General features: G+C 38.6%; 1 protein-coding gene across 1 annotated transcript; it reads right to left on the reverse strand.

Annotated features, from left to right (window-relative positions):
* Nucleotides 1-1,826: 1,826 nt before the first annotated feature.
* On the reverse strand, nucleotides 1,827-55,049 carry CRLS1 (cardiolipin synthase 1). Its single transcript, XM_053712178.1, has 7 exons — nucleotides 54,508-55,049; nucleotides 52,917-53,054; nucleotides 50,768-50,897; nucleotides 50,022-50,107; nucleotides 48,267-48,335; nucleotides 26,847-26,938; nucleotides 1,827-2,216 (listed from the first exon to the last, which is right to left on the reverse strand). Exons 1-7 carry the CDS (start codon nucleotides 54,892-54,894, stop codon nucleotides 2,132-2,134), a joined length of 987 nt encoding a protein of 328 aa, XP_053568153.1. The 5' UTR covers nucleotides 54,895-55,049; the 3' UTR covers nucleotides 1,827-2,131.
* Nucleotides 55,050-72,089: the final 17,040 nt, after the last annotated feature.

The following is a 72,089-nucleotide window of genomic DNA, read 5'->3' on the forward strand; positions in this document are numbered from 1 at the left end:
ACAGAAAAGTGGGGGAAAAAATAAAAAATATATACTTTTTTGTAAATTGGGTACTGGCAGACAGCCAGTACCCAAGATGGCTCCATAATGTAGAGGGTTAGAGAGCTGTTGGGGGGGGGGGGGGGGTCAGGGAGGTTTGGGGCTAAGGGGATCCTACACAGCAGCATATGTAAATATGCTAAAAAATTTTTTTTTATAAAAAATAAATAAAAGATACCTTTTATTTTAGTACTGGCAGACTTTCTGCCAGTACTGAAGATGGCGGGGACAATTGTGGGGTGGGGGAGGGAAGGGGGCTGTTTGGGAGGGATCAGGGGGTCTGATGTGTCAGGTGGGAGGCTGATCTCTACACTAAAGCTAAAATTAACCCTGCAAGCTCCCTAATTAACCCCTTCACTGCTAGACATAATACATGTGTGATGTGCAGCGGCATTTAGCAGCCTTCTAATTACCAAAGAGCATTGCCAAAGCCATATATGTCTGCTATTTCTGAACAAAGGGGATCCCAGAGAAGCATTTACAACAATTTGTGCCATAATTGCACAAGCTGTTTGTAAATAATTTCAGTGAGAAACCTAAAATTGCGAAAAAAATTACGTTTTTTTTTTTTAAATTTGATCGCATTTTGCGGTGAAATGGTGGCATTAAATATACCAAAATGGGCCTAGATCAATACTTTGGGTTGTCTACTACACTTAAGCTAAAATTAACTCTACAAGCTCCCTACATGCTCCCTAATTAACCCCTTCACTGCTGGGCATAAAACATGTGTGGTGCGCAGTGGCATTTAGCAGCCTTCTAATTACCAAAAAGCAACGCCAAAGCCATATAAGTCTGCTATTTCTGAACAAAGGGGATCCCAGAGAAGCATTTACAACCATTTATGCCATAATTGCACACGTTGTTTGTAAATCATTTCTGTGAGAAACCTAATTTTTTTTTAAAATTTTGTGAAAAAGTGAACAATTTTTTTTATTTGATCGCATTTGGCGGTGAAATAGTGGCATGAAATATACCAAAATGGGCCTAGATCAATACTTTGGGATGTCTTCTAAAAAAAAAAATATATACATGTCAAGGGATATTCAGGTATTCCTGACAGATATCAGGGTTCCAATGTAACTAGCGCTCACTTTGAAAAAAAGTGGTTTTGAAATAGCAAAGTGCTACTTGTATTTATGGCCCTATAACTTGCAAAAACATTAGGTATTTCTAAACTCAGGACAAAATTTAGAAACTATTTAGCATGGTTGTTTTTTGGTGGTTGTAGATGTATAACAGAACTTGGGGGTCAAAGTTAGAAAAAGTGTGTTTTTTTCCATTTTTTCCTCATATTTTATAATATTTTTAATAGTAAATTATAAGATATGATGAAAATAATGGTATCTTTAGAAAGTCCATTTAGTGGCGAGAAAAACTGTATATAATATGTGTGGGTACAGTAAACGAGTAAGAGGAAAATTACAGCTAAACGCAAACGCCGCAGAAATGTAAAAATAGCCCTGGTCCTTACGGGAAAGAAATTGAAAAATGGCCTTGTCCTTAAGGGGTTAATTCCCTTTAAGAAATGCTTCCCTGCTTTGAGCCCCCATTCTGTCTGCATGCTGGTATATAGTGATTCTACATAACACAATACTAATATTGCTGTAACAAGAATGTGCAAATCTTTTAATTTTGTGATTATGTGTGCAGTCTCTCTAGTATATGAGGGCATTTCTAATACTAGATAAGATAGTATATCATTTTAAAAGCATATGCTGGAACAGTGGAGTTATCAAGCATAAAAAAAAATTGTTTTATTTTTGAAAAATCACACCTAGGACACATTTGCAAAACTCCATACATAATTTATTACCGCATTAAGCAATTTTTTTGGAAAATACCCCAAACAAATTCTAATAAATACAATTTTAAGTGCTTCAGATTATATAAAATGTATTTAACAAAATTCAAATATTGAATATTAAGTGTATAAATAACGTAATCATCCTGATTCAGATTATATCTGTTTTGTGAGAGTTGGTTTTTATTTTCATTTATTGGAACATAAATGTCTGCTTTTGGAGAGTATTAGAAAAATCCAAAACAGATTATATACAATAACTGAAGATCCCTTTGTCCTCTGCACCATTCACTTGTTCAAAATCTTCACAGTTTGCCGTCCATAACGGTAATAACTATGAGCAGAAGCAGCGGTTGTAAAAGCAGTGATACACCTGTGGGGGAAGAAAAATAAAATAAAATCCTTATTCAGATAAGTGATAATTATAATACATATAATGTAGATGCAACAAATATTTGTATCATTATTATATGTAGCAACAAATATTAGTTTTTTTTAATGTATGTGGCACTTGTCCACAAATTATGATTGCATTATGAAATACTGGCCTTTAAGAGACATAAAAACACAGATTGTAAAAATAGCAAAACAATAAAAATAGTAAATTAAAAAAATGTCTATAAACTGCATTTTTTGCTTGCTTTTTCTGTAATTTAACACTGAAAAGGTGTTTTTCTTAATCCTGCAAAAAACTTGGAAGTGCAAACTCCAAACTTGACAAACCTAATCCTGTAACATACTACACAATAACAGTTAGATCCCTGTAGTAGCTCATCTATAGTTGTCCCAAACTGGCCTCAGCTGTGGAGATAAGAGTGTAAGGCTATGTCCAAGAAATAAAAAATAAAATACAAAGTTTGCTAATAAAAACAAAATTTATGCTTACCTGATAAATTTATTTATTTCCGGACATGGAGAGTCCACAACGTCATTCCAATTACTAGTGGGATATTTAACTCCTGGCCAGCAGGAGGCGGCAAAGAGCACCCCAGCAAAGCTGTTAAGTGTAACTTCCCTTACCCATAACCCCCAGTCATTCAGCCGAAGGAAAATGGAAAATGAAGAAACACAAGGGTGAAAAAGGTGCCTAAGGTTTACTAAAAAAAAAAAAAAAAAAAAAAAAAAAAAAAAAAAGAGGGTGGGGTCGTGGACTCTCCATGTCCGGAAAGAAAGAAATTTATCAAGTAAGCATAAATTTTGTTTTCTCTTTCCTAAGACATGGAGAGTCCATGACGTGATTCCAATTACTTACTAGTGGGAAACAATAGCCAAGCTAGAGGACACAGAATAAACAGGGAGGGAGAAAAAAAAAGGCTGGAGGACATAAACAGAAGGCACCACAGCTTGAAGAACCGTTCTCCCAAAAGAAGCCTCAGCCGAGGCAAAAGTATCAAATTTGTAGAATTTGGAAAAAGTATGCAAAGAGACTCATGTTGCCGCATTGCAAATCTGTTCCACAGAAGCTTCATTTTTGAAAGCCCAAGAAGAAGAGGAGACAGCCTTAGTGGAATGAGCCGTAATTCTCTCAGGATGCTGCTGTCCAGCAGTCTCATGAGCCAAATGAATCATACTTCTTAACCAGAGGGAAACAGCAGTAGAAGTGGCCTTCTGACCCTTACGTTTCCAGAGAAAACAACAAACAGGTCAGAAGATAGCCTAAAATATTTAGTTGCTTGTATGTAAAATTTTAGAGCTCGCACAACATCCAAATTATGCAAAAGACGTTCCTTATAAGAAGAAGGTTTAGGACAAAGAGAAGGAACAACAATTTCCTGATTAATGTTTTGATCCGACACCACCTTAGAGAGAAAACCCAATTTAGTACGAAAGATCGCCTTATCAGCATGAAAAATAAGGTGCAGGGAATCACACTGCAGAGCTGAAAGCTCAGACACTCTGCGAGCGGAAGAAATAGCAAGAAGAAACAAAACCTTTCAAGATAAAAATGTTATATCAACAACATGCACAGGCTCAAACAGAGCCTGCTGCAAAACTTTAAGAACTAGATTAAGGCTCCACGGGGGAGCAACAGGTTTAAACACAGGACTAATTTTAACCAGGGCCTGAAGAAAAGCTTGAACATCTGGTAAGTCAGCCAGGCGTTTGTGCAAAAGGATAGATAGTGCAGAGATCTGACACTTTAGAGTACTGACCGATAAACTCTTCTCCAGGCCTGAAGAATAGAAAATCCAGGGGAATCCTCACCCGGCACCAGGAGAACCCCCTTAAATTTGCATGAATAAAGATTTACGCCATACCTTATGGTAAATTTTGCGAGTAACAGGTTTGCGAGCCCGGAGCATAGTTTCAATGACTACTTCAGAAAAACCACGTCTAGACAGAACTATGCATTCAATCTCCAAGCAGTCAGCTTCAGAGAATCTACAGTGGATATAAAAAGTCTACACACCCCTGTTAAAATGTCAGGTTTCTGTAAATCATTTCAGAACTTTTTCCACCTTTAATGTGACCTATAAACCACACAACTCAATTGAAAAACAAACTGAAATCTTTAAGGTAGAGGGAAGTAAACAAAAAAACTAAAATAATGAGGTTGCATAAGTGTGCACACGCTCTTATAACTGGGGATGTAGCTGTGTTCAGAATTAAGCAATCACATTCAAAACCATGTTAAATAGACATCACACACCTGCCATAATTTAAAGTGCCTCTGATTAACCCTAAATAAAAGTTCAGCTGCTCTAGTAGGTCTTTCCTGACATTTTCTTAGTCGCGTCCTACACAAAAGCCATGGTCCGCAGAGAGCTTCCAAAGCATCAGAGGAACTCATTATTAAAAGGTATCAGTCAGGAGAAGGGTACAAAAGAATTTACAAGGCATTAGATATACCATGGAACACAGTGAAGACAGTCATCATCAAGTGGAGAACATATGGCACAACAGTGACATTACCAAGAACTGGATGTCCCTCCAAAATTGCTGAAAAGGAAATTTATGCTTACCTGATAAATTTATTTCTTTTACGATATGACGAGTCCACGGATTTCATCCTTACTTATGGGATTACGCCTCCTGGTCAGCAGGAGGAGGCAAAGAGCACCACAGCAGAGCTGTATATATAGCTCCTCCCTTCCCTCCCACTCCAGTCATTCGACCGAAGTTAGGAAGAGAAAGGAAAAGCCAAGGTGCAGAGGTGACTGAAGTTTAACAAAAATAAAGACCTGTCTTAGAAAATGACAGGGTGGGCCGTGGACTCGTCATATCGTAAAATAAATAAATTTATCAGGTAAGCATAAATTTACTTTTCTTTTACAAGATATGACGAGTCCACAGATTTCATCCTTAGTTATGGGATACAATACCAAAGCTATAGGACACGGATGAAAGGGCTTGAAGAACCTTTCTCCCAAAAACAGCCTCGGACGAGGCAAAAGTATCAAATTTGTAAAATTTGTAAAAAGTGTGAAGAGAAGACCAAGTTGCAGCCTTGCAAATCTGTTCAACAGAAGCATCGTTTTTAAATGCCCATGAGAAGCCACAGCCCTAGTAGAATGAGCCGTAATTCTTTCAGGAGGCTGCTGTCCAGCAGTCTCATATGCCAAACGGATGACACTCTTCAGCCAAAAAGAAAGAGAGGTAGCCGTAGCTTTCTGGCCCCTACGTTTTCCAGAAAAAACAACAAATAATGAAAATGATTGACGAAAATCTTTAGTTGCCTGCAAGTAAAACTTCAGAGCAGAAGAAGGATTAGGACACAAGGAAGGAACAACAATTTCCTGATTAATATTCTTATTAGAAACAACCTTAGGAAGGAAACCAGGTTTGGTACGTAAGACCACCTTATCAGAATGGAAAATAAGATAAGGAGAATCACATTGTAAAGCAGAAAGCTCAAACTCTGTGAGCAGAAGAAATAGCAACCAAAAATAAAACTTTCCAAATAACAACTTAATATCTATGGAATGCATAGGTTCAAACGGAACCCCTTGAAGAACATTAAGAACTAAATTCAAACTCCAAAGACGAGCAATTGGTCTAAACACAGGCCTGATTCTAGTCAGAGCCTGACAAAAAGATTGAACATCTGGAACATCTGACAGACGTTTGTGTAGCAAAATAGACAAAGCAGAAATCTGTCCCTGACAACCCTTTCTCCAATCCTTCTTGGAGAAAAGATAAAATCCTGGGAATCCTAACCCTACTCCATGAGTAGCCCTTGGATTCACACCAATAAAGATATTTACGCCATATCTTATGGTAAATATTTCTTTTGTAATACCCAGTCACCTTGCCGCAGCTCCTACCTGCCTCCTGATCACTCAAAACACCGCCACACTGTGCACCTAAGTCACTTGGAATTCTGACAAGTGTACTTAGGAGCCGATGCGATGCAGCCACCGGAATAGGGAGAGATGCGCTGTCAGAGCGGGCGAAAGTAAGCCCCGCCCTTTGTGGGCGTAATCACAAATTAAAAAACCACCTCAAAATGCCGAACACATATACAGAAGCGCCTTAGGCGACTGAACTAACAACAGATACACATCAGGGATAGCCATCCCAAGAACCAGAGCCTTGTAAATAAAAAATCCCCAGCGTCAGCCAGCCCGTTGTGAACACAAACACCTCCCAGTGCCTCTAGATCACACATCCTTGCTAGAGTGTCTGGTACAAGTGCGTACTCTAAGTCAGATCCGGTCTGTCCTCTGTGTAACATAAACTAAGACCAGCAATGTACACCTACCCCAGTGCTCTTAGGAAATGCAAGACTGCCCTAATGTCTGGGGGAAAGTATAAAGGGAGCCTTCCCAATATATAACTGGTCAGTACAGTCAGTCTGAGATACCCAGAATAAAAACTGCACTTACCTCTATGCTGAAGGTACAGCATGATTACTTCACAGTATCAAGAGGTTCAATCTTCCTCCTGAGGTCCTGTGAAAAAGCAGGGTCTTGGTTACAATCTCACAAGACCATATACAGATAATGCAGCACAAATATGGGAGGCGCAGCAGATACAAAAATCCCCCAGTTCCCATAGCCTAGAAGACTATTCAGATACCGTTTGAAAATAAAAAACTCTTGATTGAAGAATCTAAACTAACACCTCACTTTACCTCTTCCTATCACTAACAAAGGCAAAGAGTATGATTGGGGTGGGAGGGAAGGGAGGAGCTATATATACAGCTCTGCTGTGGTGCTCTTTGTCTCCTCCTGCTGACCAGGAGGCGTAATCCCATAAGTAAGGATGAAATCCGTGGACTCGTCATATCTTGTAAAAGAAAAGACGAGAAGAAAACTGGTCTGGGAGGCTACCAAGAGGCCTACAGCAACTGTAAAGGAGCTACAGGAATATCTGGCAAGACGGAAGCCTTTTCTTATGAAGAAAAACATCCAAGCCCAGCTAAATTGAGCAAAAACACATCTGAAGTCTCCCAAAAGCATGTGAGAAAAGGTGTTATCGTCTGATGAAACCAAAGTTGAACTTTTTGGCAATAATTCCAAAAGTTATGTTTGGCGCAAAAACAACACTGCACATCACCAAAAGAACACCATGCCCACAGTGAAGCATGGTGGTGGCAGCATCATGCTTTGGGGCTGTTTTTCTTCAGCTGGAACTGGGGCCTTAAAGGATTACTTTCTGTTATAATTTTTAAGCTGAACAACTAACATATTAAAGTTAATAAACATTAATTAAAACCTACTGACCTATATTTTCTCCAAAACAAAGTTTCATAACGTTCTAAAAGTTATATCTTTTATTTGCCGATGATGTCACGTTATCCTGCCCACTATTTTCAACACTGAGTGTTCAAAATACTTAAACCAATAACTTTGGGTTTAAAGCGCCATTTTGAAACCTAGGTATTGTAAACGGATTGGCATAGAGCAAAGGATACCCACGGAGTGGGTTTGGAAACAATTAAATTTGCAGACAAGATTTCTGATATATATGGTAGAGATATGTTAATGAAATGCTATTGATAAAAAGCTTATTTGGGGTAGTTAGTTAGTAACAGGCATAGAAAATATTTACTTACAGTGGCCCTTTAATCAAAATAGAGGGAATTATGAACAGTTCCAAATACCAGTCAATATTGGCACAAAACCTTCAGGCTTTTGCTAGAAAGCAGAACATGAATAGGAACTTCATCTTTCACCATGACAACGACCCAAAGCATACATCCAAATAAACAAAGGAATGGCTTCACCAGCAGAAGATTAAAGTTTTGGAATGGCCCAGCCAGAGCCCAGACCTGAATCCATTCGAAAATCTGTGGGGTGATCTGAAGAGGGCTGTGCACAAGAGATGCCCTCGCAATCTGACAGATTTGGAGTGTTTTTGCAAAGAAGAGTGGGCAAATCTTGCCAAGTCAAGATGTGCCATGCTGATAGACTCATACCCAAAAAGACTGAGTGCTGTAATAAAATCAAAAGTTGCTTCAACAAAGTATTAGTTGCTTCAACAAAGTATTAGTATTTTATTTTTACTTCACTTCACCTAAAAGATTTCAGCTTGTTTTTCAATTGAGTTACACAGTTTATAGGTCACATTAAAGGTGGAAAAAGTTCTGAAATGATTTATCTTTGTCTCATTTTTTTACATTACAGAAACCTGCCATTTTAACAGGGGTGTGTAGACTTTTTATATCCACTGTAGGTTTGAATGGAGGAAAGGACCCTGAATAAGAAGGTCCTTACTCAGAGGTAGAGATGACATCCGTACCAGATCCGCGAACCAGATCCTGCGAGGCCAAGCAGGAGCTATTAGAATCACAGACACTCTCTCCTGTTTGATACGAGCAATGACTTGTGGAAGAAGAGCAAATGGAGGAAATAGGTATTCTAGACCGAAATTCCAAGGAACTGCTAGAGCATCTATCAGAGCGGCCTGTTGATTTCTTGATCCGTACTTTGGAAGCTTGGCGTATTGACGAGACGCCATCAGATCCAACTCCGGAACCCCTCCACCTGAGGGGTTATCCTTGAGAACACTTGCGGATGGAGAGTCCACTCCCCGGGATGAAAGGTCTGTCTGCTCAGAAAATCCGCTTTCCAATTGTCCACTCCTGGAATGTGGATGGCTAATAGCAGACAATCATGAGCTTGCACCCACTGCAGAAAGCAAGTAACCTCCTTCATGGCCAAGGAACTCAGAGTCCCTCCCTGGTGGTTGATGTAAGCCACTGAGGTGATATTGTCCGACTGGAATCTGATAAACAGGACTATAGATAATTGAGGCCAAGCTGTCAAGGCATTGAAGATTGCTCTCAATTCCAGGATGTTTATGGGAAGAGAGGACTCTTCCCGAGACCACAGGCCCTGAGCCTTCAGAGAACCCCAAACAGCTCCCCAGCCTGACAGGCTGGCGTCCGATCACCCAGGATAGTCTCAGGAAACAAGTTCCCTGAGATAGATTTTCCGGGAAAATCCACCACGAGTCTCTTGATAGGGGATCCAGATTTATCCTTTGTGATAAAGCTGAATGATCTCCGTTCCATTGACGGAGCATGCAAAGCTGCAGTGGTTGCAAATGAAACCGAGCAAGAGGAATGATGTCCATAGAAGCCACCATCAGACCAATCACCTCCATGCATTGAGCAACTGATGGACGAAAGGCAGACTGGAGGGAAAGGTAAGAAGTCAGAAGTTTGGATTTTCTGACGTCCGTCAGGAAAATCTTTATGGACAGAGAATCTATGATTGTCCCTAGGAAAATCATTCTTGTAGATGGAACTAGAGAACTCTTTTCCAGATTAATTTTCCACCCGTGGGAACGTAGAAAAGAAAACATCATCTCTGTATGAGATTTTGCTAGTTGCAAAGAGGGAGCCTGAACCAAGATGTCGTCTAGGTAAAGCGCCACCACAATTCCCTTGGATCAGATCACTGCCAAAAGAGCTCCCAGAACTTTTGTGAATATTCTGGGAACTGGGGCAAGACCAAACAGAAGAGCAATAAACTTTAAATGCTTGTCCAGAAAGGCAAACCTTAGGAACTGGTAATGATCCCTATGAATGGGAACGTGCAAGTATGCGTCCTTCAGGTCTATGGTTGTCATGAACTGACCTTCCTGAACCAATGGAACGAATAGCTTCCATCTTGAAGGACGGAACCCTGAGAAATTTGTTAAGGCACTTGAGATCTAGGATTGGTCGAAAAGTTTCCTCCTTTTTGGGAACCACAAATAGAATCCTAGACCCTGTTCCTATAGAGATACTGGTACGATAACTCCCAGGGATGATAGGTCCTTTACGCAATTTAAGAAGGCCTAACTCTTTACCTGGTTTGAGGATAGTCTTGATAGGAGAAATCTGCCCCTTGATGGGCGAGACTTGAACCCTTTTTTGTAACCCTGGGATACTATGTCCAAAGCCCATGTATCTGGGACATGGTGTATCCAAGCCTGTCGAAAAAGAGAAAGACTGCCCCCCAACTGATCCAAAACTGGATCGGGGGCAGACCCTTCATGCGGATTTCCAAGAGGACCAGGATTGGTCTGGTTTGGAAGAAGGAGGAGGAGGACTTCTGTCACTTAAAATTCAGAATGGAACAAAATTTTTATCCATAGGATCCTTAAAAGAACAAATATCCTCTATAGGAATGGTACTTCTCTTAGCTAGAGTAGAAATAGCACTTTCTACCTTAGGAATGGTGCGCCATGAGTCTTGAATAAAGTCTGCAACAGAAAACATCTTTTTTGGTTTTCCGGTGAGAAGGCGGAGCTCTGACACAGGTGCTCCAGGTCGGCGTTCTGGCCGATGGTGGCGATCCTAGCCTTCACTCTTTGCCCATTGTTCCCGTGCGGACTCGGGCGTATTGCTTGGCTTGTTACCGCCAGCAGAAGGGAAACCACAGGTGCTGTTTTAGCTGCGGTGCACCACATCTATGCTTCATCCGATGGGAGAAATGACAAGAACCCGCCAGGAGCCATAAGTGTTACACTGCTATCTGAACAGTCTCACTCTACCCGGCTTGCGGTTGTCTTGTTTCTTTGCTCTGTCGAGTAACAGAGGAGGAGGTGCCGAAGAGGCGGAGTGGTGCGGCGGGAGTGACAGGTGTATCGGCCTGGTGCATCAGCAGTCCCGGTGGGGTCCCTGCGAGAGCTCGTTTCGGCATAAAGGAAGTGGTGCCGGGCTTGTGGTACGGGCTCGCTGTCGGATGTGGGAGCGCCGCCCGAGGGGCGAGTAAAGGTTCCCGAGCGTTTTGCCCCTGCAGGGCAGTGGAGTCGTAGCCACAGTCGCAAGTGGTTTAGCTCCTGCCGTCCATTCCGCTGGGTAAAGTGTCAAGGCATCAGGATTTGATTATCCAGGCTTCTCTCAACTCTATCTGTACTGTTCCTCCGGTTTGGAGCGCTGCGCAGCGGGGTGCTAGTCTTTCCAGGGTCGACTCAGCTCCTGCTCTACTCTGCTGTGACCAAAAGATACAGACTCTCTCCAGGTGTCCTGCTTTCTGTTCCTGGTTCTATGGAGCACAGAGGTGACATTTTTTTCAAGATTTATAACTGTTAATCTGTTTGCCCCCTCAAACTTTTGTTGATTTGAAGATTAAAATCATATCTCTGAACTGTATAAGACAGCGTTGAATTTCAGAGGGCTCACTGAACTCTTATTTGGACATAGCTTGGGGTCTAAGAAGCCCAGGAGTTTTTTTTCAGGGGCCTGTTTATTGTTGCTCACTCTCTTTTCTCTTGCAGGTTTAGCTGGACAATGCTTTTGTTTATTTTTGCTTGCATTACCATATACATGAGAGTATAAGTGGCTGTGTCTGATTTTGACCCCAATATTTGTTTTTTCTTTTTTATCTCTTGCTAGTTGTAGTTATTAAGTCTCAGGCATTTTACACTGGGCCTAGGCCCCTGTCACTGTAAGTTTATTGAATCTATCACCATTGTACCTGATATAGGTTTAACATTGCAAAGTTCACTAATTATATATTTTTTTTTTGTTTTGTGCTTTTTCATTCACTGTTACACATTAGTTCACCTTCAAGCTTATAGGTGTTCATAAGGGGGGAAAAAAAAGGGGAAAAAAAGAGGAAAATATTCACTCACTTCCTATGATTTCACTGCTTGTGTTTCCCCTTCTATAGGGGAGCTATTTTGTGTTTGCTGCACATACCGTTTGTTGTTTTTTTTTTTTATCATTTTTGTTTCACTATTAATGGAAAAATTTGTAACCCACGATAACCAAATTTCACCTAAAATGCCTGTTAAATCCAAGGATAAAAGAAATACTAAATTGGGTGATACAAGTGCAGATGTATCATATGAGAGTACATCTACAGTAATAGATACCCAGGCCCTGATTGGGCAACTCACAGCTATTTTCTCTCCCCAGCTGGAGGGTATTAAGAAAGATTTGGGAGTGATCTCTTCAGAGATTGTTACACTTTCGGCAGAAGTCAAAAACTTTTCCCATAGAATTGGGGAGGCGGAAAATAGAATCTCCGCTACTGAAGATAGATTGACAACGCAAGAGGCTATCATTCAGGCCCAAGAGGTTAAATTGAACAGTGTCCAGTTGCGCCTGGAGGATCTAGAGGATCGCTCTAGGCACAACAACATCAGGATTATAGGCCTACCTGAATCCCCAGAGTTTGAGGATCTCATTAAATTTACCTCCCTGACTCTCCCTCAGGTCATTGGTATAGCTCCTCATTCACTCACTCTAGCAATTGAAAGGGCCCACAGAGTAGGTCCCAGAAGAGAGTCAGCTAGCGGTCTGATTAAACCCAGGATGTGCATTTTCAAGCTTTTAAAGTTCCAGGACAAGCTTGAGGTTCTAAAGTTAGCTAAGAAAGCTGGTACATTAGAATTCGGGAGCAGCAAGATTTTGCTGTTCCAGGACTTCTCGATGGAAACTTCCGCGCGTAGAAGACTTATGGCCCCTTTTTGTTCCCAGTTGATCAACAAAGGTATCAAAGCCAGTTTATTTTATCCCGCTAAAATCATAGTGGAAAATAAGGGAGCCAAATTTACTTTCAACGATGTCTCCGAGATTAAAGAGTTTATGAGAACCCTAGAATCTTAGGTATAGGTCTCCCGGTGAGTTAGTTAATCGGGTAACAAGACAACTAGGACACTAGGCCAGGGTCATAGAATCTCTCTGGCGAGTTTGATTTTTTCCCATTCAATTTTTTTTTGTTTTAATGTAAAGTTATGCTTAGGATTTGTATCTTGTTATTGTATGAGAATCATGCAGTTTTGTGATTTTGTCCTTCAAGAGGTCGCCAACAGCGAGATTTTTCATAATTATTTTATTTCTGGACTGATGGTTTTTTTTTTTTTTTTTTCTCTCCCTCGCTTCCTCTCGCGCGTGCCCCCTCCTCCCCGGCTGTTACTTCCCGTCATGGGCTCGATCTGGATTATGTCTTTTAGACAGATTAGATAATAGCGGTGGGTTTTAAAATTCTCTCGTGGAATGTGGGTGGGATTTCCTCGCCGGCCAAGCGTAGATTAGTTATTAAAACTCTGGCTCTAGAAAGGCCGGAGGTGGTTTTCCTACAGGAGACCCATTTAGACGGAATAGAAGCAGCCAAGCTTAAAATAAAATGGGTTGGCGAGGTTATTTCCTCCTCCTCTTCAGTCAAAAAGCGAGGAGTGGCGGTCTTATTCCATAAAGATCTCGACTATCAAGTTATTAAAGTTGAGGTAGATCCCTCTGCCCGCTATATCATATTACAGGTGATGATAAAATCTGTTAAATATATTTTTTTCAATATTTACGCCCCCAATAAATTTTCATTAGCATTTTGGGACCAGATCCAAAACAAAATTTTTCCCTTTCAAAGGGAGAATTTGATTATTTGTGGGGATTTTAATGCAACCATGTGTCCAGAATTAGATCGCTTCTCAAAAAAGAATTATGCTAAATATAAGTACCACGCCAAGTATTTTAAAGGATTTTGTAGCAAATTGACTTTGACTGATATATGGCGTATTCAAAATCCTACAGCTAGAGCTTTCACGTGCGAATCCAAGGCGCATAGGACCTTTTCGAGGATTGACCTTTTTTTAATTTCTGAATCTTTGTTAATTCATCAGTTTAAAACGGGAATTGGTGAGTTTTTGATATCGGATCACGCCATAATATCTTTATCCCTTCTTAATACTCAGGAGCCAAGCCCTTCAGTTCAGGTCTTTGGCTTCCCGCGTTTCTTATATACTAATCCAAGATTTATATCTTGGATCAAGAGTATCTGGAACGAGTATGTATCTTTCAACTCTAACTATAGTCACAAGACTGAAGTCTTTTGGGAGGCTGCTAAAGAAGTGATGCGGGGTGAAATCATAGCTCATATGAGTATTCGCTCCAAAAAAATTAAGGAACAGGGGAGTTCTTTTCTTTTTAAAGCTAGAGCGGCGTATAGGAATACTCTGGTGGATCCTTCTCCAATGAATTGGGCAGTTTATTTTGAGGCCAGAAAGGAAAGGGAGATTTTTTTAAAACAGAGATCTATGGAGGAGGAGGTAAGACTGAATCTTAAATACAAGAGTTTTCATGGGTGTTCAGCGAAATACCTGTCGCGCCTCACCAAGAATAGAAAGAAGAGGAATTATATCGCAGTGATAAAAAAGGACGAGGACAGGCTTTTTAAGCCAGCTGAGATCTCCCAGGCATTCTTTAATTATTATCAGTCTCTGTACTCGTCGGTTAGTACTGATCAGGACGGTCAAAAGGCTTTCTGGTCCGTTGTTAATATCCCAAAGATCCAAGTAGACGAGTTGGCAATGCTGAATCAGGTGATAACGCAAGAGGAGATTGGTATCGCTATCGATAAACTTAAGCTTCCCGCTGAATTTTATAAATTATTAAAGGGAGAATTGCTGTCAGCTCTAGAGGCCCTTTTTAATAATTATTTTCTTTCTGAAAATGGTATCTCAAAAGGTTTTGCTGCTGCCAATATTTCACTTATAGCTAAAAAAAATAAAAATCCAGAGGATATGGCCTCATATAGGCCAATATCAGTCCTTAACACTGATTATAAGATTCTGGTCAGTATTATTGCCGCTAGATTGAATCGATGTCCACAGAATCTGATTCATCCGGACCAGACCGGTTTTATGACTTCTAGGAACTCGTCGAGAAATATACGTAAGGTTATCACGTTCTTGGACTATATGTGGAATTTGGAGCCAGAGTCTGGCTTGGCCGTAATCTCCGATTCAGCTGTGTTAACCCTGGATGCAGTTAAGGCCTTTGATTCCATTGTTTGGGAACATTTATTTTGCTCGCTGCAAAATTTTGGCTTTTCTGGTAATTTCATTCGTTTTATTCATAAGATTTATTCCAATCCCATTTCTTTTCTTCTGGTCAATGGAATCTGTTCCCAGGAAATAATCCTGCATCGTGGCACCAGACAGGGGTGCCCTTTATCCCCTCTCTTGTTTAATGTGGCAGTAGAACCTTTAGCGGTTAGACTTCGTGATGTTCTGACAGGAATCTCCCTGGGGTCCTACCGTTTAAAAACTCTCCTTTATGCAGACGATATTTTGATATTTGTAGATAAGCCATCTCAATCCATTCCAGTAATTGTTCAACTTCTCGCCCAGTTTAGTTCCTTCTCCGGTTATGTGGTGAATCTGGAAAAGAGCGAACTTATGTATATGGATAATTGTTCGTCTCGTGCTGGTAAGACTCCATTCAAAGTTGTTAATTCAATTAAATACCTGGGGCTAGAATTACACAGAAATCCTAAGTTATGGTATGCCGCAAACTATGCCCCATTGTTTAAAAAAAATTAAAACTGATCTTCAGCTTTGGGTATCTTACCCATTGTCAATCACCGCGAAGGTGAACTTAATAAAAACGATTGTTTTCCCTCGTCTTTTGTATGTGCTACAGAATCTTCCCATTTTTATACCGAGTTTAGATATAAAAAACTTACATGGTTATTTCTCTAAATTTATCTGGAAAGATAAAAAACCCCGGATTGCATTAGCTAAGCTTATGCAGAGATTAAACCGTGCTGGTTTGGCACTGCCTAATGTAAAGTTATACAATATTGCGGCCTTGGTGAAATTTGCCATGGATTGGGTGGCGGAAACCAACTGGTTGGCGGCTAGTCAGGAAGAAGCTTTTTATACACGTCCATTTTCGCTCAGAGCTCTCTTACATTGTAATTCCAGACAGCTTCCATCCAATATCTGTAGAATGTTTTCATTTAAAAATGTTGTCATTGCCTGGCAGAGGTTCTGTATCTGTCTAGGATTAGATCCTTCTGTTTCAGAATTTCTCCCTATCCAGGGAAATCCGAATTTCATCCCCGGCATACATCATAAGGTATTTAAACTATGGGGACATAAGGGGTTGACCCTAGTTAAGCAATTGTTGGGGGCAGACAATCAGATCCACACAGCAGAATTTTTGCTTCAATCGTATGATCTTCCAAGGTCTGATCTGTTTGCTTACTTCCAGATTCGCCACTTTGTGCGCGAGCAGAATTGGGAAAAGAGTACCCCGGTAGATTGGTCGGATATTAGAACTTTAATCAAAAAATTTAGTATTGGAATCTCTTCTATTTCTTTAATGTACGACATCATGCTCTCTAAACAAAGTGATCAGTTCTTGCAGAATATTAGTAACTGGTTGTTTCCAGTTATGCCTGATATTACTGATGAGAGGATAATCCAGAGCCTCAACATGTTGTATAAGTGTAGGGTTTCGATGACCTGGAAGGAATCGCACGTGAAACTCTTGAATAAATTTTATATGCATCCGCTTAAATTACAAAAATTCTCGGTTCATGGTTTGGATAATTGTCCCAGATGCTCTAATCCAAGGGCTGACTTATTTCATATGTTTTGGTTCTGTCCTAAAATCAATCAGTTGTGGCATAAAATTTGTTTTTGGTTTAATACTTTATATGATGTTAATGTGGCGTTAACACTACAGGACGTAATTTTATTATTTTCAGTAGTGGATAGCAACTTTTCTCCGGTGGTTCGTACTTTGAATACGATTATATTGGCAGTGCGTCACCTTGTTCTCTTAGACTGGAAAGCGAAGGAAGTGCCAAGCCTTGCGAGGACTTTTAAAGAAATCCAAGGTCAAATTATATTTGAGTCATATCATCTTCCGGATGCCTCTGAGAAGAGAATCGTTGAGTTTTTTCAGGGATGGTTACCAATTATTTTGTCATATCCCCCTCTGCTCCAAAGGCAGATTCTTGCCCCTGTACGATCCACCGTCAGCTTTTCTGAACTAGTCCTGCTAGGGAAATTTCCGGCGTCCTGGATAAATTCGGGTCCGTGATTGGGTGGGTGTCTAGACCAGAGCCCCGGGCGGGGAGTCGGTCGTCGGACGGGGCATGGTTGGTGGGTTGCGCGAGGGGTGGTTTTAGCGTGGGGTTTCCTTTTTTTTTTTTTTTCCCCATCATTAAGTTTTATGTTAGTTTCGGTAACTAAAATGGGACATAATGTGGTTTTATTATACAAACGTTGGTTTTCTGGCTTGTTTCTGCAGACTGATTATGTATCTGCTTCATTTTTTTGTTTTTGTATTCCAGAAAGTTTGTAATGTCCTATTTTGATTAATAAAGAAAAAATTAAAAAAAAAAAAGAAAACATCTTTTAAAAAACAGGGGAAGGGGAAAACGGGACCCCTGGCTTATCCTATTCCTGTGTGATAACTTCTGAAATTTTCCTAGGAACAAGAAAAACATAATCGGAAGAAGGAGAATCAATCTCTATCCAGCTTAGAAGACGTCTTAGGGTTGGCAACAACCGAAGATTCAGAGTCATCCAAAGTAGATAGAACCTCCTTCAGAAGTAACCAAAGATGTTCAAGCTTAAATATAAAATTAACCTCTTCAGATTTTGAAGATTTCACCGCCAAGGAAACAGAAATTTCACCTTCAGAAGCTACTGAAGTATTTTCCTCATCAGATAATTGAGAAATGTTGACCAGTGCAGATTTACAGGGGTCAGAAACCTTAAAAATGGCCAAATGTTTAGATTTTCTCTTACACTTACCCAAAGAAGGGAAAGCTGACAAAGCCGCTGTTACTGCAGAGGTAATCTGAGCGGTAAAATCCCCAGGTAAATAAACACCCCTAGGAGGTTGAGAGTACACAGAAAGTACAGTATCAGAAACCATCAAGACTTGGGACGTTTGAGGAGAAAGCTGAGGCATGTCAAGCACAGCATTATCCTGAGAGACATTTGGCTCAGAAGGGAGTCATTTGTCTTTACATTTTAACGTTTTAGATAAACATGAGGAACAAAATTGCATTGGCAAAACAATTTGAGCCTCTAAACATAGTAAGCATTTATCAACAGAATCCATTTTACATAATTCAACAGTAAGAAAATTGAAAAGAATAAAAACTGACAAATTTTTATTAGAAATTTGTAATTTTTGAGAACAATCAAGAATCCTCCAAAGCAACCTTTCAGATTGCTTGAAATTCCTACGTTACAGGAATTAACACCCCACTAGACAGAGGAAAACAAGACCTTTCTGTAAGGTTCTTCTCCTCCTTGCACTGAAAAAACAATCAGTTGATAAAATGTACAACAAAAAATTTGGCATACAACAGAGCCCTGCAATGCAATACACCTCAGCGTAATGAAGGCTTATTAAGCTCTGCTCCGGAATACCGGAAGTGCGGCAGTCACGTGAGCGAGGTGAAAAACTGCGCCACTAGAAAGAGCGCGAATATTAAACTGCTCAGGATATATGTCCTAATTTGAATCATAATGAGGATTACCTGTTAAGTGCTGCAGTCCTTCAATACCTAGAAGGATAAGGCACTTACCTGAGATCCAGATGCAGGACAGATACCGCTACAAAGGTGTGACAGGAATTCGCTACCTGTCATGAGCCTGTAGAAAAAGAAAGAACAGAGTAACTAACTGGCTTTCTGCAAAGAGGTAGCAAAATGTTAAAAGTAAAGTAAAAGACTACCTCGCTGCCTTTTAACTGCTTAAAAAAGCCACCACTACTCTTACTAAAGAGATTGACATGACACAGCTAGACCCCAATCCTTGCTTGTAGGGAAAAATACCCATAAAAGGATTAAATATCTTCAGACACCAACTTTGCATATTCTCCATTGACAGAGGCAAAGAGAATGACTGGGGATTATGGGTAAGGGAAGTTACACTTACAGCTTTGCTGGGGTGCTCTTCTTTGCCTCCTCCTACTGGCCAGGAGTTGAATATCCCACTAGTAATTGGAATGACGTCGTGGACTCTCCATGTCTTAGGAGAGAAATTAGTTTTAATGTTTTTAAAACATTTTTTTTTAATGCAGACCTTTTAAAATAGTGTTTGGTTGCCGATTGATAATATGCCTATTTGAAGAAAATATGTTTTACGTCCCTTTTAAAACTTTAACACACAAACATTGGTCAAGAAACAATTAAAAAAAAAATTCTAAAAGTACAAACTAGGGTCTGTACCCAATAATTTAGACAAGATATCTGCAGATTCCATCATGTAAGGGGAAAAAAATAGTAATTTGAAGTTTGTGTCTTTAGTCCTCCAACTTATTCAGTGTTACAGGACCCCGACGAGTGAATTAAATATGCACAGAAGTGCATCTCAAATTTCATTATAAGCATTTTGTGTGTGTGCAATTTGCTGCCAGCCATTGTATGCTCAGATAGTTGTGTGTATAGGAAAAGTTATTGTCTTGCTGAGAATGGCTATGATATTTTCCTGGAGATGGAGAGATCATCCTTTGGAAACACGGATTCTCCAAGTAGTTATCAAAATATTCAGTTTATACCCATGTTTTTATGATGTTATTTCTCTTTTTTTCCCATTTGTTTAGCCAAGATATGCAAAGAGAATGAAGTAGAAAGAATGACTTGCTAAATAAGTTATCACTATTGCAAAAGTATTACATTGCTAATACTCAGGAGACGTGAAGTTAGGAACAGATAACCAGTTTGTACTATGTGTACAGACAACACATTCTGTCATTCCACAGTATTACTAATAAATACCCGATAGTTTAATTATAAAGTGATGCTCTCTCTTTTTTTGGTTATAGTTAAATACAACATATGAAGAAAAAAAAAAAAAAAAAAGATTCTGTGGGAGAGAGATAATTCAGTTTCCCGACTCAGTTAAAGTTATATACTAATAACTTCCTGCTTAAACAACATTAGAAAACATAAATTATGCTTACCTGATAATTTTCTTTTCTTCATATGGAAAGAGTCCACAGCTGCATTCATTACTTTTGGGAAAATAAGAACCTGGCCACCAGGAGGAGGCAGACACACCCCAGCCAAAGGCTTAAATACTCCTCCCACTTCCCTCATCCTCCAGTCATTCTGCCGAGGAACAAGGAACAGTAGAAGAAATACCAGGGTAAAAATGTGCCAGAAGAAAGAACAGACGCCCCCCAGAAAAAACAGGTAGGGAGCTGTTGACTCTTTCCATCTGAAGAAAAGAAAATTATCAGGTAAGCATAATTTATGGTTTTTCTTCATAAAATGGAAAGAGTCCACAGCTGCATTAATTACTTTTGGGAAAACAATACCCAAGCTATAGGAGGACACTGAATGCATAAACGGGAGGGTACAAGAGGCGGCCCACTCTGAAGGCACGAGGCCTGAAAAAAACTCTACCCAACTAAGAACCAGCTTCGTCCGAAGCCGAGAAAATTGGAAAGAAAAAAAGGTCCCCCAAGGACACTGACCAACAGATAGTACACAAGCCTTGCTAGAGACCGTAGGAAGAACACAGCTAAGCCAGCACACCTCCAGGAGACACCATCGCTCAGAACCACACACCCCTTACCAGAGAAGGGGATAAGCAAAAACAAACTCCCAAAAAAGGGAGAAATGGGAGAACACGGATTCCCCAAAAAAGGGTATAACAATTTCCAAAAAAGGAAACCCCAAACTCACATAGACCAAAGCCAGATGCAAGATCAAGGGGAGGCAACGCCCAAACCCCAGATGTACAGAAACCACAAGGTTAAAATCAGGAATCCAACACAGAGAAGAACTTCTCCCCAAGATAGTGTAAACACACTTTAAAGAAAACTGAAGACAGAATCCTCAAGGATCTCAAAAAGACTGAAGTCTTCAGAAGCGATATACATGCAGCAAACCCAGAGGGCAAACTCCTGGGTCAACACTAGACACTACAATCATACCAGGATGACATCAGTAGTAAACTACTTGCAGACAAGTAAGAGCAGTAGAGGATAGGTCACAAACCCTACCACCAACAGAAGAACATCCACTAAGCAGTGGACCCAGCTCAGGGATAACCAAAAATCCGCAAGCCACACTCCATATCCTGGAGAAGCACAGAAACCTCAAAAAGGCTCACCGTACCACAAGGGCCCAAAGGAGAACATAGAATCTTGGTAAGACTCCACCAACACACAGAGTGCAAATGGTTGCGACTGATTTCAAACTGCAACCCTTCGCTTGCTTTGCAGCAAAGGAACCCACAGGCCTCTACAACTGGCTGTCAGATCTGAAGGATAGGGGAACAGAAAAACCCCAAACACCAGACCCCAAAGGAGACAGAAAAAGATGGACTCAGCCACCCAAGAACTCGAATAGTAAGTCCAAAAGAATCCATAGTGATGGAACAGAGAAGATGCAATAGAGCCTTAGAAGACCCAGCACGACACTCTCGAACATGGAGACATCTCAACCCCAGAGAACGGAGGCTCTCCTCTAGAGGATAAAAAAAACTCCCGTTCCAACAAGCTGCCCACAGGACAGGACAACCCACCTTTAGAGAGAGCAACCTCACTCCAATAAAGGAGAAAAAAAACGACTCCCCGAAGGAGAGAGTATGGAAGAAACAGCACACAAGCTCATGAAGCCCTAGGCTGAGGAAACAATTACAAATTACCTCATCTAGATGTCATAGATGAACATCGAGGAACTTCCCAAAAAGGGAGTAGATTACACCTCAGACAAAAGGGCACAGAAATCCTAGCCAAACCCTCTAGACCGAAGGTCATAGCCTGTGTACCCTGGAAAAACTGGATCGTACCGAGCCAGCCACAGGATCGTAAGTCTGCCGGACATCTGGAAGAACCACAACAAAACCATAGGCCTGAGGAAAACTATAGGCCTGAGTCCCAAATCGTTCCAGGGAACCTCCCAAGGAACATAACCGGACCAACCCGGAAAACGGGAACAAGTCCCACTCTGAAATCCAAACCCAAAAGGGAAGAAGACACTCCAAAGGGAACTAAAGTACGACAGAGTCAAACGAGTGGTCTAGAGCCCACCAAGGCAATACAGTAACGCCCAGAAAAAACATCGAGGACAAAATCACCCGAAGAGTGAGAAAAACAAAGGCTAGTCTCCATAATCCCCTCCGAAGTATCAGAGGACCGTACCCAAAGAAAAAGAATGCAGAGCATCCTAAACTAAAGCTTGAAGAAGGAAGAAGGAGACAGCAAAGCCTACCATCCCTGGTAGGGAACAATTTAAATTCCTGAGGTCGGAAAAAGCCACAAGGACCTCCTCCCATTAGGCGGCCAAGACCGCTAAGGGGCAACATACAAGTCCCGAAGTCTCATCCGAAGAGGAGAACCTCAAAAAGGAAAAATCCAACAAAGGACAAATCCAAGAGCCACCATTGAAAGACCGCCTGAACCGGCAGCAAGAAGGTCTGAAATCCCCCCAACCCACACGGGGAGGAACACTTCACATCCCGACATAAAGACAGAATCATGAGAGAGTCAAACTAGTATTTATATAGTGCCCTTCTTCCAGTGGGCCACAAAGCGCTTTTCCAGCGCCCGCTCTCGGAAGAACCAAACGGCAGCTGAAAATTAATAATTGTGAGTATTACCCAATCTGAATGGAACTCAATGTATCGTCAGAAGGATGAAGGGCTGAGTCAGCCCTGTCGGGATAGAACCTGAGACCCTAGGATCTTTGAGCAGGCCGAGTAGTCAGAGCAATTTACCAACTGAGCTACCTCGCCAGCATCGGCCAGCTGGAGAGGACTGAACCAATCCCCCCAAGCCTCACAAACCCTCAGGTCCACTCAGAATAAAGTGAAACTTGTATAGAGAACAAGAACACCACAATAATATGTGAGGCCCTCAGCGCCCAACTGGACCAGCCAGACAGAACAGGCGCCACGTGTCTGAACTAGGCCTCAGGACAGAAGGACTGAACCCAAATCAGGACTAGCCTGAAACCAAGGGCTATACCTGTCAAGGCCGTATAAAATCCCCATGAGAGAGGAAATCGCAGACACACATAGGACTAAACATGTCCTTAAAAAGGGACACTGAACCCAATTTTTTTCTTTTGGGATTCAGATAGAGCATGCAATTTTAAGCAACTTTCTAATTTACTCCTACACTGTGTGCAGAATTATTAGGCAAATGAGTATTTTGACCACATCATCCTCTTTATGCATGTTGTCTTACTCCAAGCTGTATAGGCTCGAAAGCCTGCTACCAATTAAGCATATTAGGTGATGTGCATCTCTGTAATGAGAAGGGGTGTGGTCTAATGACATCAACACCCTATATCAGGTGTGCATAATTATTAGGCAACTACCTTTCCTTTGGCAAAATGGGTCAAAAGAAGGACTTGACAGGCTCAGAAAAGTCAAAAATAGTGAGATATCTTGCAGAGTGATGCAGCACTCTTAAAATTGCAAAGCTTCTGAAGTGTGATCATCGAACAATCAAGCGTTTCATTCAAAATAGTCAACAGGGTCGCAAGAAGCGTGTGGAAAAACCAAGGAGCAAAATAACTGCCCATGAACTGAGAAAATTCAAGCGTGCAGCTGCCAAGATGCCACTTGCCACCAGTTTGGCCATATTTCAGAGCTGCAACATCACTGGAGTGCCCAAAAGCACAAGGTGTGCAATACTCAGAGACATGGCCAAGGTAAGAAAGGCTGAAAGATGACCACCACTGAACAAGACACACAAGCTGAAACGTCAAGACTGGGCCAAGAAATATCTCAAGACTGATTTTTCTAAGGTTTTATTGACTGATGAAATGAGAGTGAGTCTTGATGGGCCAGATGGATGGGCCCGTGGCTGGATTGGTAAAGGGCAGAGAGCTCCAGTCCGACTCAGACGCCAGCAAGGTGGAGGTGGAGTACTGGTTTGGGCTGGTATCATCAAAGATGAGCTTGTGGGGCCTTTTCGGGTTGAGGATGGAGTCAATCTCAACTCCCAGTCCTACTGCCAGTTTCTGGAAGACACCTTCTTCAAGCAGTGGTACAGGAAGAAGTCTACATCCTTCAAGAAAAACATGATTTTCATGCAGGACAATGCTCCATCACACGCGTCCAAGTACTCCACAGCGTGGCTGGCAAGAAAGGGTATAAAAGAAGAAAATCTAATGACATGGCCTCCTTGTTCACCTGATCTGAACCCCATTGAGAACCTGTGGATCATCATCAAATGTGAGATTTACAAGGAGGGAAAACAGTACACCTCTCTGAACAGTGTCTGGGAGGCTGTGGTTGCTGCTGCACGCAATGTTGATGGTGAACAGATCAAAACACTGACAGAATCCATGGATGGTAGGCTTTTGAGTGTCCTTGCAAAGAAAGGTGGCTATATTGTCACTGATTTGTTTTTGTTTTGTTTTTGAATGTCAGAAATGTATATTTGTGAATGTTGAGATGTTATATTGGTTTCACTGGTAAAAATAAATAATTGAAATGGGTATATATTTGTTTTTTGTTAAGTTGCCTAATAATTATGCACAGTAATAGTCACCTGCACACACAGATATCCCCCTAAAATAGCTATAACTAAAAACAAACTAAAAACTACTTCCAAAACTATTCAGCTTTGATATTAATGAGTTTTTTGGGTTCATTGAGAACATGGTTGCTGTTCAATAATAAAATTAATCCTCAAAAATACAACTTGCCTAATAATTCTGCACTCCCTGTATTATCAATTTTTCTTCGTTCTCTATCTTTATTTGAAAAAGAAGGCAGCTAAGCTTTTTTGGGGGGTTCAGAACTCTGGACAGCACTATTTTATTGGTTGACGAATGAATCCACCAATCAGCAAGGACAACCCAGGTTGATCACCAAAAATGGGCCGGCATCTAAACTTAAATTCTTGCATTTCAAATAAAGCTACCAAGAGAATGAAGAACATTTGATAATAGGAGTAAATTAGAAAGTTGCTTAAAATTTCAAGCTCTATCTGAATCATGAAGAAAAAAAATTAGGGTTCAGTGTCGCTTTAACAAACTTCCTTAGAAGCAACAGTGCGATCAAACATTGTGAGTAACGATTCCAGACAAACTTCCCCAAGGAAATGAGCGTTATTCAAAGAAAATAAAGGATAAGGCAACCCGCAGGTCTATCGCCTAAGTAGAACAGACGTACCCGCAGGAACGCCCCTGTTCTACCAAGCTCAAACTGGAAAAAGTACTCAATAACAAGACTATAAGAAGATTATTTCATCTCCTTAAGTCTATTTCTGCAAGCTATTCGAAGAGGCAGACTGAGAAGTCTCAGATCCAATAAGGATGGGATCTTCCGACAAGGCCAAAGCGTGCCTAAAAAAAAACACAAAGGCTAGCCAGTCTATAAAATAAAAATAAAGCACAGCATACCACCGCCGGAGCGAAGGACGACTCCGGCCTCGAAGCCTGACCCCACGAAGCTTCAAAGACAGTAGTTCCCCCAGAGAGCTGAACAGGCCAACTTATGCCTGAAGAGCCCTGGATACCGGAACACGAACAGTATCCAAAACCAACTTCTGGAAGTTGCATATGCGCTAGTGGCAAAATTATGGCTATGCGACATAGTGCCGAAAGCCCTGGCGGGTAAAAGCTACCTTCCGGAAAAGGGGTAAGCAAACTTTGGGTTACCTGCATGCATGGTAAGTGATGGTGGAAAGGAACTCGCCACTCGGAGGACAGAAACCCCAGAGGCGGATGGCTCAGCAGATCCTTGATTCCCCGATCCGGAGGAATTGAGCACTCTTATACGGAATTCAAAACATAACTGATAGGCTAGTATCATCCGGGGCAATACACATTCTGCGCACGGAGTAGAAAATAAAACAGATGTCCGTCTCCATGGTATCAGACTCCTCCATAGCTAGGATATTGATACAAGATTTGGACCCAAAAGTTAAATGGCACCTGACACCCACAATGGCTGGGGCACTCACCACCTTCTTAGAGCCCAATACCAGCATATCCGAATTTCTCAGTCACCACAGGGCTAGGAATGCAGAAATGGAAAGTCAAAAACGTGACCACGCCCGGTCACAAGGTGAACCGTACAGTCCAGAAAAAGCGCGCTCGACCTTAAAGGCGGCTTCTCTTCCAAAGGTCATTATGTTCCCAAGCAACGAGCCTAAGTAACACTACGCATAACAAACATGATTAAAAAAAAACCTCTGTTCAATAACCCCCCTCAGGAGATATTACCCTTGATTCTAAGATACAAAAATGCGCCTCACTGAGACCCATATGTTTAGTCCCGCATGAAGAAAAAAAAATTAAATAATCTTACCGGAATCTACACAGTGGAACAGGAACACAGCCCTTCAAGTGTGAAGGATAGTGACATCGCCTCCGCCATGGACTTAAAAAAGAAAGCAGGCAGCGGAGCGAAGTTCGACAACGCCGATTGCTTGAGGAGCTGTTAACATTAGTCTAGATGGTTTCGCAGAAAGACTTTCGCTGTATCTCCGGACTCTAACTTTCATCCAAGCCGTCACTGAGAGACTGACAGGACTACTTAAAACTCCCGTACCATGTCGAAGAGTACTACCCTCCATAAGAGACAACATAAATTCTGACACATCTCTGCCAACCTCCTGGGACGAAAGGCAAAGAATGACTGGGGGATGAGGGTAGTGGGAGAAGTATTTAAGCCTTTGAGTGGGGTGTCTTTGCCTCCTCCTGGTGGCCAGGTTCTTATTTTCCCAAAAGTAATGAATGCAGCTGTGGACTCTTTCCATTTTTGAAGAAAATAAAGGTTATCATTGTATAGCGTATGTCCGTATTGTGGAGATACATGAAGAAGGTTTGCAGAAGAAAATACTTACGTTTTACTAATCATGCTGTATAGAGTGGTCATAAACAAAACTGAAACATACCATAATGTTTGAAGATAGATACTATCCACAAAATTAAAGACAGGAGCTGCCAATGATGCGGCCACCAAGACTAACTGCACTGCTGTGTTCATCTACAATACAAAAAGATGAAAAAAAAAAGAATATTAAAAGTTAAGCTACAATGTGTGAAGATTTATATGGTTCTCATGATGTTAGAATTTGAAAATTATTTAACTAGTAAAAAGGTATGAAAATTAGTTACTTAAAGCGACATGTAATCCAAAATTGTTCTTTCATAATTCAGATACAGCATGTCATTTAAACAACTTCTATTACCAAATTTTCTTTTTCTTTTTTAAAAAAAAGCAGGGACGCAAGATCAGGAGGGTGCAGGTGTCTGGGGCACTATATTGCAGCAATTTTGCAAGAATATTATCCATTTGCGAGACCACTAGCTAGATAGCAGCACTATATCCGGCCATGTAGTGCTCGCTCCAGACACCTACCTGGGTATCTCTTCAACAAACAATACTATAGGAACAAAGCAAATTTGATCATAGAAGTAAATTGGCTTTATTTTATTTCTGAATCCCATTTAATAAAAAGATGTTGACATCACTTGAAATGTAAGACACATACATTACTCAGTTCTGTTTGTGCATAATCCACTATGAAAATGAGCTTTACATGATCAAGTAAACAAAGTACAAAGGATTACAAAGAAAAATGGAAGAGTAAGACAGGAAAAGAAAAGGAAGTCAAATAGTCGTGGACAAATGACAATGTGGAGAGCAGAAAAGACAAGAGGTACGAGTGCACGGGGAATATGGGACACAGAAGAGGCATATGAGGTTTGCCTAATTTACATAGATATTATCCTACACATGTGGCATCAATAGTGTTTAAACGTAATTTATATTAACACTTCTGTTTAAAAATATGGCAAACATATGTTGTAGATGGGCCAGACAGTTCTAAACTATAATTTCTTATATGTAAAAAATAAAATAAAAAAATAAATAAATACTTTAGTGGGTTTATTTTGCACATAACTAAAAATACAGAGCAAGTTGCCACAAGACATTTGGCTTTTAAAGGCTTTATTTATGAGCCAAAGCCGCCTACACAATGAACTCATTTTAATTCTTGGTGCTGATTTACATTAAGGTGGTTACATTATATGGATTTTTTGTCTTGTGTATGACTTCTCTGTGTTACATTATATGGATCTTCTGTCTTGTGTATCACGTCCCTGTGTTACATTATATGGATCTTGTGCATGACTTCCCTGTGTTACATTATATGGATCTTGTGCATGACTTCCCTGTGTTACATTATATGGATCTTGTGCATGACTTCCCTGTGTTACATTATATGGATCTTGTGCATGACTTCCCTGTGTTACATTATATGGATCTTGTGTATGACTTCCCTGTGTTACATTATATGGATCTTGTGTATGACTTCCCTGTGTTACATTATATGGATCTTCTGTATGACTTCCCTGTGTTACATTATATGGATCTTCTGTCTTGTGTATGACTTCCCTGTGTTACATTATATGGATCTTGTGTATGACTTCCCTGTGTTACATTATATGGATCTTGTGTATGACTTCCCTGTGTTACATTATATGGATCTTGTGTATGACTTCCCTCTGTTACATTATATGGATCTTGTGTATGACTTCCCTGTGTTACATTATATGGATCTTCTGTCTTGTGTATGACTTCCCTGTGTTACATTATATGGATCTTCTGTCTTGTGTATGACTTCCCTGTGTTACATTATATGGATCTTGTGTATGACTTCCCTGTGTTACATTATATGGATCTTGTGTATGACTTCCCTGTGTTACATTATATGATCTTGTGTATTACTTCCCTGTGTTACACTATATGGAATTTCTGTCTTGTGTATGACTTCCCTGTGTTACATTATATGGATCTTCTGTCTTGTGTATGACTTCCATGTGTTACATTATATGGATCTTGTGTATGACTTCCCTATGTTACATTATATGGATGTTGTGTATGACTTCCCTGTGTTACATTATATGGATCTTGTGTATGACTTCCCTGTGTTACATTATATGATCTTGTGAATTACTTCCCTGTGTTACATTATATGGATCTTGTGTATGACTTCCCTGTGTTACATTATATGGATCTTCTGTCTTGTGTATGACTTCCCTATGTTACATTATATGGATCTTCTGTCTTGTGTATGACTTCACTGTGTTACATTATATGGATCTTGTGTATGACTTCCCTGTGTTACATTATATGGATCTTGTGTATGACTTCCCTGTGTTACATAATATGGATCATGTGTATGACTTCCCTGTGTTACATTATATGGATCTTGTGTATGACTTCCCTGTGTTACAGTATATGATCTTGTGTATTACTTCCCTGTGTTACACTATATGGAATTTCTGTCTTGTGTATGACTTCCCTGTGTTACACTATATGGAATTTCTGTCTTGTGTATGACTTCCCTGTGTTACATTATATGGATCTTCTGTCTTGTGTATGACTTCCCTGTGTTACATTATATGGATCTTCTGTCTTGTGTATGACTTCCCTATGTTACATTATATGGATCTTCTGTCTTGTGTATGACTTCACTGTGTTACATTATATGGATCTTGTGTATGACTTCCCTGTGTTACATTATATGGATCTTCTGTATTGTGTATGACTTCCCTGTGTTACATTATATGGATCTTGTGTACGACTTCCCTGTTTTACATTATATGGATCTTATGTATGACGTCCCTGTGTTACATTATATGGATCTTGTGTATGACTTCCCTGTGTTACATTATATGGATCTTCTGTCTTCTGTATGACTTCCCTGTGATACATTATATGGATCTTGTGTATGACTTTCCTGTGCTACATTATATGGATCTTGTGTATGACTTTCCTGTGCTACATTATATGGATCTTGTGTATGACTTCCCTGTGTTACATTATATGGATCTTCTGTATTGTGTATGACTTCCCTGTGTTACATTATATGGATCTTGTGTATGACTTCCCTATGTTACATTATATGGATCTTCTGTATTGTGTATGACTTCCCTGTGTTACATTATATGGATCTTGTGTATGACTTCCCTGTGTTACATTATATGGATCTTGTGTATGACTTCCCTGTGTTACATTATATGGATCTTGTGTATGACTTCCCTGTGTTACATTATATGGATCTTGTGTATGACTTCCCTGTGTTACATTATATGGATCTTGTGTATGACTTCCCTGTGTTACATTATATGGATCTTGTGTATGACTTCCCTGTGTTACATTATATGGATCTTGTGTATGACTTCCCTGTGTTACATTATATGGATCTTGTGTATGACTTCCCTGTGTTACATTATATGGATCTTGTGTATGACTTCCCTGTGTTACATTATATGGATCTTGTGTATGACTTCCCTGTGTTACATTATATGGATCTTGTGTATGACTTCCCTGTGTTACATTATATGGATCTTGTGTATGACTTCCCTGTGTTACATTATATGGATCTTGTGTATGACTTCCCTGTGTTACATTATATGGATCTTGTGTATGACTTCCCTGTGTTACATTATATGGATCTTGTGTATGACTTCCCTGTGTTACATTATATGGATCTTGTGTATGACTTCCCTGTGTTACATTATATGGATCTTGTGTATGACTTCCCTGTGTTACATTATATGTATGTTGTGTATGACTTCCCTGTGTTACATTATATGGATGTTGTGTATGACTTCCCTGTGTTACATTATATGGATGTTGTTTATGACTTCCCTGTGTTACATTATATGGATCTTCTCTCTTGTGTATGACTTCCCTGTGTTACATTATATGGATCTTGTGTATGACTTCCCTGTGCTACATTATATGGATTTTCTGTCATGTGTATGACTTCCCTGTGTTACATTATATGGATCTTCTGTCTTGTGTATGACTTCCCTGTGTTACATTATATGGATCTTCTGTCTTGTGTATGACTTCCCTGTGTTACATTATATGGATCTTCTGTCTTGTGTATGACTTCCCTGTGTTACATTATATGGATCTTGTGTATGACTTCCCTGTGTTACATTATATGGATCTTCTGTTTTGTGTATGACTTCCTTGTGATACATTATATGGATCTTGTGTATGACTTCCCTGTGTTACATTATATGGATCTTCTGTCTTGTGTATGACTTCCCTGTGTTACATTATATGGATCTTCTGTCTTGTGTATGACTTCCCTGTGTTACATTATATGGATCTTCTGTCTTGTGTATGACTTCCCTGTGTTACATTATATGGATCTTCTGTCTTGTGTATGACTTCCCTGTGTTACATTATATGGATCTTCTGTCTTGTGTATGACTTCCCTGTGTTACATTATATGTATCTTCTGTCTTGTGTATGACTTCCCTGTGATACATTATATGGATCTTGTGTATGACTTCCCTGTGTTACATTACATGGATCTTGTGTATGACTTCCCTGTGTTACATTATATGGATCTTCTGTCTTGTGTATGACTTCCCTGTGTTAGATTATATGGATCTTCTGTCTTGTGTATGACTTCCCTGTGATACATTATATGGATCTTGTGTATGACTTCCCTGTGTTACATTACAGGGATCTTGTGTATGACTTCCCTGTGATACATTATATGGATCTTCTGTCTTGTGTACCACTTCCCTGTGTTACATTATATGGATCTTCTGCCTTGTGTATGACATCCCTGTGTTAAAATATTAACGTGGAACTGACATTTTACCATTTATTGGATTTTTCATGTGGATATATTCCTGCTATATTAAAAAGCACATGAAACCCATATTTTTTTATTTTATGATTCAGATAAACATATATTTTTAAACAACTTTTCAATTTACTTCCATAATGAATGTTGCTTCATTCTCTCAGTATCCTTTATTGAAGGAGCAGAAATGCACTATTGGGAGCTAGCTGAGCACATCAGTAAGTTAGTGAAATGTAGCATATATGTGCAGCCACCTATCAGCATCTAGCTCCCAGTCCCTATTCTAACTAGGTATGCTTTTCAACAAAGGATACCAAGATGACTAAACAAATTAGACAATAAAAGTAAATTGGAAAGATCTGGTTCCGGAGGAGGAGTCTAAGCACAGGTCGTGAAGTGCTAACTCAGAGAACTCCTGTCCAAAACTGCTGGCGGAGGTCTTTCCGCGCCTGCCCTGCGACCTGGGGTAGCTACCTGGACAGCTTGCTATATTGCTAATGGAACCCTGGCAGTGGAAATCCAGCCCACTGCATTGGCACATTGTCAGCTTTGAAGGACCTGCACTCCCCTTGGGCTTTTGCAACACCAGGGGAAATCTAACAAAAAAACGGCATTCTTTTCTCCCTCCTCTCCCACCGGTGCTGCGTGAGAGGAGGACAGCATTACCTGCCCTTCTGAGTTACGCTTGGTGAGACACTAAAATACCTAGCTTGTACCCTTAAAGGTGGAATCCATAAGACCTGACATAGAGGTGGCAGCTACTCACTGGGCGGTGCAGCAGGGTAGATACGGAGAATACTTACCTGAAAAGTGCTACTTGTTATCCTGCCCGCACTAAGTACAAGGTTGACTGATGAAAACATTCGACCGCAACTCTGGGAGGTCAAACCCCGCACAGAATCACTGTCTCCCGAGAAGTGAAGATATTGCAGAAGCACACCGGTGGAGGCTGCCGTATATAGTGCTTTGGAAGCACCGAGCCAGGACCCTCTGGAGAAGTGCAGTCAATCATCTGGATGTGGAGCCAAAACATATAGCGGAACCTGCCGACAGAGTTAGTGAGATCAGTAATCACTACTGCGGGAGGTGTGCTGCACCCTTGCTGCTCGATAGCGGAGATGGTCTAACTTACAAAGCTAACCTGGTGCCGGTGCTCGCGGAGTTCCTTTTTTTTTTTCCCCTGCTTGAAAATACTGCTGAAGGATACGAAACGGCTCCTTTTCCTCTCCTCCTCTCCCACGGATACTGCGTGAAAGGAGGAAAGTTGACCGGTGCAGGTGACCTGGTGCCGGTGTTTGCGGAGCTCCTCTTTCTTTTTTCCTACTTGAAAATATAGCCGAGGGATATGGATCAAATCCTTTTTTTTCCCTCCTCTCCCACGGATGCTGCATGAGAGGAGGAAAGTGTCATATAGGTCTCCTGGTCACAAAAGGGTTACTTCTCCAAACCGGCCTCCACCTGGAAAGGCAAAAAGGCTTTCATGAGCCTTTGTGAGTGATTACATTGCAACACTGCAGGAGGAAACATGGTGGGTTTTCATTTGTACTGCCCCCTCTGTTTGTGTACAAGGGAGCAGAGGCGCTAAGGGATAGTAGCCCCTCATTGTAACAACGTAGCCCGGGCGACATAGAGGCAGAAGTCAATTGGAAATTCTTCAATTAAAACAGAGACAGGTTAAGAGTTGGAAGCTACCTATGCTAGAAGGTACTGTACCAACTGTTTTTTTTCCTTGTTTTTTACTCAATACAAATAACCGTGCTCTTAGAGGAGATAGCTTCATTTTGGTGAAACAACTTAAACTACGCGAACTGCTTACCTAAAAATCCTAACCTGATTCAACAAAAAAGGAGACATAAGAGCTCTGTGACTTTTTACTGGGAGTAACTTACTCTTTTTTCCCCCCTTTCTCCTCTACTGAGTTTATGTATCTATTTAGTACCTCAGAGTAATAGTAATAATATAATATTTCTGTTGTATTGCAGTTAAAAACATGCTGCTGCTAACTTTTGTAGTTTAACTTTATCTTTAAATTACCTCGGCATAAGCTTGTTCTTATAAAACTACAGAGGGCACTCCCTCTGAAGTTGTGTTCATTTCTTTTTTATCATTCACGTGATAAAAAAAATGTAGTCCCGTTTCGCCCTTAAAACTAGAACTACATATGAGGGGATAAGGTATAATGTAACTTTGTACTTCATATAACTGCATATCTGGTATAAATACTCGCTAGAAATAGGTTAAATGTAAATTGACAGATATGTGGAAGACTAAGTTCCTATCCTAACTTCAAGCTTAAAACCACAATCAAAGCTGATTACTTTCTGATGTTCACATACTGAGACTTGGTTCCCTATAAACTGATTGGAGGGCATAGACGTGGTATTCCACTTTACTTGTCATAACTCAATACTGTTAATTATAAGCACAACGTTGGAAATAGTTCAAATGTAAACCGATAGAAGTGGAACTTTGTATCTTGCTAATTACACTACACCTCATTGGCTAAATATTTAGCATTGCTAAAAAGTGAGTGCTTTATTGATACAGTATAATAGTTCAAACATTAGCACTATGTTATTGATTTCTTTACAAAAATTGCAGATCTCTGTAATTCCAAGTATTTCTCAGAGTTAGATCAAAATTGAAGTAATAGGTGTCGAATCGTATGCGCTACTATTAATTCCACCTCTTTGGTTAAATACGCAAGACTCACATAGTAAGACTTTCCTAAAAAATTATAATATTCTAATCATTGAGTAAATAATTCTTTATAGAATAGAATAGAGCATATCTAACTATAAATGTTAATTCTTTATCCCCCCCCCCCATAAACCATAGTCGCTCTATAACATCTATTCAGGGCATTGATTACCTTGAGAGGTTTTTCCCAAATAAGACAATCTGTCCCTCATATGCTAGAGTATAACACGATTTAGAATTTTTCTGACTCTTTCTGAGGGACCTCCCCTGATCATTGGCACTGCCGTTGGCTGATCAGGTAGCCCTATTTACCCCCCTTTTTTCCACCTTTTTCTCACTCACAGAACCTGAGCACTTCCTCACGTCCATGAACTTAACACCCTCACACCCCCACTCGCACGGTCCTCCCTCACTTTCCCCCAAGGGGGGTTCCCCTCCCTTTTTTTTCCCCTCCCTTCACATTTTTTTCACTGGGAGGTTTCTCCCCCGATTAATTTTTCGCACTATAATAGAGCACACGGACAAATTTCTCAACACTCACACTAGGACTTCTTCTCCAGCCATGGCAGCCAAGCACAGGGACAGGACATCACGGCATTAACCCAGGAAATTAGACACTTTGATAATAGAATACAAGAAGTGGAGCAAAGGGTCTCAGATTTGGAAGATCTAACCACATCAAATAGCTCTAATTTAGAAGGCACAAACAGAAGTATTTGTAAAATGCAGATCAGAATAGAGGACCTTGAAAATCGCTCTAGAAGAAATAATATCAGGATTATTGGAGTCCCAGAAGAAAAACAATATGAAAATCTAAGCACTTTTATTTCAGAGAAGTTAATACAGGTTCTTAAAATCCCTTCTACTTATCAGCGGATAGTAGTTGAAAGAGCGCATAGGATAGGGGGACCTCGATTAGACAATAAAGGGAATAGCAGGCCCAGACCTGTGATAGCAAGACTTCTAAATTATCAGGACAAGGTTACATTACTTCAGTACTATCACAAGAACCAGCCCATTGATATAGGAGGCATTAAGATACTTCTATTTCAAAACTTCTCAGCTGAAACAGCTATGAAGAGAAGGTAACTGGCCCCATTATGTACTAAATTTATACAGCAGGGTTATCGTGCTATATTAATTTATCCTTCAAAGTTGAGAGTTTTTGTTAAAGAGGAAGTGCACTTTTTTGATAAAGCCCAAAAGGCTGAAATTTTTTGAGTGATTTAGATTCCCCAGGTTAACAGCCGATTTGTTTTGCTGAATCTATTAAGTTGACCTGGAGTACAGGTCCTGAATAGGGAATCCCCACGGTGGGGGGGGCTTCCTTTTTTTTTTTTCTTCTCTCTTTCCTCACTTTTGTCTCTTCTTCCATCTATATAAATGGCAAACGAAGTGGATAAGTTTAAGATAGTCTCCTGGAATGTTGTAGGTATTTCGACCCCCATCAAAAGGAAAGCAATTCTTTCTCAAATGAGAAAAGACCCAAGCAGACGTGTTCCTCCAGGAGACACACTTAAATTTGGAAGAAGCAATGAAATTAAAAGCTTCGTGGGTTAAAGAAGTTTTAGCAGCACAAAGTTCTAGGAGGAAGAGAGGGTGGCTATTCTGTTAGGGAAGAGGATTAGTTTAGAAATTATGGATTCAAGGGTAGATCCTGAGGGGAGATATGTAATGTTGAAAGCTAAAATTGCCAAAATAGTTTACACATTTTGTGATATAGATTATATATATATATATATATATATATATATATATATATATATATATATATATATATATATATATATATATATATATATATATATATACACACACACACACACATACACCTACTGTCTTTGACCCAGAGTTTTGGAATGTTTTTCAATCTAAAGTTCTCTCGTACTCGGAAGGCTATTTGATTCTCAGGGGGGGGATTTTAATATGGCCCACAATGTCCTTTAGACAGATTAAGGCAGAGCCTCAAACAGATAAAACATAAAAGATAACTTAGAAACTAAGATGTTCAAGAAGATCATGCAAAATCTATCAGTGAAGGATTTATGGAAAATTCAGAACCCTGATACACGGGAATTCACTTGCTTATACAAGGCCCATAAAACACTATCCAGAATTGACTTATTTCTTGTTGATGAACGGTTATGTACAAGGAAGGTGAAGGCAAAAAATAATGCCTATCTTCCTATCAGACCATGGACCAATTTCTCTAGAGTTTCAGCTTAATCATTTTAAGTCTAAACCTTCACGCTTTATATTTCCCTATTTTCTAGTAAATTATATAAAATTCAAAAGATGGCTCAAGGCTAAATTCGAAGAAGAATACGCTCACTTTAACTGTACCTACATAGATCACCCTGAAATATTTTGGGAAGCTGCAAAAGCAGTGCTTAGGGGGGAGATAATAGCATATAGTTCTATGATAACAAGGAAACTGAAGACAAGAGAGAAAGAAGTACTCAAATCTGTGACCAATTCTTACAATCGCTTTCTATTGGAAAAAAACCCTCTGAACTGGGCAAAATATATCAGAGCCAAGAATGAAAGGGATACCTTTGTAGTATTTCAAGAAACACAAAAAGACCTAAGATTCCAAGCTAAAATGTATAGATTTGTGAATAAATCTGGGAAACTCTTAGCCAATCTGGTTAAGAGAGATAAGAAGTCATCCTTGATTGAGAAAATTCAGTACAAATGGAAGATCCTTTCAAAACCTGAAGATATCTCAGATGCATTTGTAGAATATTATAAAGAGCTCTATTCCTTCAGAAGCTCTGATAAAGCTCAATCAGCTGATTCCTGGAGTAGAATAACTTATCCTACGATAACATTGGAAGCTCTTGAAAGTCTTAACGCCCCGATTACCGAGAAGGAAATTGAATTTTTTTTATCTTGGATCTGTCCCTGAATAAAGCAGCAGGACCTGATGGGCTACCTAATGAGCTTTTCAAGATCCTCTCTTCAGAGATTACCCCATATTTTTGTAAACTCTACAATGACATGTATACCAATGGTAAATTAGTGCCTTCTTCCTTCTCTGCTTCACACACAACTTTAGTTCTCAAGGAATCATATAGACCTATAGCTCTCTTAAACTCAGACTGCAAGATCTTAACTTAAATTTTAGCACAGGCTCCAGATGATTCTCTCAAAGATCATTCACACAGATCGAGCGGGGTTTCTGTATAAACGAAACTCCTCAGCAAAAATAAGAGAGGTTCTGGTGACAACTGAGTATTTCAGGAACTTGGGGGCATCGGAGTGGGGGGGGGGGGGGAAAGAGGACCTCCCTGATCTCGCCATTGTTTCAATTGATGCTGAGAAAGCTTTTGATTCGGTGTATTTTGATCATATAACTACCTCCCTAGTTAAGTTTAGGCTCAGAGGCAATTTTCTTAGGATTTATAGAAAATTTATATAAGGAACCCTACACGCGGATGATAGTTTACAATAATTTATCTTCACAGATTATACTTGGGAGGGGTACGCATCAGGGATGTCCTCTCTCACCCCTTCTCTATGATGTCGAAATTGAGCCACTAGCAAGTATGGTTAGACATTGTTTGGAAGGTATTAAAATAGGTAAACACGAGATGAAAACCGCGGATGACATACTCCTTTATCTGGCAAACACAAAAACAAGTATACCTAAACTCCTCCAGATAATCGATCAATTTGGGTCCTTCTCAGGTTACAAGGTTAATGCTGCAAAATCCGAATTACTCTGGCTCAGAAAAAATTGTGACTATCTCTAATATTCCCTTTAGAGTGGTCAATGGTTCTTTTAAATACCTAGGGATTTCAATCCCAGCTAAATCAGAGGATCTTTACAATCTTAACATGCCCCCAATTCTAACAAACATTAGGGAGAAATTGAAAATATGGCAAAATCTCCAACTCTCCATTTTTGGGCGAGTAGCATTATTTAAAATGGTTCTGCTACCGAAATTGCTCTATGCTTTATAGAATACTCCAATAATTCTTTTAGAAAAAGGACATTCGATCTCTCAATACCGCACTTAGACAGTTCATATGGCAGAAGAAAAGATCTATGATATCTCTAATTAAACTCTCTCTGTCAAGGGAATATGGAGGCATTGCCAGACATAAGATTCTATAACCTTGTTTTTTAGCACGAATAGTGACAGACTGGATTTTCTCTAATAACTACGTTCTAAACAACGCACTTGAAGAAAGTATCTGCAATCCGTTCCTTCCGGCAGCGCTAATTCATTGTGAGGCAAAAGGGCTACCATTAGAAATTAAAAGACTTAAAACTATCTTTAATCCTATAACGGCTTGGTGGAAAATCACTTGTCAAACTGCAAGGCTTCTCAGTACTTACCCTTGATAAAGAATCCAAACTTTCAAGCAGGTCTTAGCTCAGCAGTTTTTAAAAAATGGCAATACATTGAGTTAAATAGGGCACAGTATCTTATTGATAGGGGAAAAAAATGTGTAAAAACATTTGAGGAACTGAAGAATGAATTTAATATAACCAATAAGGACTTCTTTGCTTACTTGCAAATAAGACATTTTCTTTTAGAATTAATAAAAGAGGCAGGTTGGTGTTGGGACCTGGGTAACCTGGAAAGCTGGCTCATGCTAGTTAAAAACATAATTTATGTAAGAACTTACCTGATAAATTCATTTCTTTCATATTAGCAAGAGTCCATGAGCTAGTGACGTATGGGATATACATTCCTACCAGGAGGGGCAAAGTTTCCCAAACCTCAAAATGCCTATAAATACACCCTTCACCACACCCACAATTCAGTTTAATGAATAGCCAAGAAGTGGGGTGATAAGAAAGGAGCGAAAGCATCAAAAATAAGGAATTGGAATAATTGTGCTTTATACAAAAAAATCATAACCACCACAAAAAGGGTGGGCCTCATGGACTCTTGCTAATATGAAAGAAATTAATTTATCAGGTAAGTTCTTACATAAATTATGTTTTCTTTCATGTAATTAGCAAGAGTCCATGAGCTAGTGACGTATGGGATAGCAGATACCCAAGATGTGGAACTTGCACGCAAGAGTCACTAGAGAGGGAGGGATAAAATAAAGACAGCCAATTCCGCTGAAAAAATAATCCACAACCCAAATCAAAAAAATGAAATAATAAGCAGCAGAATCAAACTGAAACAGCTGCCTGAAGTACTTTTCTACCAAAAACTGCTTCTGAAGAAGAGAAAACATCAAAATGGTAGAATTTAGTAAAAGTATGCAAAGAAGACCAAGTTGCTGCTTTGCAAATTTGATCAACAGAAGCTTCATTCCTAAAAGCCCAGGAAGTAGAAACTGACCTAGTAGAATGAGCCGTAATCCTTTGAGGCGGGGACTTACCCGACTCTACATAAGCATGATGAATCAAAGACTTTAACCAAGATGCCAATGAAATGGCAGAAGCCTTCTGACCTTTCCTGGAACCAGAAAAGATAACAAATAGACTAGAAGTCTTTCTAAAACCTTTAGTAGCGTCAACATAATATTTCAAAGCTCTTACTACATCCAAAGAATGCAAAGATCTCTCCAGAGAATTCTTAGGATTAGGACACAATGAAAGGACAACAATTTCTCTACTAATGTTGTTAGAATTCACAACCTTAGGTAAGAATTTAATGAAGTCCGCAACACTGCCTTATCCTGATGAAAAATCAGAAAAAGGAGATTCACAAGAAAGAGCAGATAACTCAGAAACTCTTCTAGCAGAAGAGATGGCCAAAAGGAACAACACTTTCCAAGAAAGTAATTTAATATCCAGAGAATGCATAGGTTCACACATAGCTATATGCCGTTCTATGTTTGTGACACAACGGCTGATAGCCCACACTCAGGGAAACTAGAACATTGGACATGCTCTCTCCATACCTAATGCACTTGTGCGAGTTAAATACATATAAAAATAAATATAAACATATATATATCGTACCTTACTAATATAAAAAGGTTAAAATATTTGATATCAAGATTTATTTATTTTTATATGTATTTGTATATGTATTTAACTCGCACAAGTGCATTAGGTATGGAGAGAGCATGTCCAATGTTCTAGTTTCCCTGAGTGTGGGCTATCAGCCGTTGTGTCACAAACATAGAACGGCATATAGCTATGTGTGAGAAAAGTTTTCACTACTGATCCCGGGTACGCTGAGCGCACATCCCCCAACAATTAGCATAGGTGATTGGCGTGATCCACACACACCTAGTGCGGGCAGCGTATCATAGAGGTCGTGATGAAAACCAGAGTTGGTCATTGGTCAATAAGCCCACACACCCTCTTTTAGGGAGGTCTGAATTTTGCAGGTTGTATGGTAATCACGGCTATAAAAGCCGATGGAAGTCTAATGTTTAATATGCCTGATAAAACGGCCGTTAGTAGCCGAGAAACGCGTAGCATATTTCCATATGCTCACCTATATGTAGCTTTGTATAACAGTCAATATTGTTTACATTAATAAATACCTTGATTTTATTCTGGCTTTGCTACTTATTGGGTGAGAATAGCATTACCATACACCTGCATTGGAGGAGCCTTGGAGACCGGAGGGAGCTAGCTGGTTAGCTCGGATAGCCAGCCTGTGTCTACAAGCACATAAGTGTGCTCCTATAAATTGTGAGTACCCTGTGTAAAAAGTTTGGAGCTGGGGATATCTGGTTATCACGGATACACACATTTGGGCGCTTCTTATTTTTCAGATTGGGAGCGAGTGATTACCGGAGGGAGCAAGCTGGTTAGCTCTGATAGCCAGCCCGCAACTACTAGCACATAAGTGTGCTCTTGGAAATTGTGAGTAGTCTGTGTATAAGATTGGTTTCTTTACAACATCGTTGTTTGCTACAGATACACACATTTGTGCGCCTCTCTTGTGTTTGCATTTTTCTCAGATCTACTACCAAACAGTGGAGGAAGGGAGAGAGCAGCCTGAATATCTATTGCATCATCCAGATCGTTGGATATTCATTCCACAATTGGGACTTACATACAAAGACTCTAGTTACCTACCACATACCATTTGGATCAGCATCTATTTGGGGGTGATTGTATGTTTGTATTCAATTTTTGTATGTTCCATTTGTTATATGTGATTATCACAGCTACTAACATATTGATTTAGGCACACAGCGCCCTCTTGTGTACAGCTTAGGTCACACATCTTTTTGGAACCTCCTAATTAGCACCTATTCCACCTTATAGCTAACTCCTAACAGCATCTGGGCCACTCCAGTCTCACTGTGTGTCATTTTGGAGTCGAATGCCTATTTTATTGAGGTACTATATAGATTCATAGGTACAAAGCCACGCGGCCTTCTGTAAACACACAGCATGGAAGGATGCTACGCCACTTTACAAGCTGCGGACCTTATTACAGCTTGCAGCAGCAAGGTCAGTGTTTACCCTGATGAGTCTTCCGAGCATAAGCTGGCTCCCAACGGTAAGAGGAAACTCAGCACACCGGATCAGAACGCTCTGATTCCAGGCCTCTCTAGCTCGGTAATGGAGCCCCCAACAACACATCCGGCTGTGGATGTGCTACGAAATACTCAACCTACTTCTTTGGTGACAAAATCCCTAATACTAACGGAACATATGCATACAGGGACTCCAAGCTTGACCCACATGTGCCCGGACCTGCTTCTTTTAGATTATGGAGTCACTGCTATGGGCATTGCATCACCGTTGAAACAAGACCCACAGAATGCAGAGCGCTGTCGACAAGCTAAGGCTAATCACCTCTCGGTAGTGAAGCCGCACCGCATGCGCCCTAATTGTGGAGAGCTGATAGTTTGGTATGAAGAGGATCTAGAATTCACACCTTTTCTGCAGCCGCGGAATAGGATACGAATATCTGACTTTCCTCCATCATTTAGTCCGGTTTGCGCTGTTGTGGTGTAGACCCCTGGCTACACCCCTCTGGATGAGGAGACCTTACATCGCAGACCAGCAACCTTGGATCACAGCAGACTGGACATTAATAAATACACTACCAGAGCTGGGGTCGGATAGCTATAAGAACGGCACTCTGTAGTCCTCTATTGACCTAAGAAAGTTTCACTTATAACCCTGTGGTCTAGGTGTAGAGGGCTTTGGAAATTGATGATGACAACTAGCAGCCAGAATTATATCATTTTTTACTGCATGCTATTATCTGTATATATGTTTTCTTGTTGTCAGAAGAGGTTTATGATATGCTAGCTCCTTAAGCCATTTTGTGGTCACTTGTACAAGCACCGCATTTTTTTCCATTTCACCAAATTGTTGGCCTAATTCTCAACCTCCTCACTCATGTCTATTAGGAGGTTCCATAAGGGTTAATATCATATTTATCTTCTACTATCCATGTTACCCATATGTACACTGCTAGTAATGCTATGTCATTCCTAGATTCATAATCCCTTTGTTTTAGATTGAGCTCAGGGTGTGTATTATAATCAAATGCTCTCCCCTATTTTTAGGGTACTCTACTGACAAGTATGTACTGTGCTTAGAGTTGCTTCCTAAAAGTTAGTGATTACCATATTGTTCCATTTCATTGTCCACTCCATGAAAATAGCTATTATTATGATGGGCTATATAGCCTTCCTTCTTATTTAATACTATGCCAGCTTCCAAGATGTTTATTTTTCAGGGGATATTCATCATATGACATAGGTATTAATGTTTATACCATTAGAATTTAAGTGACATATTCTTGTTGATTATATAAATATTTATAACAATAAGCCTAGTGATTTCCAGAAGATAGCACTATAGACAAAGTATTGTTAAATTCATTTCTATGAGCCTACATGTTGTAACAAGTCTAATATAGGGTCTCTAGTATACATGTGCAAACTATGTATAGTAACAAGTCTTATTTAGTGCCGCTGGTATTTAGGTATAACATATATAATAACAGGTATCGCATTGTACCTTCTAGTATATGGATATAACTTAGATACAGTAACTAGTCTTATACAGTGCCTTCAGTTTATAGGTACAGCTTTGGTTTAATAATAAGGCTAGCACTAGTATATAGGTACAACTTGGGTATAGCAATAAGAAGTTTGCGGGACCATTATAAATGACCTTGATCAATACACGTCTCTCCTTGTATATGGAAACTTGTCCTATATGTAGATTCATTAGTTTCACGTTACCTGTCCCCTTGGTATGACTAAATATGTTTTTTACATGAGTGCGGAGGTTTAGTTCAATGTCTCTATATTCATTTAGACACATAGCTACTTTACCCTAACTAAACTAAGGTTCTGACCCTAGAGGAGTAACTGCTGCTCTTTATATGTGTTCAACATTGTTTATTGACAAAGGATGTATGCATATTTATTAGTGCAAATTTACTACTGCAGGCTACTTTTTCTGCTACTTGGAGAGAAACACATATTAAACTCCTACACAAAACATATTTTACTCCTGAAAAAGGTTTAAAATTCTGCAACTTAAGTTTCAACAAATGTCCTAATGTTCTTTTCCTGCAGCAGATTTGCTTCATATGCTATGGAAGTGTCCAAAAATCAGACACTTTTGGTGTAAACTAGAATTCTGGCTGAACAAAAAGATTTCCCCTCTAGCTCTATCGCTGGTGTAGATTATATTTTGTATAAAGGATAAAGCGGGCTATCAGCCCAGCGAAAAATTTATAATTTTGTCTATTCTAGCAGCTAGATACTTAATTTTTAAAAAATGGAAAATGAGAACGATTCCAAGTATTGCGGAGGTCAGAAACTGTCTTAAGAAGCAGTGTATACTGGAACAAAGAGATACTAACAGACAGTGAGTCAGATATCGGACAATTTTTCAATAAATGGTCAGTATTCATTAAAACACTCCAGACTATGGAAATAGACATTAGTTTTGTTGGGTATCTGGTAATGCTAATGGATAAGACGGAAAGAAACTGACTTATTCTTCTCCCGTCCAATCTCTTAGTACTATCTTCTCTTCCCCGTCCCTTTTTCTTTCAATTTTTTGTTGTTGTTGTTTTTGGGGGTTGATTGACAACTAGGGATATAATTAGAACTAGACATCAGCTGAGTTAAGTAGAATTGTAATAATGTTTTTTGGTTCAGCCATTTCCTTGGCTTTAACGGGTGATGTCTTCAAATAAGGTAATTACTATAATCTGTTAAATCCTGAAGGATATATATTTTTTTTTTCTAGGGTTGAAAATATATTTAGAAAAAATGATTTCAGTTGTGTTGAGTAGAATTACACAGCTACAAATTTTTTTTTTTTGGCTTAAACAAATTGTATTTTCAAACGATACAAATATCAGGATCTCCTCCTCTCTTGTTACTTCCTCACATTCCCATTTACAGGACTTCTCCAGACTGGCCCCCATCTTGTGGAATTCCCTGCCTTGCTCCATAAGACTCTCCACTAGTTTTAACAGCTTCAAGCACTCCCTAAAAACTCTACTATTCAGGGATGCATACAACCAACACTAACCTTTCCTAACTCCATTGTTTTCCCCTTGAACCCCTTAGATTGTAAGCCTATGGGCCCAGCTGTTTACAGATCGCTTCATAAGAGCCGACTACAACAGTGAAACTCTCGGCAGGGCCCTCTACCCCACTTGACCCCTACAAAAGCTATCCTGTACACTGACTATGTTTACAGCGCTGCGGAATCTGTTGGCGCTCTACAAATACCTGATAATAATATTATACCCTGTTAAGCTTTGTATGATTTCTTCTTTTCTTTTAATGGTGCAAATTTTGTGTTTGTTATGCACTACTGGTCTTAAAATAAAAGATAAAAAATAAATAAATTGGAAAGTTATTTAAAATTGTAAACGCTATCTGAATCATGAAAAACAAATTTTGGGTTTCATGTCCCTTTAAAGGATTGTTTCTTCTTTAGTAGAGAAGATATTTAAAAGTTTTGTAAGTAGAGTGAGACTTCTGTTTGTTGAATGAATAATCTAAGAATGTTTTTCAGTTTGGTAATTATAATACATAATTTGGTAAATGTGAAATTTAGCTGAGATTTTATTGAAGTAAGTATATGAGGCCACCTAGGTGAGACAATGATGCACACTGTGTGTGTGTCACGAAAACATAAAGGGATTAAAGTGATAGTAAACCCAAGTGTATAAAAATAATCATGGAGTTTCTCTCATGATTATTTTTAGTGATGGTAAATCCTAGCGTTTGTTATATGCTTGGGTTTACCATCACTTTTGTCTATATGCAGACAATCACAGGCTACGTACCAGCCTGCCGCCTGACACTATAAGCCTATCTTGTTAACCCCTTAACGACACGCGTCGTACAGGGTACGTCTTGCACAAACTGGTCTTTAAAGACCAGCGACGTACCCTGTACGACGTTGGGGTTGAAAGCGGCTGGAAGCGATCCTGATCGTTTCCAGCCACTTTCCGGTTATTGTAGTGATGCCTCGATATCGAGGCATCACTGCAATAACATTTTTCCCCATCCGATGCTGCGATCGTTGGTGGGTGGGAGCAGGGGTGGGAGGCGGGTGGGCGGCGATCGATGGCTTACCGGTGGGCGGGATCATGGGCGGGATTGCTGGGGGGCGCGCACGGACGCGCGCATGCACAGGGGAGGCGGGCGCGTGCACGGGGAGGGAGCGGGTGGGAACCATTACACTATGGAACAGTGGTTTCTATTTAGAGGGAGAGAGGGGGGATAAATATGTTAATCGAAGGGATCTGGGAGGGGGTGGGGGTTTAGTCTTGGGGGGGGAAGCTACACTACAGAAAAGTGGGGAAAAATAAAAAATATACATTTTTTTTGTAAACTGGGTACTGGCAGACAGCTGCCAGTACCCAAGATGGCTCCCAATAATGTAGAGGGGGAGGGTTAGAGAGCTGTTTGGGGGGGGATCAGGGAGGTTTGGGGCTAAGAGGGATCCTACACAGCAGCATATGTAAATATGCTCCAAAAAAAAAAAGAGAAAAAAAAAAAAAGATACCTTTTATTTTAGTACTGGCAGACTTTCTGCCAGTACTTAAGATGGCGGGGACAATTGTAGGGTGGGGGAGGGAAGAGAGCTGTTTGGGAGGGATCAGTGGGTCTGATGTGTCAGGTGGGAGGCTGATCACTACACTAAAGCTAAAATTAACCCTGCAAGCTCCCTACAAGATCCCTAATTAACCCCTTCACTGCTAGCCATAATACACGTGTGATGTGCAGCGGCATTTAGCAGCCTTCTAATTACCAAAAAGCATTGCCAAAGCCATATATGTCTGCTATTTCTGAACAAAGGGGATACCAGAGAAGCATTTACAACCATTTGTGCCATAATTGCACAAGCTGTTTGTAAATAATTTCAGTGAGAAACCTAAAATTGCGAAAAAAATTACGTTTTTTTTAAATTTGATTGCATTTGGCGGTGAAATGGTGGCATTAAATTTACCAAAATGGGCCTAGATCAATACTTTGGGTTGTCTACTACACTACACTAAAGCTAAAATTAACTCTACAAGCTCCCTACATGCTCCCTAATTAACCCCTTCACTGCTGGGCATAAAACACGTGTGGCGCGCAGTGGCATTTAGCAGCCTTCTAATTACCAAAAAGCAACGCCAAAGCCATATAAGTCTGCTATTTCTGAACAAAGGGGATCCCAGAGAAGCACTTACAACCATTTATGCCATAATTGCACAAGTTGTTTGTAAATAATTTCTGTGAGAAACCTAAAGTTTGTGAAAAAGTTACCATTTTTTTTTTATTTGATCGCATTTGGCGGTGAAATGGTGGCATGAAATATACCAAAATGGGCCTAGATCAATACTTTGGGATGTCTTCTAAAAAAAAATATATACATGTCAAGGGATATTTAGGTATTCCCGACAGATATCAGGGTTCCAATGTAACTAGCGCTCATTTTGAAAAAAAGTGGTTTTGAAATAGCAAAGTGCTACTTGTATTTATGGCCCTATAACTTGCAAAAAAAGCAAAGAAGATGTAAACATTGGGTATTTCTAAACTCAGGACAAATTTTAGAAACTATTTAGCATGGTTGTTTTTTGGTGGTTGTAGATGTGTAACAGATTTTGGGGGTCAAAGTTAGAAAAAGTGTGTTTTTTTCCATTTTTTCCTCATATTTTATAATATTTTTAATAGTAAATTATAAGATATGATGAAAATAATGGTATCTTTAGAAAGTCCATTTAGTGGCGAGAAAAACGGTATATAATATGTGTGGGTACAGTAAACGAGTAAGAGGAAAATTACAGCTAAACACAAACACCGCAGAAATGTAAAAATAGCCCTGGTCCTTAAGGGAAAGAAATTGAAAAATGGCCGTGTCCTTAAGGGGTTAACAAGTTTGAGCATGCACAGCTGATGTACTCAGACACACGTTTACTATAGTGGTCACTGGGTCAGCTCACAAGTGGATTCAGAAGCAAGTGAAAGGTTTAATAAAGGAAATATATTTAAAAAATAATGCAAATTTAAGAATCATTGTATATGACAAAAAAAATGCTTTTTTTAAATTTTAAAATATTTAAGTTACTGAAATAACCTTCATTTCCCTTTAAGAATACACATGTAAAAAATAATCCTTTACACAATGTAAAAAGGAGATTTTTTTTTTTTTTTTTTAAAGGGACATGAAATCCATGATTCATATAGAGTGTACAATTTATTAAAAGAAGAACAAAACAAAACCCTTTCCAATTCACTTCCATTACCAGATTTACTTAATTCTCTTTATTTTGTTGTAAAGCAGGACAGTAGGCACAGACGTGTACACTGATGTAGAATTGCTGCCATACAATGTTGCAGATGTGCACACTCCTAAGCCTACCTACAAAGAAGACAAAGTATTTTTGGTAAAATCTGAATTTTTTAAAAAACAAACAAAAAAAAACCTTTACTCATATGAATCATGAGCCAGCAATATATCTCAAACTGGAATACGTTTCCAATCACATTGAAAACTAATAAACATTTTCATGTGTTGCAATGCTTTTTATTAATAACTTTAAATAAGGAAAATAATGTTCTTACCTTACTGATAAATGTTGGCTCCAATTGAGCAGTTACATAGCACGGGTTGAAATATTTACTGACAGTTCTCTAAAAAGGGAACAAGAAATGCAATACAGAATTTAAACACAGATGACCTAATCACAAACCAACATCAAAATGTAGAGAACTTCTACATTTAAAGGGACATGAAACCCTAAATTACTCTTATTATTCAGATAGCTCATAAACTTTTAAAATACTTTCCAATTTACTTTTATTATCAAATTTGCTACATTCTCTTGGTATCTTTTGTTAAGGGATTTGTAATGCACTACTGAGAGCTAGCTGACCACATTGTGTGAGCCAATGACAAAAAGCATATGCTTGCAGCCACTAAACAGTAGCTAGCTCCCAGTAGTGCATTGCTGCTCCTGAGCCTACCTAGGAATGTTTTACAACAAAGTGTACTAAGTGGATAAAAAAAAAAAATCAAATTAGATAGAAGTCAATTTAAAAATTTCTAAAATCGCATGCTCTATCTAAATCATGAAAGTTTAATTGACTAGACTGTACCTTTAAACATCTCCTTATTAATTCAATTCCATCACCACAATTTCTGAAGCACAAATACAAATTACAAAACAACAGTTTACAAAGGTAATGAGATGCCATTTTTGATGTTTAAAAAGTTTTTCTAGATGTAGTATAGATCTCACTTTTTCATATTTTCTTAGGAAATGTTATGCCATGAATTCCAGTAGCTAAATGAGGAGAAAACAAAATGACAGACATATACAGCCTATAGATACGCCTTTGGGTTTTGGAGTGTTTGACGGTAGCCAATTACAAATTGCACAGACTTATGCCAAACTACTCTCTAAGGGCCTAATATGCAAAAGCTCACCGGTATGGAGAGAAATCAAGCAAAATCTTTGTGATTTTTTTTTTTATGATTGAATTGGATTTTGTCATTTTTATTTTTTTTATAACAAGCTTTATTAAACATAAGTAAACATCATACATAAACGAAATGTTACACCATCATATTATACAAGAGGGCTTATGATCAAGAGTTTCAAATGTTAAAAGCTGAGGAAGGGTGATGGCACAAGTCCAACAGTAATTAGTGATTTATTTTTTTAGACCTTATATTTCAATGTAGGAGTATCTCCTTCACATCAAGAACCCTGCATAGTGAGATAAACATCTTTCAAACTAAAATGTGTGTTTCTAACAGTTTTTAGGGACCTCTCTGTATTGACGAGACGTCTTAGATCATCTCACCTGAGCGGCAAGCTTTTGAATATAAGGCCAAAAAGGAGGATGAATGCTTTCTTTAAGACTAAACACAGTGCAGTTAATGTTGTATGCACTTACATACACCCAGTGCTATTTTTGTGAGGGAAAAAAAAGGTGCCGGTACTCATTGATTAATGATTGATATATTGTGCGCAGAAACATCGAGAAAAGTAAAAGGGACAACGTTATTTACAATGCTTAATATATTTTGCAGCACCCTCTTGTGAAAACTAGAGTATTTGCATAAGGATAAAATAATAAGCTGTTATGAGATGTCAGAGGTGGTGGTACTCAGTACTAGTAAGTACCCCACAAAAAAAAAACCTGCGTACACCCATCTGTTCCATAGAAGTGATCATAAATGGTTTTTAAAATCATCTTTATTAAACCAATTTTTCATGGGGAAAAATACTTTTATAAATTTGAACAAAACACAGACCATTTTCAATAATGTATTGATATATTTACATCTACTTTGTAATTATAGTTACTTACTGGTGGTGGAAGAGTTTTGTATCGAACATAAAACACAGCTGCAATCAGTGCTATGTCTCGTAAAATGATCATGCTTGTAAGGGGAACTGAAAATAAAAGAAAAGCTGTTAGGACACAGAGCACATATTTCATCCCCATCAAGTGCAGTGTTTATTTGTGTGTATATATATATATATATATATATATATATATATATATATATATATATATATATATATAGTGTGAAGATTGGAGTAGCCGTGTTAGTCCAGTAGATAAGATGCTAAAAAAACAAAGTATTGCAGTGATATATATATATATATATACTGTATATATATTATATATACATTTAATAAATTTGAATTAGTACCCCTGTCTCATTAACACTACATTTAGCCACCAATCAGGAAGCTCTACACAGGTTCTGAACTACAAAAAGGGCTGGCTCCTAAGCTTACATTCCTGACTTTTCAAATAAAGAGAACGAAGAAAATTGATAATAGGAGTTAATTAAAAAGTTGCTTAAAATTGCCTGCTCTATCTGAATCATGAAAGAAAGAAAAAAAGTGTTTTATATCCCTTTAACAGATGGGGATAACCTGTAGGCTCATCATCTGTGTTATGGTTCTGTTCAATTCCCATAGTTATAAAAAATGGGTTATCACATCCTGATGTGTGTTTAAAAAGGATAAAGATAAGTTTATAATTAAATGTGATGTATAGTGTTCTTCAGACTATCCTGCATTTAGTTATAACAAAATGCTTACCTGGAATAAGATTTGCTAATGTTAAACAGACATATAAAACACTGACGAGTATCTTGTCAGCCAGTGGATCAAGAGCACTTCCCAAAGCAGATTTCTGATTGGCCCAGTTTCGTGCAATATAACCATCCAACTTTAAAAGTAAAAGTGCAGACAAACATTATTAAATATACTGAACTAAAAAAAACAAGCTAGAAATGTGCACAATAAATGATTCTATGTAGATATTTAAAGAAACACAATAAGATTATTTTTTATATTAAAAAGGGACAGTCTACTCCAGAATATTTATTGTTTAAAAAGATAGATAATCCCTTTATTACCCATTCCCAAGTTTTGCATAACCAACGCGGTTATATTAATATAATTTTTACCTCTGTGATTACCTTGTATCTATGCCTCTGCAGACTGCCCACTTATCTCAGTTATTTTGACAGACTTGCATTTTAGCCAGTCAGTGCTGACTCATAAATAACTCTACAGGCATGAGCACGTTATCTATATCGCACACATGAACTAGTGCTGTCAAGCTGTGAAAGACTGAATAAATGAAAAAAGAGGCCGCTTTCACGGTCTTAGAAATTAGCATATTGCCGACCTAGGTTTAGCTTTCAACAAAATACCAACAGACAAAGCATATTTAATGCTAAAAGTAAATTGGAAAGTTGCTTAAAATAACATGCCGTATCTGAATCATGAAAGTTTAATTTCGACTAGACCATCCCTTTAAAGTGAATGTCAATTTTGATGCTAAAGTGCCCGGTTTTTAAAAATTTGATTAAAAACAGGGGCACTTTAATTCATCAAAATTTACATTTCACTCCTGTTGAGAAAAACAAAACAAAAACAAAAACCCCAACAACTTACTTTTTAATCTTGACAGCCGCTCCAGCTTCCTCCACCCGTTGCAAAGTTTCATCCTGGGTCTGAAATTAGGATCCAGGCTTCCACCAATCACGGCTTTGAATCAGAGACTGATTCCCCCGGGGGAGAAGCAGTGATTGGAGGATGACCTATCCATCATTTCTGACATCTGAAATGGCTTGCAACGACCGGAGGAAGCTGGAGATGCTGTCAAGTTTAAAAGGTAAGTTTTTTTTTAACAACAGGAGTGAAATGTAAATTTTTATGAATTAAAGTGCCCCTGTTTTTAATAGAATTTTTAAAAACCTGGCACTTTAGCATCAAAATTGACAGTCACTTTAAGTGCTGCAGGATTTATAAAAGGTAAGAGTAAGGTATGAAGATAGCTATTTCTGAAAGCAGAGAGAAAGGCAGTTTTCCTAAATAATACTACAAAAAAAAAATTTGTATTGATGAATGGATGCACCCAATGTTGTACATTTAAAGGGCCTTTATAGTCAAAAAATTAAATGCTCTAATCAGTTAGAGCATGTAACTTTACAACTATTAACCCCAGAATACAGCTCGGGATTTGCAGAGCACTGCTGTTCCCGAGCGGAAAACTCCACTGATCCAATCAGCAGTGCAAGTTCCACATTTGATTCATGCAACTATCGCTACTAATTGGAAACACACAGCAGTCTAGAGTTGATAGCCATAAAATTATTATTTTTAATTTATTTTTTTAACTATAATTGCCCTATATTTTGTTTTTGCAAACATATAATTGAAATTTACTTCATTTTCTAGTTTTTGGCTGCTCTGATTCCTTTTTTTTCTTCTTCTAAAAGTAGGCTACAAGCAATACAGATGGTGTATTGCCTGAACAGTTAAAGGAACACTTACGGTAAAATAGTTTTCCCCGTAATGTATTAAACGTACAGGAAATTGGTACTTTGTGTTTATTTTTGTATTAGAAAAAAGCTGTCTTTGTCACTAAAATGTCAAGCCATTGTTATACACCAACTTACAAAATGATAATATAAATCTCTACTGCCTAAGCTATAGAGAACATACGGCTGTATGCACAGCAACCGGTCATTTCCATACATGCATGTGCCAATCTACAAAGGCATCCATGAAGTATATGTGCATTGCACCACGGCAGGGAACACTTTTTGTTGCAGAAAATAAAACTACTTCTAAGTGACAAAGAATTTCTTTTCTATCTGTAATTTCCATTTCATTTAAACACCTAATTTGAAGACCAGAAGCTTTTTTTTATATATTTGTTTTCAATAAAACTCACCAAATCTGTTATTCCAGCAAACACAAAAACTCCAAGGGCGATATTAAAGTTTTCTCCAACAATAAGATATCCAAGGACAGGTGCCAGTCCAATCCTGGTCATTGATAAAAAATTTGGGATTGTCCATGGATTTTCATACTGTAAAATAAAAGCACATTCGAGGATTACCTCATTTTCTTATTTTACCCATTTGCAAAATATTTCAGTAGATCTAAGGTCTCTGCTTTAGGTCATTAAAACCATATATAATCCTTAGGATATTGAAATGTGTTTCTAGAGTTTAATGTAATTATTTTTGTATAAAAAAAGGAACAATAATGGTTAGCAATATCAGGACTCAATTGGTAGATTTAAAAGCCAGTAAAAAAAAAAATATATATATATATATATATATATATATATATATATATATGAAGAGGAGGGTCTCTGAAGAAGTAAGGCACTGCAAGAGCATTAAAACAGTTTTAATTTTTACCCAGTTTTCATTAATTTCTATTATCACATTTTCTACATTCTCTTGGTATCTTTTGTTGAAAAGTAGAGATGTAAGCTCAGGAGTGTGCACGTCTGTAGTACTAGATGTCAGCACTATTTCTTGCTATGTAGTGCTCCAGATACCTATCTAGGTATCTCTTCAACAAAGAATAACGTGAGAAAGGAGCAAATTTGATAATACAAGTAAATTGGAAACTTTAATAAAAAAATAAAAAAAATCTCATACCCCAAAGAGGGTTGTGTTCTCTTTAACATAAGGTGTCTCATGATCTTCTAGGTAGCAGGTGATTACCAAAAAGAAATCACCTACTAGGTTAGTTTTAATTAGAAATATTGATGAACTGATGCACTCTTTCAAACGTAGAGTCTCATGTCCAACTTATTAGCAGGTGAATGACAACATAGCTCATTATTTGATGAAAGGACCAATCCTCCTCTTTCAAGAGTGGTTATATGTCCGTGCATCTATCAGTTGATTATCATAAAAATAACAACTTGCATCCTTGGTTTTATTTGGGGGTATAATATCTCTGAATAAGCCTTTATCTCCCTTTACCACAGAAATGTATCACAAGATCCCTCACTTAAAAGTCAGATTACAATAATTTAAACAATATATTTTGAAAAATGGCTTTAAAAAAAAGGTAATTATCTGCAGTCTTTTTAATTGTGCACACACTGAACAAAAAATGTTTTTTTATAAAAAAAAAAGTTTACTGTTCCTTTAAAGCAAAGTGTTTAACATTACATGTGTTTCTGCAAACTAAATGGGTTTTGTATTTTGTAATTCTACTTGAACTGTTGGGGGGTGTGGGGGGGGGGGGGGCATGATTTATGTTGGTTGCAAATAAGTGTCCAGGCCATAAGGGGTGTCAAATAGTACAGGATTGGCCACTACATACAATTTAAACTGCTATGCTTAACCCATTAATTACACAAATGAATACACGTTTAATTTGCTGTTCCTCTTTATATGTAATGTGAAATACATTTGAGTCGTGTACTGCTCCCTCCCATATTGACCTGCACTAAATAACTTATAGATGCCCTTGATGACACTATAACTATAGGGGGCTCTCAGTCACTTGCTCCGTACCAGTTCTGACAGCCTTGTACTTGCTGGATCTTTGCCCTCTGCAGACTCAGGACATCTCTTCTCTTGTGGCACAGGCCTCGCATAACCAGGGTGTGGAGTTAAGTGAAGTTCCCGGTGCAGCAGGCAGCATGACACCTGGTTGTGAAATAGCTTGCGGACCCCCGCGTGCCTCTCCCCGTACACCGTGCTACCCAACCAGCCTTTCGCTGGAGGTCTCTGGTCCCAAGTGCTTAGTGTTACCGCGTGACTGCAGCGAGCCCCGGTGTCCGGTAAAGGAGAGAGAGCAGCTGTACAAGCACATACCGACTCCCAGCGGCGCACTTTCACAGTACCTGCAACACGCACCGAAGACGGCAGCCTGCTTAGCAGTAGAGAAAATAGCGTCATGTTAGCCCTACAGAGCCCCAAACCTTGGGTTCTCCGCTTCGGGGAGCCTGGCCTCCCGATACAGCGGCCTAACCACACATTCTTACTTTACGGCTCTTAGTCGTTTACGTCAGTCATTAACCCGTGCCGACCTGCTTGTGTTTAGAGACGTGAGACCTGTTGCGCGGCTCCTAGTGAATTAAAAATATATTTTATTGTTTGTATAGTTTTTCTTGCGTATACCACAGCTATTTTTTTTTTTTAATACAATATTCTATGCCATAAAGGATTTTTTTTGTGCTTGTGAGGCTTGCAACTGTCGGTGGTAGAAATCTTTATCACCCATTGAGCAATTATGTGTGCTGTGCACTCTGCACTGTGATGAATGAATTGTATCTATTCTGAAGAACACACCTAACGTCCAACTTCCGGCGCCTCTTCCTGTCATTGAACATACACACACAATGCATAATATATATACTACAGGAGTCAACGGAATTCAGTTTCTGATTTTCATGGCTCAGAAGCATCCACAAAGATTTTCAAAGCAGTAAAATGAAGGTGCACATGAAAGATGCAACAGCTATTCAGTAATTATACTGAAAAAGTAGAAATTCATTTTTTTTCAAAATTTGGCTTCAGCAGAGGCACACACTTTATTTGAAATGTTTCATAAATGTATGAAGAAAAATATTACCACACATTTTATACTAATCTTGAAAAAAGTTCAGCTGCCAAAGATGTAGAGGCCACCCTTGAAGAATGCGTGTTAAGCCTCAGTGGCAAAAGTACTTCCACCTAATAAAACATATATGATACATTTAAAGGGACAGTAAATCCCCCCCAGGAGGGGCAAAGTTTCCCAAACCTCAAAATGCCTATAAATACACCCCCCACCACACCCACAATTCAGTTTAACGAATAGCCAAAAAGTGGGTTGATAAGAAAGGAGCGAAAGCATCAACAAGGAATTGGAATAATTGTGCTTTATACAAAAAAATCATAACCACCACAAAAAGGGTGGGCCTCATGGACTCTTGCCAATATGAAAGAAAACATAATTTATGTAAGAACTTACCTGATAAATTCATTTCTTTCATATTAGCAAGAGTCCATGAGCTAGTGATGTATGGGATATACATTCCTACCAGGAGGGGCAAAGTTTCCCAAACCTTAAAATGCCTATAAATACACCCCTCACCACACCCACAATTCAGTTTAACGAATAGCCAAGAAGTGGGGTGATAAGAAAGGAGCGAAAGCATCAAAAATAAGGAATTGGAATAATTGTGCTTTATACAAAAAAAATCATAACCACCACAAAAAGGGTGGGCCTCATGGACTCTTGCTAATATGAAAGAAATTAATTTATCAGGTAAGTTCTTACATAAATTATGTTTTCTTTCATGTAATTAGCAAGAGTCCATGAGCTAGTGACGTATGGGATAGCAGATACCCAAGATGTGGAACTTCCACGCAAGAGTCACTAGAGAGGGAGGGATAAAATAAAGACAGCCAATTCCGCTGAAAAATTAATCCACAACCCAAATCAAAAGTTTCAATTTTTATAATGAAAAAAAACTGAAATTATAAGCAGAAGAATCAAACTGAAACAGCTGCCTGAAGTACTATTCTACCAAAAACTGCTTCTGAAGAAGAGAAAACATCAAAATGGTAGAATTTAGTAAAAGTATGCAAAGAAGACCAAGTCGTTGCTTTGCAAATCTGATCAACAGAAGCTTCATTCTTAAAAGCCCAGGAATTAGAAACTGACCTAGTAGAATGAGCCGTAATCCTCTGAGGCGGGGATTAACCCGACTCCAAATAAGCATGACGAATCAAAAGCTTTAACCAAGATGCCAAAGAAATGGCAGAAGCCTTCTGACCTTTCCTAAAACCAGAAAAGATAACAAATAGACTAGAAGTCTTTCTGAAATCTGAGTAGCTTCAACATAATATTTCAAAACTCTTACCACACCCAAAGAATGTAAGAATCTTTCCAAAGAATTCTTAGGATTAGGACACAAGGAAGGGACAATAATTCCTATACTAATGTTGTTAGAATTCACAACATTAGGTAAAAATTGAAATGAAGACAGCAAAACCACCTTATCCTGATGAAAAATCAGAAAAAGGAGACTCACAAGAAAGAGCAGATAATTCAAAAACTGTTCTAGCTGAAGAGATGTCTAAAAGGAACAATACTTTCCATGAAAGTAATTTTAATGTCCAAAGAAAGCATATGCTTAAACGGAAGAGCCTGTAAAGCCCTCAGAACCAAATTAAGACTCCAAGGAGGAAAAATTGGCTTAATGACAGGCTTGATACGAACCAAAGCCTGAACAAAACAATGAATAACAGAAAGATTAGCAAATTTTTCTGTGAAAACAGCACAGAAAAAGCAGAGATTTGTCCTTTCAAGGAACTTGCAGACAAAAACCCTTATCCAAACCATCCTGAAGAAACTATAAAATCCTAGGAATTCTAAAAGAATGCCAAGAGAATTTATGAGAAGAGCATCAAGAGATGTAAATCTTCCAAACTCGATAATAAATCTTACTAGACACAGATTTACGAGCCTGCAACATAGTATTAATCACTGAGTCAGGGAAACTTCTATGACTAAGTACTAAGCGTTAAATTTCCATACCATCAAATTAATAATTTGAGTTCCTGATGGAAAAAACAAATGTTAAGATATAAGGTCTGGCCTTAATGGAAGTGACCAAGATTGGCAACTGTACATCCGAACAAGAACCATATACCAAAACCTGTGTGGCCATGCTGGAGCCACCAGCAACACAAAAGATTGCTCCCTGATGATCTTGAAAATCACTCTAAAAAGAAGAACCAGAGGCAAAAAAATATAGGCAGATTGATAACTCCAAGGAAGTGTCAATGCATACACTGCTTCCGACTGAGGATCCCCGGACCTGAATAGGCCCCTGGGAAGTTCCTAGTTTAGATGAGATGCCATCAGATCTATTTCTGGAAGCCCTCACATCTGAACAATTTGAAAAAACACATCTGGGTAAAGAGACCATTCTCCCGGATGTAAAGCTTGATTGACAGAGATAATCCGCTTCCCAATTGTCTATACCTGGGAAATGGACTGCAGAAATTAGACAGGAGCTGGATTTAGCCCAAGCAAGTATCCGAGATACTTCTTTCACAGCCTAAGGACTGAGAGTCCCACCCTGATGATTGACATACACCACAGTTGTGACATTGTCTGTCTGAAAAACAATAAACGTCTCTTTCTTCAAAAAGAAGCCAAAACTGAAGAACTCTGAGAAATGCATGGAGTTCCAAAATATTGAATGGTAATCTCGCCTCCTGAGATTTCCAAACCCCTTGTGCTGACAGAGATCCCCAGACAGCCTCCCAACCTAAAAGACTCGCATCTGTAGTGATCATGGTCCAGGTTCAATGAACCGAAGAGACCCGTAGAACTATATGATGGTGATCTAACCACCAAATCAAGGATAGTTGAACATTGGGATTCAAAGATATAAAAAATGATATCCTAGAATCCCTGCACCATTAATTCAGCATAAAAAACTGGAAAGGTTTTCTATGAAAATGAGCAAAGGGAATCGAATCCAATGCTGCAGCCATGAGACCTAAAACTTCCATGCATATAGCAACTGAAGGAAATAATAGAGACTGAAGGTGCCGACAAACGGAACCCAATAAAATTGTCACTTGTCTGTTAGAGACAAAGACATTGACACAATCTATCTGGAAACCTAAAAAAGGTGACCCTTGTCTGCGGAATCAAGGAGCTTTGATAAAAAGATCCTCTAACCATGTCTTGAAGAAACAACAAAAGTTGAATTGTATGAGATTCCGCAGAATGAAAAAACTGAGCCAGTACCACGAGACCATCCAAATAAGGAAACACTGAGAACCTTGAAAAGATTCTTAGAGCTGTCGCTAGACCAGAAGGAAAAGCAACAAATTGGTAATGCTGGTCAAAAAAAAAGAGAATCTCAGAAAATGAAAATAATCTGAATGAAAACAGAAAATGAAGATATGCATCTATTGTATCTATTGTAAACAAATAATGCCCTCACTGACCAAAAGGCAGAATAGACCATATAAACACCATTCTAAAAGATGGCACACTTATATGACAATTCAAAAAGATTTTCTATCTTTGGGACAATGAATAGTTTTGAATAAACCCCCTAAACCCTGTTCCTAAAATGGAACTGGTATAAATACCCCAGAAAACTCCAGGCCTTGAGCCCCAACGGGTGACCAGCCGCGCTTCACAAGTACCCAATACATACAGGTCTGAAACACACTTCAGGAAAGTGTGAGCCTTACTGGAATAGCTGGAATATGTTAGAGAAAAAAAGACTTCTCACAGGCGGTTTTACTCTGAATCCTATTGTGTACCCAAATCTAAGAAGTTTGGACCGAATTAAACCAAACAAATTTTAAAAAAGTCTTAACCTGCCCCTTACCAGCTAAGCTGGAATAAGAACCGCACCTACATGCAAATTTGGGGAGCTGACTTTGATCTTTTAAATGGCTTAAATTGAATGAAGAAAACTTCCAATTATTAACATGTTACTTGGGGAAGAATTAGGATTCCGTTCCTTAGTAAGAACAAAAACTAATATAAGCTTAAGATTTAGTCTTAGAACTCAATCTTGAAGCCCACAGTAACAGTTGAAGAATTGAATCCAATTGTGAAGCAAATAATTGATTACCTTGGAAAAAAAGAAATATGGAATTTAGAAATCAAATTAGCATTCCAAGATTGAAGTCACAAAGTTCTTCTAGCTAAAATAGCTAAAGACATAGATTAAACCTCATTTGCGAAAATATCAAAAAAATTAAGACACAAATGAGATTATTAGCATGTTGATCAATTTAACAATGCTAAACAAATCATAATCCGATACTTGTTGCACTAAAGTATCCAAACAGAAAGTTGAAGCAGTTGCAACATCAGCCAAATAAATTACAGGTCTAAGAAAAGTACCTGAAAATTAATAATTTTCCTTAAATAAGATACAAGTTTCCCATCTGAAGGAAAAAATAAATACTATTTGCTATAGGAATAGTAGTATGTTTAGCAAGAGTAGAGATAGCCCCATTAACTTGGGGGATCTTTACTCAAAACTTAAAACTAACTGCCGGCAAAGGATACAATTTAAAAACCTTAAAGAAGGAATAAAAGAAATTCCCGGCCTATTCCATCCCTAGTATCAGGAACTGGAAAAAAACCTCTGAAGAAACCACAGAAGGTTAATAAGCAGAATTTAAATGTTAGCTAGTCTTAAAATCAAAAGAACTAGTTACGTCAATATCCAAAATAATCAATACCTTTTCAACAAAGAATGAATGTACTCTATTTAAAAATAAAAAAGTAGATTTGTTAGTGTCAATATCTGATGAATATTCTGAATGAGAAAAAAACACCATCAGAGAAGGATAATTCAGTATGTTGTTGGTCATTTGAAACTTCATCAACTAAATGAGAAGTTTAAAAAAGACCTAAAATTTTTTATTAGAAGGCGGGATGGCAGACAAAGCCTTTAGAATATAATCAGAAAAATATTCTTATAAATTCCTAAGTATATCTTGTACATTAGATGTAAAAAGAATAGCAATAGATAATGCATAAATACTAATGGACTCTGCATGTAAAAGTTTATCATGATAACTTGTTACAAACCATAGCTAAAGATAAACATTCATAACATTAAAATAAATGAACTTAGCTTTGGTAGGACTGATATCAGTCATCAGGAATCCAACAGTATTTTCTGATACAGGAACAGTTTTTGGAATATCTTGCAATATGTAATAGAAAAAACAACATATAAAGCAAAATTATCAAATTCCTTAAATGACAGTTTCAGGAATGGGAAAAAATGCAAACAGAACAGGCCTCTAGAAACCAGAAGCAACTAAAACATGAGACTTAAATAATGTTAAAAAATCTGGTGCCAAGAATGACGCCCACATATTTTTTTGGCGCCAAAAACGTCTGCAACAAACACGAGAGCCAAAAATGACGCAACTACGTGAAAACTTCCGGCGTCAACTATGACGCCGGAAATGACGTCATTGACGTCAGACAAACGTCAATCTTGCGCCAAAAAAGTCTTGCTCCAAAAATGGCGCAATAAATTCTAGCATTTTTTGCACCCGCGAGCCTAACAGTCCGCAATTTAAAGGAAAAAAATCAATTGAAAATTTAGGTAAGAAAAATATTTTAATTCATATGCATTTTCCCAAAAAAATGAAACTGACAGTCTGAAAGAAGGAAAATAAACTGATTGACCTGAATCATGGCAAATATAAGTATAAAACATATATTTAGAACTTTACATATAAAGTGCCAAACTATAGCTGAGAGTGTCATAAATAAAATAAGACTTACTTACCCAAAGACACTCATCTACATAAAGTAGATGGCCAAACCAGTACTGAAACGAGAATCAGTAGAGGTAATGGTATATAAGAGTATATCGTCGATCTGAAAAGGGAGGTAGGAGAAGAAATCTCTATGACCGATAACAGAGAACCTATGAAATAGATCCCCTAGAGGAAGACCATGGTATTCAAATAGACAATACTCTCTTCACATCCCTCTGACATTCACTGCACTCTGAGAGGAAAACCGGGCTTCAGCCTGCTGCGAAGCGCATATCAACGTAGAAATCTAGCACAAACTTACTTCACCACCTCCATGGGAGGCAAAGTTTGTAAAAACTGAATTGTGGGTGTGGTGAGGGGTGTATTTATAGGCATTTTAAGGTTTGGGAAACTTTACCCCTCCTGGTAGGAATGTATATCCCATACGTCACTAGCTCATGGACTCTTGCTAATTACATGAAATAAATGAATTTATCAGGTAAGTTCTTACATAAATTATGTTTTCTTTCATGTAATTGGCAAGAGTCCATGAGCTAGTGACGTATGGGATAGCAAATACCCAAGATGTGGAACTCCACACAAGAGTCACTAGAGAGGGAGGGATAAAAATAAAGACAGCCAATTCCGCTGAAAAATTAATCCACAACCCAAATCAAAAGTTTTAATCTTTATAATGAAAAAAAACCCCCCCTGAAATTATAAGCAGAAGAATTAAACTGAAACAGCTGCCTGAAGTACTTTTCTACCAAAAACTGCTTCTGAAGAAGAGAAAACATCAAAATGGTAGAATTTAGTAAAAGTATGCAAATGTAATATACCTTTAAGGACTGATCCCTCCTACCAACAGCCAAACCCTATTTAAACCTCACATTGCCATATTCAAACTGCCTGTTAATTGATGTACTTTGTTTAAGCCTGCTCTGTTAAGAGTTTAGCTTTATATTCATAGTTCTAAAGACCAGGTCTCTGTTTATTTAACCTTTGAATTATTCAGCTTGTTATAACCTTTACTAGGTTATACTCCTAGAGGTTTAATTAAATCAAACCTTTATCACATTCAGCTATTCAGTATTTTTTGCAGCCGCAATATTTAGCTCTGTGTGAGATTCCAGCATCAGCTGTGTATCGGATCATCCTTACCGCAACCGGAAGTAAGTCACACTCTCACCGGCTTCTCACTTCTCCACACGCTGTGGGACAAACAAACCTCCGGATCTTTTCTCATCAGGTATATTCCTCCCAAGACAAAGGTACTGTGATCGCTTACTTAGAGACTGAAGTGGTAAGATTATATGCCGATAAATCCTCTAAGAACTCGTAAGCACTATTCGTACTAACCTATGACTGAACAACCAGTTATTCATATATGCTTCCAAAAGGATGTGAATGAATGTGTGGGACTTGTAAATATTTTATTCCAGTGAGAGTGTGTGAAGTTTGTTTGCGATACTATTGAAACACCTGTTACAACTTGTTGAAGTGATTATTCCTGCTGAACATTATACCTCTAACCAAGTCATTAAGCCGAAACTTGAGACAGCTATTCTAACACTGCTCATAGGAAACCTGTGTTATAATAAACACACGTTGTTTCTTTTCCAGTGTCATTCATTACTGTATTTGTTACTAATTAGCTCACAGTTTATGATCTTAGTAAATATAACCATTTTGCTGAGACTTAAAACACAAGAGCAACAAAACCAATTTTATATTGGTCAGGAGTATTACAGTATTAACAGGCCTAAATATCTGTTTGTTTACTCTTTAAGCCATGGAACCACAAGAGATTCAGAATGAATTCTCTAACATACATCAAAAGTTGAATTACCTTGCACGTGGCTTAACAGAGGTGCAAACAGAGAATACAGCTTTAAAAGCCTTACTAAAGGAATGTTTAACCCCTAAGGAGCAGGCTACTCCTGAACCTCAAATTCAGCCTCCTACTCCTTTTTCTGGTAAACGATCAGTTTTCAGAGATTTCAAAAATGCATGCAATTTGTTATTTACTTTGAGACCTAGGACTTACCATAGTGAGAGAATAAAAGTTTGCACTACTATATCTTACTTACTAGGGGAACCTAGAACATGGGCCAATAGGCTGTATGAAACAAACGATCCTGTAATGGATTCATTGCAGGATTTTTTCTCTGCTATGTCTATCCTATATGAGGACACTAACACACAGATTAACGCAGAGACCAAACTGCGAGCTCTTAAACAGGGCAAAAGAACCGTAGAAGAGTTTATCACTGACTTTCAGATGTGGGCTTCAGACTCCAAATGGAATGAGGTCAGCCTCAGAAATCAGTTCAGGCTGGGATTATCTGAGAGCTTAAAAGATGAGCTCTCACGAATAGAAATGCCTGAGACATTATCAGCTCTCATAAAAGTCTGCATTACTCTGGACAGACGTCTAAGAGAGCGCAAGGTAGAAAAATCAGTTTATGAGACACTTTCTAGACGCACTTATCCCTCACTTACATCACAAGAAAAGACTTTATCTAACCCTATACCTATGGAAATAGGAACTATTAGGGGTCCACTTACCTCAGAAGAAAAGATAAGACGAAGATTGTCAAATCTCTGTTTATATTGTGCACATAAGGAGCACTCTGTTAGTGAATGTCCATTACTATCAAAACAAAGAAAGGGTAAGACAGAATCTATAAAACAAATATATAACACCTCTAAGACACAACATCTAACTATTCCCCTTTCCTTACAGTGGGATCAAGACAACCTACAGACTGAAGGACTAATAGATTCTGGGGCGACTGGAAATTATATTGACACTGATTATGTAAAAAAGAATAAAATACCCACTGTGTGCAAGACAAACCCAGTTTTTGTGAAGTTAATTGATGGTACATTCATTCAGAATGGACCAATCACTCATCACACCATACCACTTTTAATAACCACATCCAAGGCACACACTGAATATGTAACTTTTGATATTATACCTATAGCACAGCACTCAGTCATCTTAGGTTATACATGGTTAGTTATTCATAATCCTGAAATAGATTGGACACAAAACACAGTAAACCTAAACTCAACCTATTGTACTAAGACTTGTTATCCTCACTGTTCTATAGCTACTATGGAGCAGGGTATTCCATGTGTATATCAGGATCTGGCAGACGTATTCGATTTGAAAGAAGCTGAAAATTTGCCTCCACATAGAGCATTTGACTGCCCCATTGACATTATTCCAGGATCACAAATACCTCATGGCAAAATTTATCCAATGAACCAAAATGAGCTCCAACATTTACGTACCTACTTGGATGATAATCTGAGAAAGGGTTTCATTACTCATTCAACCTCTCCAGCAGCGGCTGGGATATTCTTTGTAAAAAACAAAGATGGAACTTTACGTCCAATTATCGACTACAGAGCTCTAAATAAGATCACAGTAAAGAACCGATATCCACTCCCTTTAATCCCTGAGTTACTAGAAAGACTTACTGGGGCCACTGTATTTTCAAAACTGGATTTAAAAGGAGCTTATAATCTAATCCGTATCAAGAAGGGTGATGAGTGGAAGACTGCTTTCCGCACCAGATACGGATTGTTCCAATATAACGTTATGCCCTTCGGATTATGCAATGCTCCGGCAACCTTCCAGCATTTCATAAATGAGATATTCCACGATCTCACAGATGTTTGCGTCATAATCTATTTGGATGATATCTTAATATATTCAAAAAATATGGCTGAACATGAGAAACACGTTCGTTGGGTTTTAACTAGACTTAGACAAAATAAGTTATACGCTAAGTTAGAAAAATGTATCTTTCATACATCAGAAATAAAATTCCTGGGTTATATTCTAAAACCCAACAAGATTGAGATGGATCAACAAAAGATTCAGGCTATTATAGAATGGCCAAAACCCACTACCACACGCTCACTCCAGAGGTTTCTGGGGTTTGCAAATTTTTACAGGAAATTTATCAAAGGGTTTTCCTCAGTTGTAAAACCACTATCTCAACTAACTAGTAGCAATCATAAATTCTGTTGGACAAAAGAGTCCCAAGAAGCTTTTACTAAGCTAAAAGAGCTTTTCACCTCAGCACCAGTTTTAACTTTACCAGACTACAATCAAGCATTCATATTGGAAGTGGATGCTTCCAATTCTGGAATTGGAGCAGTGTTGTCACAGCAGAACAGGGACACCAAACTGATTCATCCCATTGCTTTCTATTCAAAGACTTTCTTACCAGCAGAAAGTAATTATTCTATTGGTGACAAAGAGTTACTAGCTATAAAACGTTCACTAGAATATTGGCGACACCTTTTAGAAGGAACTAAAGAACCCTTTCTGATTTATACCGATCATAAGAACCTAGAATACTTAAGGACTAACAAGACACTTTCTTCCCGTCAAGTAAGATGGGCACTTTTTATGGATCGGTTCAATTTTTTAATAACATACCGACCAGGAAGTGCAAATGCGAAAGCTGACGCTTTATCAAGACAGTTTGATTCCAGTTTGCCACAACACATCTCAACACCAATTATACCAGAAGAAAAATTTTTGGGAGCACTCACTGGTTTAGAGACTGAAATATTATCAGCTCTGAAAGATGAGACTTCAATACCACCAGAGTGCGTTAAGGATTCAACTACAGGATTATTTTACCATAATGGAAGATTATTCATTCCTGAGTCTCAACGACAACTCATATTGAACAATACCCATGACAATGTATTATCTGGACATACAGGAATCCAAAAGACCATTGAGTTAACTAAAAGGAACTTTTGGTGGCCTCATATGGAAAAGACTATTTCTGACTACGTCATAGGCTGTGATGTCTGTGCCAGAAACAAGGCTGAACATAGAAAACCTATAGGTTACCTGACGTCACTGCCGATTCCTGATAGACCATGGAGTACCATATCCATGGACTTCATTGTTGATTTACCAGATTCACAACATTATAATACAATATTTGTTGTAGTGGATCAATTAACCAAATTAGCTCACTTCACACCTTTAAAGGCTCTTCCTAGTGCCTTTATAACAGCAAAAGCATTCATTAGAGCTATTGTTCGCCTACATGGTTTACCATCCACCATTATAACTGACAGGGGTACTCAATTCACCTCCGCTTTCTGGAGATCACTCTGTAAGTCACTCAAGATTGACACACGATACTCCACAGCATTCCACCCACAAACCAATGGGTTAACCGAACGATTAAATCAAACATTAGAACAGTACCTCAGGTGTTATATTACGCATTTACAAGATGATTGGGTAACATACCTCCCTTTGGCAGAATTTTCATACAATAACTCTATTTCCTCTTCAACAAAGATGTCCCCATTTTTTGCCACATATGGTTATCACCCCACATCAATCACTCTTTCAAATACTCCAGTCAATTCTCCAGGTGCTACAACTTATCTCAATACCTTACAAGATCGATTAGAACAAATAAAGGCACACCTCGTTCAAGCTAAAGACAGACAAAAACATTATTATGACCAAAGACACAGACCCTCACCAGACTATAAGTTAGGTGATCAGGTACTTCTTTCTACTAAATATCTAAGGTTACAGATACCAAGTAAAAAATTAGCTAATCAGTATATAGGACCTTTTTCAATTGACAAAATCATCAATCTTAATGCAGTGAGATTAAAGCTACCACAACATTACAAAATACATAATACATTTCATGTCTCATTATTAAAACCGTATACTTCAGACCGAAACAGATTAGATTTGACAGTTCCTCCTCCCATACTCCTAAACAATCAAGAAGAGTTTGAGGTAGAAAGAATCCTAGATTCTCGCATTAGGAGAAGGAGATTGGAATATCTGATCCAATGGAAGGGTTATGGACCAGAAGAGAATTCTTGGCAACATCACTCGGAGATTAACGCTCCAAGACTCCTTAGGCGTTTTCATCTCCGTTACCCATCTAAACCTCACCCTGAATCACCGGGGGTGATTCCTTTACGGGGGGGAGATGTAATATACCTTTAAGGACTGATCCCTCCTACCAACAGCCAAACCCTATTTAAACCTCACATTGCCATATTCAAACTGCCTGTTAATTGATGTACTTTGTTTAAGCCTGCTCTGTTAAGAGTTTAGCTTTATATTCATAGTTCTAAAGACCAGGTCTCTGTTTATTTAACCTTTGAATTATTCAGCTTGTTATAACCTTTACTAGGTTATACTCCTAGAGGTTTAATTAAATCAAACCTTTATCACATTCAGCTATTCAGTATTTTTTGCAGCCGCAATATTTAGCTCTGTGTGAGATTCCAGCATCAGCTGTGTATCGGATCATCCTTACCGCAACCGGAAGTAAGTCACACTCTCACCGGCTTCTCACTTCTCCACACGCTGTGGGACAAACAAACCTCCGGATCTTTTCTCATCAGGTATATTCCTCCCAAGACAAAGGTACTGTGATCGCTTACTTAGAGACTGAAGTGGTAAGATTATATGCCGATAAATCCTCTAAGAACTCGTAAGCACTATTCGTACTAACCTATGACTGAACAACCAGTTATTCATATATGCTTCCAAAAGGATGTGAATGAATGTGTGGGACTTGTAAATATTTTATTCCAGTGAGAGTGTGTGAAGTTTGTTTGCGATACTATTGAAACACCTGTTACAACTTGTTGAAGTGATTATTCCTGCTGAACATTATACCTCTAACCAAGTCATTAAGCCGAAACTTGAGACAGCTATTCTAACACTGCTCATAGGAAACCTGTGTTATAATAAACACACGTTGTTTCTTTTCCAGTGTCATTCATTACTGTATTTGTTACTAATTAGCTCACAGTTTATGATCTTAGTAAATATAACCATTTTGCTGAGACTTAAAACACAAGAGCAACAAAACCAATTTTATATTGGTCAGGAGTATTACAGCAAAGAAGACCAAGTCGCTGCTTTGCAAATCTGATCAACAGAAGCTTCATTCTTAAAAGCCCAGGAAGTAGAAACTGACCTAGTAGAATGAGCCGTAATCCTCTGAGGCGGTGATTTACCCGACACCAAATAAGCATGACGAATCAAAAGATATGCTATACACATTAGGATCTGGTACTTGTTGCGCTAAAGTTTCCAACCAAAAAGTTGAAGCCGCAGCAACATCAGCCAAAGAAATAGCAGGCCTAAGAAGATGACCTGCACATAAATAAGCCTTCCTTAGATAAGATTCAAGTTTCCTATCTAAAGGATCTTTAAAAGAAGTACTATCAATCTATCAGAAGGCAAAGAGTAAAGTTTTTTAAACCTTAAAGAAGGAGTAAATGAAGTACCCAGACTATTCCATTCCCTAGAAATTATATCTGAAATTGCATCAGGAACTGGAAAAACCTCTGGAATAACTACATGAGGTTTAAAAAAACGAATTCAAACGTTTACTAGTTTTAATATGAAGAGGACTAGTCTCCTCCATATCTAATGCAATCAACACCTCTTTTAATAAAGAACGAATATACTCCATTTTAAATAAATATGAAGTTTTGTCAGTGTTAATATCTGAGGCAGAATCTTCTGAACCAGATAGATCCTCATCAGAGACAGATAAATCAGAATGTTGTCGGTCATTTAAAAATTCATCGAAATTATGAGAAGTTTTAAAAGACCTTTTACGTTTATTAAAAGGTGGTATAACAAAAAAGGCCTTCTGAATAGAATTAGAAACAAATTCTCTCACATTAACAGGAATATCCTGAACATTAGATGTTGAAGGAACAACAACAGGCAATGGATTATTACTAATGGAAATATTATCTGCTTTAGAAAGTTTATCATGACAACTAACACAAACTACAGCCGGAGAAACAGTTACCACAAGTTTACAACAAATGCACTTAAGCTTTGGTAGAACCGACATCAGACAGCAGAATTCCAGTAGTAGATTCTGAAACAGGGTCAGCATGGTACATCTTGCAATATGTAACAGAAAAAACAACATATAAAGCAAAATTATCAATTTCCTTATATGACAGATTCAGGAATGGGAAAAAATGCAAACAGAATAATCCTCTGGAAACCAGAAGCAAAAAGAAATAATGACTTAAATAATGTCAAAATCTGGCGCCAAGTATGACGCCCAAACGGACAAATATTTTTTGGCGCCAAAAACGTCTGCAACAAACACGAGCGTCATAGATGACGCAACTACGTGCAAACTCTCGGCGCCAACTAAGACGCCAGAAATGACGACATAACGTCAACAAACGTAATTCTCGCGCCAATGACGCAATAAATTATAGCATTTAGCGCTCCCGTGAGCCTAAAAGCCCGCAATTTAGAAAGAAAGTCAATTGAAACAATTTCAGGTAAAATATATATATATATTTTTTCATATATGCATTTCCCAAAAATGAAACTGACAGTCTGTAAGAAGGAAATAAACTGATTAACCTGAATCATGGCAAATATAAGTATAAAACATATATTTAGAACTTTACATATAAAGTGCCAAACCATAGCTGAGAGTGTCATAAATAAAAGGAAACATACTTACCAAAAGACACTCATCTACATAAAGTAGATAGCCAAACCAGTACTGAAACTAGAATCAGTAGAGGTAATGGTATATAAGAGTATATCGTTGATCTGAAAAGGGAGGTAGGAGAAGAATCTCTACGACCGATAACAGAGAACCTAAGAAATAGATCCCCGATAGGATGATCATTGTATTCAAAAGGTAATACTCCCTTCACATCTCTCTGTCATTCACTGCACTCTGAGAGGAACCGGGCTTCAGCATGCTGAAAAGCGCATATCAACGTAGATATCTAGCACAAACTTACTTCACCACCTCCATAGGAGGCAAAGTTTGTAAAACTGAATTGTGGGTGTGGTGGGGGTGTATTTATAGGCATTTTGAGGTTTGGGAAACTTTGCCCCTCCTGGTAGGAATGTATATCCCATACGTCACTAGCTCATGGACTCTTGCCAATTACATGAAAGAAACTGACAGTTGTAGAAAGTGGGAGGGACATAGGAGTTCCCAGGGTATATCTGAATTTCTCTCACTATTCTCATATGCTCTAAGCATTTTACACCAGCAAATCTCACTGATTTATGTTGCCAGCTGTATGCAGGTGAAGTTTGGTTAAAATTCACAATAGACTTATTTAACTGACATAAATTTAATGTATACTAAAATAATGGAAAATCCAAGTTTCTTGCACTTGCTTCTAGTTTAGTATGCATTACTTTTCTATCAGTTAAATAAGTCTATTGAAATTTTTGAGCAAACTTCACCTGCATACAGCTGGCAAGATACATTAGTAAGATCTGAAGGTGTAAAATGCTTAGAGCAGAGCTTTCCAAACTTTTCATGTTGGTGACACACTTTTTTAGACCTACATTATTTCGCGACACAGTAATTCAGTTGTACCAGCAAACAGGAGGTTAAACTAACTTGTTTTAAGAGATACGGACACATACATAAATTATATAATAATGAAATGTATTTACAAGTAACAGTATGTAAGTATGTGCAAGAATTAAACAAAAGTTTAATATCACCAATAGCTACTTACTATTTAATGGGATGTATGAGGTTGATGGGATGAACAAAGTTTCAGAATATTTAGTAGAATATTAGATAAAGACACTCACATTTCATCATTAAGCATTTTTAAGCTTCCATTTCCTATCCATATATCAAGAGCATGAGCAGCAATGCACTACTGGGAGCTAGCTGCAGGAAAAAAAAAACACTGACTTCAGCTCAGCGTTTAAGCTGCCGCCCTCAGAGCTCTGCAAGTTGCACTGACTACTGCTCGCACTGCAAATACACTGCTATCCCACTCACTGACTACACATGCAGTCACGAGCCAACTGAGGAGACTACACGTGCAGTCAGGAGCCAATGTGCCGCCAAAGGGAATAGTTTCAGTTCCCACTGAGCTGCGCCAATAGGTTAAGATAATCTGTGTTCCACTAGGTATCAATCACAAATCAACCATGTGATATGCGTAGCAAGCAGGCGGAAACAAAAAAAAAAAAGGAAATTTATGCTTACCTGATAAATTTATTTATTTTTTGACACGATGAGTCCACGGATCATCAAATTTATTTATCTATTGGGAATATCACTCCTGCCCAGCAGGAAGCGGCAAAGAGCACCACAGCAAAGCTGTTAAATATCACCTCCCTTCCCTCCCAACCCAGTTATTCGACCGAAGTAAAGAAGAGAAAGGAAGCAACAAGGTGCAGAGGTGTCTGAAATTTATAATAATAAACCAACAACCTGTCTATCAAAAACAGGGTGGGCCGTGGACTCATTGTGTAAAAAAAGAAATAAAATGTATCAGGTAAGCATAAATTTCCTTTTCTTTTTAATGACATGATGAGTCCACGGATCATCTAATTACTATTGGGAATCAATACTCAAGCTAGAGAACACAAATGATATGGGAGGGACAAGACAGGGAACCTAAACGGAAGGCACCACTGTTGAAGAGCCTTTTTCTTAAAAGTGGCCTCAGCCGAGGCAAAAGAGTCAAATTTGTAGAACTTTGAAAAAGTGTGAAGAGAGGACCAAGTTGCAGCCTTGCAAATCTGTTCCACAGAAGCTTAATTCTTGAATGCCCATGAGGAAGCAACAGCCCTCGTGGAATGAGCCGTAACTCTCTCTGGAGGCCGCTGCCCAGCAGTTTCATAAGCAAAACGTATGATACTCCTCAACCAAAAAGAAAGAGAAGTAGCCATAGCTTTCTGTCCCTTACGTTTCCCTGAGAAAACCACAAACAAGGCAGAAGACTGACGAAAATCCTTAGTCGCCTGCAGGTAAAACTTTAAGGCGCGA

Source organism: Bombina bombina, chromosome 4 (assembly GCF_027579735.1).
Source record: "Bombina bombina isolate aBomBom1 chromosome 4, aBomBom1.pri, whole genome shotgun sequence".
In the NCBI taxonomy this organism is placed as follows: Eukaryota; Metazoa; Chordata; class Amphibia; order Anura; family Bombinatoridae; genus Bombina; species Bombina bombina.

What these genes read in the sequence shown, in the direction of transcription:
- CRLS1 (XM_053712178.1), bottom strand. Translation starts at nt 54,894, where the DNA reads ATGACGCTATTTTCTCTACTGCTAAGCAGGCTGCCGTCTTCGGTGCGT. An exon ending in TTGCTGGAATAACAGATTTG is followed by an intron (nt 50,898 to 52,916) that starts GTGAGTTTTATT and finishes TTACTTTTAAAG; the next exon opens with TTGGATGGTTATATTGCACG. An exon ending in ATCTATCTTCAAACATTATG is followed by an intron (nt 2,217 to 26,846) that starts GTATGTTTCAGT and finishes CTTCCCCCACAG; the next exon opens with GTGTATCACTGCTTTTACAA.